The sequence below is a fragment of the Hyalella azteca genome, unplaced genomic scaffold (genome assembly GCF_000764305.2).
Source record: "Hyalella azteca isolate HAZT.00-mixed unplaced genomic scaffold, Hazt_2.0.2 contig10602, whole genome shotgun sequence".
Taxonomy (NCBI): Eukaryota; Metazoa; Arthropoda; class Malacostraca; order Amphipoda; family Hyalellidae; genus Hyalella; species Hyalella azteca.
In genome coordinates, this window is record NW_025940635.1 from 1 (window position 1) to 71,802 (window position 71,802).

General features: G+C 37.2%; 6 protein-coding genes across 11 annotated transcripts in view; 4 read left to right on the forward strand and 2 right to left on the reverse strand.

Annotated features, from left to right (window-relative positions):
• The first annotated feature begins 7,052 nt into the window (after window positions 1-7,052).
• Window positions 7,053-18,638, forward strand: LOC108679658 (ubiquitin carboxyl-terminal hydrolase MINDY-3 homolog). 2 transcript variants are annotated; one of them, XM_018168344.2, is made up of 11 exons: window positions 7,053-7,219; window positions 7,806-7,939; window positions 8,464-8,575; window positions 8,877-8,951; window positions 9,614-9,671; window positions 9,879-9,993; window positions 10,925-11,075; window positions 12,783-12,920; window positions 13,359-13,681; window positions 14,122-14,210; window positions 14,343-18,638. In XM_018168344.2, the coding sequence occupies exons 1-11, from the start codon at window positions 7,126-7,128 to the stop codon at window positions 14,395-14,397; spliced, it is 1,344 nt and encodes a 447-aa protein (XP_018023833.1). In that variant the 5' UTR covers window positions 7,053-7,125; the 3' UTR covers window positions 14,398-18,638. The 2 variants fall into 2 exon arrangements, with proteins under 2 accessions (XP_018023833.1, XP_018023822.1); XM_018168333.2 differs by having other exon boundaries at window positions 14,122-14,433.
• A 5,032-nt stretch (window positions 18,639-23,670) lies between these two features.
• Window positions 23,671-35,012, forward strand: LOC108679600 (probable magnesium transporter NIPA1). The gene is made up of 4 exons (XM_018168257.2): window positions 23,671-23,817; window positions 31,119-31,745; window positions 32,068-32,265; window positions 32,919-35,012. The coding sequence occupies exons 2-4, from the start codon at window positions 31,500-31,502 to the stop codon at window positions 34,152-34,154; spliced, it is 1,680 nt and encodes a 559-aa protein (XP_018023746.1). The 5' UTR covers window positions 23,671-23,817; window positions 31,119-31,499; the 3' UTR covers window positions 34,155-35,012.
• Window positions 35,013-39,381: 4,369 nt separating this feature from the next.
• Window positions 39,382-44,817, forward strand: LOC108679582 (magnesium transporter NIPA3). 2 transcript variants are annotated; one of them, XM_018168237.2, is made up of 4 exons: window positions 39,382-39,446; window positions 41,794-41,990; window positions 42,534-42,731; window positions 44,083-44,817. In XM_018168237.2, the coding sequence occupies exons 2-4, from the start codon at window positions 41,796-41,798 to the stop codon at window positions 44,779-44,781; spliced, it is 1,092 nt and encodes a 363-aa protein (XP_018023726.1). In that variant the 5' UTR covers window positions 39,382-39,446; window positions 41,794-41,795; the 3' UTR covers window positions 44,782-44,817. The 2 variants fall into 2 exon arrangements, with proteins under 2 accessions (XP_018023726.1, XP_018023734.1); XM_018168245.2 differs by having other exon boundaries at window positions 39,400-39,455.
• Window positions 44,818-51,962: 7,145 nt separating this feature from the next.
• LOC108679684 (magnesium transporter NIPA2) lies at window positions 51,963-56,722 on the forward strand. Its single transcript, XM_018168382.2, has 3 exons — window positions 51,963-52,346; window positions 54,272-54,469; window positions 54,943-56,722. Exons 1-3 carry the CDS (start codon window positions 52,140-52,142, stop codon window positions 55,825-55,827), a joined length of 1,290 nt encoding a protein of 429 aa, XP_018023871.1. The 5' UTR covers window positions 51,963-52,139; the 3' UTR covers window positions 55,828-56,722.
• LOC108679696 (magnesium transporter NIPA3) lies at window positions 55,869-58,971 on the reverse strand. Of its 2 annotated transcripts, XM_047882494.1 has the most exons (4): window positions 58,849-58,971; window positions 58,211-58,391; window positions 58,123-58,139; window positions 55,869-57,533 (listed from the first exon to the last, which is right to left on the reverse strand). In XM_047882494.1, exons 1-4 carry the CDS (start codon window positions 58,942-58,944, stop codon window positions 56,841-56,843), a joined length of 987 nt encoding a protein of 328 aa, XP_047738450.1. In that variant the 5' UTR covers window positions 58,945-58,971; the 3' UTR covers window positions 55,869-56,840. The 2 variants fall into 2 exon arrangements, with proteins under 2 accessions (XP_047738450.1, XP_018023893.1); XM_018168404.2 differs by lacking the exon at window positions 58,123-58,139 and having other exon boundaries at window positions 58,194-58,391.
• Window positions 58,972-64,237: 5,266 nt separating this feature from the next.
• LOC108679665 overlaps window positions 64,238-71,802 on the reverse strand; it is a 10,294-nt gene continuing 2,729 nt past the window's right edge. For 2 of the 3 annotated variants that reach the window (XM_018168355.2, XM_018168363.2), the window contains 4 exons: window positions 67,764-68,828; window positions 67,238-67,437; window positions 66,805-66,910; window positions 64,238-66,125 (listed from right to left, as the gene is read on the reverse strand). In XM_018168355.2, coding sequence (XP_018023844.1) covers window positions 66,046-66,125; window positions 66,805-66,910; window positions 67,238-67,437; window positions 67,764-68,828 — 1,451 coding nt within the window. In that variant the 3' untranslated portion in view covers window positions 64,238-66,045. The remainder of the gene's footprint in view (window positions 66,126-66,804; window positions 66,911-67,237; window positions 67,438-67,763; window positions 68,829-71,802) is intronic. The other variant, XM_018168372.2, reaches the window with a different exon arrangement.

Here is a 71,802-nt window from a genome sequence, read left to right on the forward strand (position 1 = left end):
ATTCGTAATATATTCACAGACGTATTTAAAAGTCTCAAACCATAATATTCTTCCTATAAAAACAGTTATTCACTATTTGGTAGAGCAAGGTCAACTGTCAAATTTGACACATTTTTCGATGATCTCACCAGGTGGCATACATTGTCTCTCTTTGGATCTCAATATTTTCCCAGTAGATGGCCAAGACCTAGTGTTTTGGCAGTATTTTGACGCGCAAATGTATGACGTCACCATTTCAACCATCAACAAACGCATGGAACTAAAACAAAGCTTAATATAAAGGAAAAGCTGGAGAGGTGACGGAATTACCCACGATGTCGGAATATACCGCGTTTACCCAAATTGGTGGTTTGTCACTACCGTCAACCAGGGCTACTCTGGACTTGCGGGGTAACTCGGGAGTCGGGACAGTCCTCTGACACCACTATGCAGAGGGCGGATGCAGTGTCGCCAATATATGGATTTTTAAGCCCAAAGTGTCGCCAGCCATTTTAAAGATGTGTCGCCGGGTAATTTTTAATGAAAAGCCATTTATGCTGAGTAATGACGAACTATTTACAAGCCACAAACTTAGTTACAAGGTTGCATGCACATGTTACCCCAAATAACTAATTTTACCCTAAAAACAGTCCGATTGTACAGCAAGTGTCAACTGAACATGTAATAAAGCAGTCTGACCGCTCTAATGTGACCGAAACTACGCAATCGAAAAAACGTTGTTTACATTTTTTGCGGGAACTCATCGCAACTGATTTCCGGACAAGCTTCGCTGCATCGTAGTCCATCCAACGCACCGGAAACCTTACTTTTTTTCTAAATAGTTGGCCGAAGACTGAGAAATATATTAAATGCAAGAATTTAAATCTAAATGTGTCCGCAAGATCTTCTGAAGGCGAAAATTTGGCTACTGAAGCATCGCCAAAGATCTTGCAATATTCATCCACTCTCTGCACAGTGGCTCTGACAAGGCGTAAAATGTTTTAGAAGCAAATCTAATTGGAATATTGCACTAAATATAGTGGCATAAACATCAACATTTTTCCTATCTATGTAGTATTAAGGAAGTTCAAAAATACTACATTTACTAGCTTTGAAAAATTCCTGAAAAAATGGTGAAAAACGATATTTTGAAAAGTTAGTACTTCTGCTAAGGTCTGTACTCACTCTGTAGTAAAAAAAATATTTGCCGTATTAAAAAATTTTGCTTAGAAAAAAGTGCCAGACAAGTGTCAGCATGAGAACATTATTTGCAGATTTTACATACCTCAATCCAAATAAAAATGGCAGCCATTTCCGCACGGCGGGGCTACTCGGAAGTCAGGACACCCCCCCGGCCCTGGGGCTATTTGGGACACCTCCAAAAAGGCATTTACAGTAGAACCTCAGTTAGCAAAGGCTCCAGTTAAGAAAAAAATTGATTAAAAACATAGAATATTGATTACATTTACCTCGCTCAGCAAAAAATTTCACTTATCAAAAAATTAGTGCATCATCGGTCATCACAAAATTGTGCATAGAATGTCATATACCTATAGAATTGTGCACCAGGCATCATAGAATGAAAAGTAATTGACATAAACTATGATTTATTTCTCCAAAACATATGATGGTTGTCACTAAAACATTCCTTTCTGTTTCAGGTACTATGTTTTTCACAATTTTTTTTATAGTAAATTCACTTAACCCAAATAAAATGGTGTGAAATTACAAGCCGTCATGTAAGCTTACAGATACAGAAAAAATGCTATAAGGCTGCTGATATGAAGCTTGCAGTGGACAAGGTTGTTGTAAATGCTCAATGGCATGTTCATGGATACTGTAATATGGCATCAATAATACGGTAATATCGCATCAATAATACGGTAATTAATGTATATGGTAATATATCGATAAAGGAAAAACAAGTAAAAAACACAGAAAATGTCATTTATTCTACCTCTACATCATCTACAATGAAAGAGGAGGACTTCAGAGTACTGTTGATAATGGATGAGTACACTTACACTCTGCATGCTTCAAACGTTTCAAAATGAAGTTTTATTCCAAGTGTCCTGAGTAGCCCCGTTTGATGGGGCTACTTGGGACACTCTTTTTTTTGCTTCTGGCACCTTACAAATAGCATATGGAATTTTTTGGAGAAGCCATGTGATAGCCCCTGCAAAGAGCTTTGAAATGAGACTTTACTTGTTTATGAACTGCTTCATGGTAAGAAGTTATGAATGAAAAACTTTCAAAATTGTCCCGAGTAGCCCTGGTTGATGGTATGCTATCGGCTTATGCATCCGCACCATTAATAGTGCGGAGAACACTGCACTGGTTTCAATTTTGGGGGTGCCGCCCCCAAATGGGGTAACTTAGACCACCTAATGTCAGCCCTGATGGGGTAACATAGACCGGCTTGGAAGTTAATATAAAATTACCATATATAACATATTTTATGTTTGACAGCCTATTTATGTTTTTTCTTTATGTTTCAGACTCTACAGAGTCTTATATATGGTAATTTTAACTTAATTTCCAAGCCAGTCTTAATTTCCAAGCCAGTCTTAATTTCCAAAAACCAGTGCCCAGTGGGGAGTTCTTCAGTTCTTGGCAAACATTTATAGTAAACTTCAACTTAGCTGCAGTTAAACACTTAAAGTTTCACTCAAGAAATTCAGCCAAAGTAGAGGCTTTCAGTTTTGACAAGCTTCCAGAGAAAATGGGAAATCTATGACTCACTGATTCAGCCTTTTAGGAGTAATGAAAAAGTACTTTGCTAGATAATTTAGTGTGACAGCCATGGTAAGTACACACAGCCATCATTAGTCCACATGGTTGCCCCAAGTCCACATCGCAAATCCACATGGCCATTGTAAGTGCGCACAGGCGACACAGCCATCTTAAATCCACATTATAAGTCCACACGGCCATCGTAAGTCCACACGGGAAGTATTCCCAGAACTAATGGTCCAGAAAGAAGGCTAAATAATTGGTACCCTAGTGAAAGGCTGCTAGGGTACTGTAGACCTTATTACAATGTCATAATGTCATTAATGTTGGGTTAAAAAACTCATTATGTGCTGGAAAATTCCCCAAAAAAACCTAAATTATCCTGAGTGTGGGCTGAATAAGCATGAAAGAAATTTATATTTATATTTCATTCATGAGCGGAGTTATAATGACTAGGTATATGTAGTGATAGAATCTTATAGGGATCCAGCCAAGCCTGCTTGAGGGCTTGCTGTTCTCAATCAGAGCCTGAAGAAGCTCCAGGCTGTGCTGCACAGGCTGGACCTTCAGTAACTGGTACAAACTCATGTAAGGCACAGTTTAGACTTTGGGGCATGGATATGGCAATCAACTGGGCTAGGGATCTTTTATTTTATTCAATTTCTCTCATATCAGTTCTGTGTTGATTAATTCACGTTTCATTATACCGTAAAATGGGATAACTTAGACCGGTGGGGTAACTTAGACCACTTTTTGCTTTTTTAACCCCACAACTCAAAAACTATTTGACATAGAAAAATTTTGTCAATAGGCATTAAAGGCACACAACAGAAAGATTTGAAAAGTTTGCATATCTAATAGGTTAAAAAATTAAAAATGTGACCCACAAAAAAAAAAAACTATTATTTAAAGCCTGTCAGAGTACCCCCTCAAATTTTTTTATTTTGTGGTTAAATAACTCCAGGTTTTGATGCATTGTAGTAGAACTCTTCTAGTTACATATGCAAATGACAAATTTTAGGAAAGTGTCATAGTTTGCAAATGGGGGTGCCACCCCCAAATGGGGTAACTTAGACCACCTAATGTCAGCCCTGATGGGGTAACATAGACCGGCTTGGAAGTTAATATAAAATTACCATATATAACATATTTTATGTTTGACAGCCTATTTATGTTTTTTCTTTATGTTTCAGACTCTACAGAGTCTTATATATGGTAATTTTAACTTAATTTCCAAGCCAGTCTTAATTTCCAAAATCAGGACAGTCGTCCCACATTTTGTAGAAATGTTGTAGCAGCTTAACTAATCAAAACATTGCAAAACTAAAAATAGTGGCATAAAGTTCAACATTTGTACTATCTATGTAGCATAAAGTTAGTCAAGAAATCTTACATTTACTACTTCTAGAAAATCCCTGAAAAAAGTGTGACATATGAGATTTTTGGAAAAGTACTGCTGCTAAGGTCTCTAGCAAAAAAATATTTGCCGTATTAAAAAATTTTACTTACATAAAAGTTGCACACAGGTTTTGGCTTGAAAACATGATTAACAGAATTTGCGTATCTCATTAAAAAAAATTGCGGCCATTTCTGCAGGACAGGGTAATAAGGGACACTCCTAAAAATGCATTTACAGTAGAGCTTTGATTAGCAAAGGCTCCAGTTTATCAAAAAATCAACTAACAACAAAAAATGTTGATTACATTTACCTCACTCAGCAAAAAAATGTCACTTGTTGAAAAATTAATGCATCATTGGTTCTCACAAAATTGCGCATAGATAGAATTGTGCATCGGGCATCATAGAATGAAATATATTTAACCTAAAGTATGATTTGTTTCTCCAAAAAATATGATAGTTGTCACTAAAACATTTCTTTCTGTTTCAGGTATGTTTTAACAATCTTATTTTGTTATAGTGAATTGAATTAACTCAATTAAAATGGGGTGAAATTACAAACCGCCCTGTAAGCTTACAGCTACAGATGAAATGCTGCATGGCTGCTGATATGAAGCTAGCAGTGGACAAGGGCATTGTAAATGCTCAATGGCATGTTCATGGATACGGTAATATCACACAATAATGCAGTATTGAATGGATATGGTAATATATCAATATAGGAAAAACTGGTAAAAATCACAGAAAATGTCATTTATTCTACATGTACATCATCTACAAAGAAAGAAGAGGACTTCAGAGTACTGTTAGTAATAGATGAGTACACTCTGCACTCTGCTTCAAACATTTTAAAATTAAGTTTGACTTCAAGTATCCTGGATTACCCCTTTACCAGCGGTACCGTAAAATGGGGTTACTTTGACCGACGGGGTAACTTTGACCACTTTTTGTTTTTTTTAACAAAAACCCCCAAAACTCAAAAACGATTCGACATAGAAAATTTTTGTCAATGGCCATCAAAGGCCTAATACTGAGGCTATGTAACACAATAGAAAGATTTAAAAAGTTTGCATATCTAATAGGTAAAAAAATTAATGAAGTGACCCATGAAAAAGAGCTATTATTTAAAGCCTGTCGGAGTACCCCCTCCAATTTTTTTATTTTTTGGTAAAATAACTCCAGGTTTTGATGCATTGTAGTAGAACTCTTCTAGTTACATATGCAAAAGACAAATTTTAGAAAAGTGTCATAGTTTGCAAATGGGGGGCGCTGCCCCCCAATGGGGTAACTTTGACCACCTAATGGCAGCCGTGACGGGGTAACATTGACCGGCTTGGAAATTAAGTTAAAATGACCATAGGTACCTATATAACATATTTTATGCTTGATACGCCTATTAATGTTTTTTTCTTTATGTTTCAGACTCTACAGAGTCTTATATATGGTAATTTTAACTTAATTTCCAAACCGGTCAATGTTACCCCGTCACAGCTGCCATTAGATGGTCACATTTCGCCCATTTGGGGGCAGCGCCCCCCATTTGCAAACTATGACACTTTCCTAAAATTTGTTTTTTGCATATGTAATTAGAAGAGTTCTACTACAATGCACCACAACCTGGAGTTATTTGGAGTTATTTTACCAAAAAAATAAAATTGATTTCTACCCGGTCAAAGAAACCCCAAGAGCTGGGGTAACAAAGACCAACACTTTTTTTGAAATTACATCAAAATTATGAGAGGCAGGAGCCAGCAATTTATGGTGAGTAAAGCTAGAGTATAGACCTGTATTTTGCACGTTTCAATTTAAGTTTAACTTATCTAGTAAAAAATGGCATCATTTTGAAAAAAAGTGGTCAAAGTTACCCCATTTTACGGTAATTTGGGAAATTTTTATTTTTTATTTTTCTATTTTTATTCTTGCATCCAACGTATAGCATATCAAATTTTTTCAGAGATGCCATACAATAGCCCTTGCAAAGACCTTTAAAATGAGACCAAACTTGTTTATGAAATGTTTCATGGTAAGAGTTATTAATGAAAAATGCTCAAAACCGTTTGATAGTAATGAGAGAATAGTTTGAAGTTTCTCAATGTTGATATCCATGTTAAAACATAAGTTTTTGTTATTTTTCAGTCATGAAATGCCTTGAAACTAGACTTTTATAAGGCATTTCTATATTGAGTGAAGTAAAATTTATTGCCCATTGAACTACCGTATAGAGGTTACTGGCTGATGCTGTCTTGTTTACTTAGTACTATGTGGTTGTGTCTTGTGCTGTGGAGCTGTAAGTAAAGTAGCATTGATTGGTCTAAAATCTCAAAATATTAGGTTATTTTATATTATCTATAATATAGAATTGCAACATGGTAGAGAGACAGTGCTGGTCACTGCTGGAACCAAATTTGAACAACTCAAACATATATCTGAAAAAAGTGGTGGCTCCAAGATGTCATTTTTTTGAAAAATTTTGAATTCCATGGATTGATTGTGCACATAATTGAATTGCATTGGAAAGAATTCATCTAGCAGTAATCTTGTGGCACCAAAAATGTTGGAAAGCTGAATGATCTAGTTATGGCTAAGAAAACAAATATATTCCATGCTTGGGTGAAACTGTTCAATAAAGCTGCTTCTTCCATGTGTTAAAAGTAATTTGGTGAATGAGTGTGGCTACATCAGTTGTGGCTATTTTGAATTATTGAAAGTACACTAACATTTCATATTATATACATTTTCCCGCATATTAATTATTGGAATGAAATGGAAGTGGTGAAAAATGTAGGGGATAAGAGAGTGGTAAAGACACTGACACTGGTAGTTATTCATGATCTGTTCATGGTCTATTGACATGTTGACTGCTTTAAATGCAAATGAGTCTTGAAGCAATCTCTAGCACTAACTCTAATAGAGTCTTGAAACATATCTTAGCCTCAAAAATACTACTTGGTCTAATATTGGATTTATTTCAGTGATATTTATAAATACTCATTTTTATTTCATTGTATTGAACTCATGATGGAGGATCAGCAAAAACTTCTAAATGATGTTATTGAGCTTGTATGGGGGCCATGTATACAACCTCAACTCTTCAAACGTTGGTCGCAAGGTGAGAGAAACTATGCCATACTTTATACTGATATCAAATTTATTTCTCATATAAAATTTATTTTAAAGAGAACTTGAAATTTCATGAAGTTGAGAAACTCTCAAGTTTAATCAAAGAATATTAGTACAAATTTAGCTGTATTATGATAAAAATTGGTTGGTGACTTATACCCACAATTTGGATGATAAATAATTCAGACATGCCTATTATGTGGCTATTAAAACCAATGGGTTTATCTAAACAAAAAATAACAAATACGTTTATAATAAATAATGGAATTTAAAAATTATATATTATTATGTTTCCTTCTTCAAAATTATATTTCCTTCTTGATAACTGCTGTGATACATAGGTAGGTAGTGCACATATTCTTAGTACTGTGCATTGTTTGCAAATTAACAGCTTTGTAAGCCTAGAAAAATAATGTGTAGTGGCATCTTTTTCACAGAAGAAGTTGGGTAAACCTAATTTCATATTACTTGCATGTGGTCTTTTTGAGATCCTGTGCACCAAGGTCTTCACATTCATTTTTAAGAGAGAATAAGTCTTTTATGTTGCATTTTTTGAAACAAATTCATTGTTACAGGCTTTGTGTTCAGCAGTGAGGAGGCAACTGCTCTCCTTCAGACAATGGGAGGCCCCTGCTCAATTATTGCTCCTGTGCAGGCATTCTTGCTAAAGAATCTCACCCTTAATTACTCTATGGAGCAGCTAAAGCAAGTGAGAGAAGTTTTCAGTTTGATTTTCATTTTCTCAGCTAGGGTATAACATATACCAATTAAATTTAGTGCTCTGGTACGTATAATGCACCAGTAGGTTGGAAGTCTTTGAGTGTTGAATTCTCTGAAGTTTCATAAATGACTTTGTTCAGACCTGAAATGAACTTGGTTGTAATCTTGGCTAGTTTTGATGGCATTAGGATGACTTTATCAAGCATGATGGTGCTGTTTGTAAATAATAAATTTCTTTGAAACATTTTGTTAGGATTGGGCTGAATTAACCTCTGTTTGCCTCCTGCTTTTGCTTTCTCTTAGGCTAAGAATAAGAAGTACTTTTTACACTCCATTATGTTGGTAAATAATTAGTTTTATGTTAATATGGACAATATTTTTTTGTGAAATTGCATTGTTGACCACTAGGTACTACTATTACTATGATTTTTTATTAAAGAAGCCGTGTAGGCAGGACTTTGTTTTTTTAATTGACTTTATTATTTTCTATAAACACTTAACTTTCCCACAAAGGTATCTGCTGCAGCAGTTGATGGATATTTGGCTGCCAGCCTCTCGGAAATTTTATGCCTGTGCGCTGTAGAGGCATGCAGGGCACCGGAGATACACCTGTCTCACCACAATGGTAAGTTGTTTTTTTTAATGTTAATTCGGAAGAAGCTTTACTCAGATATTATGTGTAGGAGTGACTTGTGATGGCCAGATTTATTTTACCTTGAAATGCTTAAGAGAACTTTAGTGCACTTTGAGGTCCTGAAGCAAAGCTACTCCAGTTGAAATGAATGCTTCTCAGATGGGCAGCAAGTCTAAGACAAATTTTTGGTCCATAATATATTAAGTAAGCTTCTAACATGCATGTTCTGGCATAATGAAACTATGTAGATATTAATGAAATATTTCCTCCAATTATATTTCCTTACTTGCAGGTGATGACTCAGAATATGAAAGCAGCCTTAAGTTACGGCTTGTTGCTCCAGAGAGGGAGTGTGTTTCTCAAGAAGGTTTGATCTGTTTTCTGTCATGTTAATTTGTATACAGTCCCTACGTGTATATCCACAAATTACTGTCTGCCACTAAATTATGTTACTGCTCAAATGTACATTTCTTGCTTCTGGCTCATTATAACTATCTCTTAAGCTAGTAAGTATGTTGCCTAGAATATTTATCTTGATTCAGGATTTCTTTTCTACAAATGAAAATTTTACTCCTGGATACTTCTCTAATTTATTTTGATTTCAAATTTAAAAATTATTTTAAATTCATTATTTTAAAAGACGCATCAATTATGCATTTACAAAATATTTTAGCTCCATGGTGCTGACTTTAAAATAATTAGATTCAATCTATAATTGTTGTTTCATGTGTCAAAATTATGACGTTCTTCAATTGATTTGATGCCTCGGTTAAAGATTTGTTTCACACATTAATATGTTGGCACATATTAAAGCAAGCTATCCATGAAAAGGTTACCCTACTAGTTAATAGGATGGAATATTTGATTTTTGAGAAGGTTCTTTTTGAGAAGGTTCTTTTTTCATCCTTGTTGCAGTGTTGCTCTCTTTCTGCACTCAAGCTCTCTGTTATCATCATAAGTTTGTCCATGCATTGTAGCTTGCTATTAGCAGTGTTGCCTATTGCCTACATGACCACTTTCTGTCTGCAGAATATGAGGCCAGTAGACACGATTCTTCAGATCCTGCATTCCAGCATTCCCGTCTTAGGTAAGTTCGTGTTCTAGCCTTCTTCCTTCATCTAAAGTGCCTTCACCACTAACTCATTGAATTGCTTTGTGCACTTGAAGGCTTTGTTTATGGAAATATTACATAAAGGAATTGATATCAGTTAACTCAGATTCTTATTAGTCTTTGATTATTCTATTGGTTGACTTCCTCTTTCATCCATGTGATGAGGCTGGTGAATGTGTGCAGAATACAAGAGTTCCAGAGCAGGGGAGATCTGAGTGAGCACGTCAAAAGCCACCTTAGTGACTTCAAAGCTGAGCTGGGTGTTCTCTGCTTCCTCTACTCAGCGCTTCTAACTCGGGTCCGTGCTTGCCAGACTCCATTTCTGTGTCAAAATTTTTAATGAGACTTATGAGTTACTGATATGTTTCTATCGCCGAAAATGTCAATTTCGTTCAATTAAATGTGGCTACTAACTTGTCTCACTGTAAGATCACCGTATGGGTGAATTTTGCTGCATCTTACTACTTTTCTATCACCTAGTCTATAGTGTGGTTGCAGTAACATTTGGCTGATTCAGTACGTCTAATTGGGTGATGCATAGTTTATAGTCGTTTATATAGTATTAAAGTTTATAGTGAGCTGATACACTCTTAGTGTATGTAGTGTGATCTGCGGCATGAGTATTCTTAGAAATATTCTTCTGATGCACCTTTTTTGAGGCTTCCAAAAATAGATATATTGAAATTGTGCATTGATATCAGGGCCAAAGGCCTGAAATTTCTTGCTTGATTAACTTTAAGATTTGATTCAAGTAAGATAAGACTCGCTTTTGCTTGTTGGCCTTTTAATCTGTTAACTGAAATGAAGTCATTCGTGTCTTCTGCAGAAAAGTGCATCTCGATCTTATTCAGTGTCAAAATTCTACTCCTTTCCTGAGACCAATGATCGAGGTTCCAAGTGACCATAATTCTTCAGGATTCTGAGAAAATATTAACTAAATAATTTCCATAATTTCATGAAAAATGAATGCGATTTTTACTTGTTTTTAAACGAATTGAGTGATTTTCTTTAATGCGTAAGATCTACTCATCACAGGGAGCACAACTATTGTTGATATAATGATATTCTTTTGGTAATCTCATAGGTAACTATTTGTGCATGCTATTTCCCTGAATATTAACTATCATTTTGTTTGATGGCCCGGTAAATTTAGTTTACATCAATAGAAAAAAACTAATCATGAAGTTACAAATGAAACATGTGAGCAACGCGTGTTCTTTGTATTGCAGGGAGTGGCTAAGGGCAGCGCGTGTTTTGGCGAGAGCGAGCCTCTCATAAGCGGCGAGGAGGCCCATGGCGAGCAGTCGCTCCTGAACCTCCTCATCACAGGCACGCCGTCGTCTCACGTCTTCGACGGGGCGCGCGACCTTGGTGGCATGAGTCTGTGTTGTTCTCATGGCATGTTCAAGTCAGGGTTAGAGTTGCACCGAGCGATGGAAATGGCGTTGGTTTACAGTGGCCTGAATGTGTGTTGTTCTCATGGCATGTTCGCATCAGGGTTAGAGTTGCACCGAGCGATGGAAATGGCGTTGGTTTACAGAGGCCTGAGTCTGTGTTGTTCTCATGGCATGTTCGAGTCAGGGCTAGAGTTGCACCGAGCGATGGACATGACATTGGTCGACAGTCGCATGAGTCTGTGTTGTTCTCATGGCATGTTCGCGTCAGGGTTAGAGTTGCACCGAGCGATGGACATGACTTTGGTCGACAGTCGCCTGAGTCTGTGTTGTTCTCATGGCATGTTCGGGTCAGGGTTAGAGTTGCACCGAGCGATGGACATGACATTGGTCGACAGTGGCCTGAGTCTGTGTTGTTCTCATGGCATGTTCAAGTCAGGGTTAGAGTTGCACCGAGCGATGGACATGTCATTGGTCGACAGTCGCCGGAGTCTGTGTTGTTCTTATGGCATGTTCGCGTCAGGGCTAGAGTTGCACCGAGCGATGGACATGACATTGGTTTCCAGTGGGCTGAGTCTGTGTTGTTTGCATGGCATGTTTGCTCGGTTAAAGTTGCACCGAGCGAATGATGGGTCACCGGTCGAAGTGTGTTTGAGAGTCATTCAATTTTTTCCCAGGTTCTATTTGTGAAAAAAGTTGTACAGATGTGCGTCTAGTTTGATTCGCTATTTAAGAATATTTGTATTATTGTCTCTTGTGCAAAGTTAAGGAATAGAATTTCTTTTATCAAAAGGTGTTACCCATTTTCTTGCAATTATTCATCAAGCGGTGTGATGACCAACGATCATTTTAAAAAATGATTCACTTATATCATTGACTGTACTTAGGGCTACCAAGAGCTACGAATGGGATAAGCTTAATCATTATCTGTGTTGTAGTTGGCTGTGTAGTAGTTGGCTTATAACCGTTCCCGTTATTTCAGAGTTGCTGGGTGTTTGGCTTATAAACGTTCCCGTTATTTCAGAGCTGCTGGGTGTTTGGCTTATAACTGTTCCCGTTATTTCAGAGCTGCTGGGTGTTTGGCTTATAACCGTTCCTGTTTGATTTGATTTATTTATTTATTCACACAGGAGCACACGTTACAATGAAAAATATAAAGAAACGTGAAGTAAAATAGCAAGGCTTCCAGGTGAATGCTCATATAAGCTAAAAAAGCTTCGCAGGCAAAACAATAGGTACAAAACTCAATTCCAATGATTACAAGACGACAATTAGAACAAATAAGTAACAAATTTCTAAAATAATCAGAACCATTGACAAAAGCCTTAAAAACTGATAACCGTATGTCATAGTAGAAAAATCACCATAAAAGAGGCAATGTCAAAATTACACTTAGTAAAACAGAGCACAACTACAAACATCTACAACAACTACATATATTATTGCAGAGCTGCTGGGTATTTGGCTTATAACCGTTCCCTTTATTTCAGAGCTGCTGGGCTTATAACCTTTCCTGGGATTTCAAAGCTGCTAGGTGTTTGGCTTATAACCGTTCCCGGTTTTGCAGAGCTGCTGGGTGTTTGGCTTATAACCGTTCCCGGTTTTGCAGAGCTGCTGGGTATTTGGCTTATAACCATTCCCGGTTTTGCAGAGCTGCTGGGTGTTTGGCTTATAACCGTTCCCGTTGTTTCAGAGCTGCTGGGTGTTTGGCGCCGCCCTAGCGTTGGCCTCCTCCACCTGCAGGAGCACTATCGGCAGCTTAAAGTGGGCTGGTACCTCAAGAATCCACTGCATCCCGTGTGGCTGTGCGCGTCCCAGCATCACATCACAGGTACGACCAGTTTGAATGCCACTAACTTTTTGACCGAGTTGGAACACTTTGCTTACGTCCTTCAGCATCGAACCTGACCGCCGATTTACAAAATATGTTTCAGGTTATATTTACCTTATAAGAGAGATAGAACATAGATGGATCGCCGGACCTGGCTATGAACGATAGTATTTTTTGAGAGGTATTTACTACGTGGTATCAACAGTCATCCAAATATTGATTGCAGACGCATCCTATGAGCGTTCTGATTCCCGATCGCGAGTTCCGGTGTAGTTACGCGAGTTGTGTGTGTATGTTCTCTCAGTAACACTACCAACACCTGTGCAGTGGTGTTCTCTCAGTATCACCACAAACACCTGTGCAGTGATGTTCTCTCAGTAACACCACCAACACCTGTGCAGTGTTGTTCTCTCAGTAACACCACCAACACCTGTGCAGTGGTGTTTTCGCTGCAGCGGGAGCTGGTGTGCCCTTCTTCTGACGTGGAGCGCGGCCAGCAAGTGTTCAGTTGGTACGACACCGAGGGCAACAACTTCATACAACGCGACCAGCTGCTACCTGTGCTGCAGCATCTGGGCCTCTGTACCGACGAGCAGTTCATCAAATTCATGTGTCAAGAACTTGATCCTGATAATATGGGCGTCATTTTATATCACAAATTCCAGGATGCATTTTTTAGTGGCCAAGAGCTGCATCCTCCGCCTGACACCTTCACATTATTCCACTACAACGGCCTGCCAGCTTCCAATCCTGACAAGAAAGTGAGGCTCCTAGTGTACATTTCTTCAGTGATGGATAATAATATTTGGTTTACGTGGATCTTAATTTATAATTCTTGTTATATATTACGATCCACGATTATATATTAAGACATAAAATTGGAATAATTCGTCATTAATATAATTCTTGTTCTTCAAATATCTAATGATTTGCTTCTTGGACGTATCGATAGAATTAATATGTGCATTTAATTTATGTCTACATGGTTTATGATTTGATAAAAGGCCATATAAGGACATCTAATTATCGCTACATACGGTCCCCTATATAAATGTTTTGACTCAGGCTCTGTATATTGAAATCCGAAAAGATATATTTTTCTAGGCATTTTTAAATTATTTTCGGTTTTATATTAAATTACTCGTATATAGTATTTAAGGCTACAAATATTGAACTGGTTTCTCTGCTTCTGCTGCTACAGGTACAATACGCCAAAGGCTACGTGACTCGCCAAGAGACGCTCGTGCCTTTCGACTCGCTACATGATCTGACAGCGTGTTTGTCCAGCAAGTGGCCTAACATCGAGCTGCAGTGGGAAGCAAACTTCAAACCCTCCATGAACTGACGCTCTAGCAAGTGGCCTAACATCGAGTTGCAGTGGGAAGCAAACTTCAAACCCTCCATTAACTGACGCTCTAGCAAGTGGCCTAACATCGAGCTGCAGTGGGAAGCAAACTTCAAACCCTCCATGAACTGACGCTCCAGCAAGTGGCCTAACATCGAGCTGCAGTGGGAAGCAAACTTCAAACCCTCCATGAACTGACGCTCCAGCAAGTGGCCTAACATCAGTTGCAGTGGGAAACGAACTTCAAACCTTCCATGTGCTCTCTGTAATAACTAGAGAACCTTGCAAGAGACCGCTCGACGAAATCAGTTTCTATGAATAACTTCACGAGTCTGTATTAGTCCGGGAAATCTACTTCGCTGATTGTTCGTTTCTATTTCATTTTGAGTTTAAAAACAATGAGAGGATTTTCTAATATTTGAATTTATTTAATAAACTTCAACTCTATTACGTCCTGTATGCCTAAAAAGAAATTTCATGGTCGAAATTTTGGGACAAACAAGCAACGCTTTGAAACTTATTCGTCAATAAAGAAGACTGGATGACGGAATTACGCTTATCTGTTAATATATGCCTTGCTTAGGAAATATTGTTTACATTGCGTCTACAAGACCACATTTTATATGCTTCTGTAATTTAAAAATTTCCTGTTTATGTATTTATACAGATTCAACGGTTCAATGCGATTCTCTCTATTTTAATTTAATTCGGATGATATGACATCCATCTGACTGGAGAATATTTATATTGTTTTAAGTCTTTATATGTCTGAGTGAATGATTACATTTTCACAATTTTGGACTTGCATGATGGCCAGTGTGAATGATGACCTATTTTTAGATGCGTTTAAGGCTTCGTAAATGTTGCTGTTTAGTTCTATACGGAAAGCAGGCATTCGATGAACTTTCATTCAAATTATTGCATGCTTTCAGGAAATTTGGAAGTAAAGATGTTCAGAAGAAGTTTTTCATCTGAGTTAAATGCTCAGTCAGTTTTTCTTATGAGAGCTTATCATGCCTCAGTTGAAATGAAAATTATAAGTTGCATCTTCGTCTCGCCGTCCTTACTTTCTTTCGCATAAGCATGGCGCATAAGACTCCAGCGCCGTGCGTGCCAAGCCTGGTTACTTGTTTTCCTAACTGTGATCGCCGAGCTCTCGATGTGTAATACTCACTTCCCTTCCTACCCCGACTATTATTTGCCCTAAATAACTCTGCGAAAATTAAAATATTTTTCATTTCTTACTGCCACTACAAAGCCGCCTTGAGAGAGTGAAATTTTCTTAACTTTCAACTCGAGTCGATAGGTTCAAAATGTAGGTTAAACGGGTGAGAACTTTTGAAAATATTTCAAAGGTTTGCTTTACTTTGATCTCGAGCATTGCTCAACGATTTTGTAGCGGGGTGGCGGTACTGAAATCTTCCGTGACTTTGAATTAACTTACCTATATATATATTATATACCGTGCGTTAAAAACTAAGAAGTGCCCCGAATACTTTGCATCTAATAAGATCTTTATATACATTATATCTTTCGTCTTGATAGTGAGAAATACTGTGGAGAGCATTCAATGCAAATAGGTTTTCTGCTGAACCTTTTTGAGTAAATCTTTATGTATGATGATATCGTTCTTCGACTTCAATGTGTTCGATTAGGTATGTAGCTTCGACCCAGCAAACGAGAGTTAGGTTTTGAACGCAGTCTTCAAGGGTGCACATACGAATAAGTCTTGTAGCGTTTCCTTTTGATTATCAGTATTCTTCGTAATAAATAGTTTTCATCGTCTCAGTTTATCGTTACTTTTTGTCTTTTGAGTTGTGATCGAGAATAGTTTTTCTTAAATTGATTTTGAGGCAGCTTTGTCATCGATCATGCCGCGTATCAGGAGAGACGGGTGCATTCATTAGTGCGGTGGTCTCGTAGCATATTGCGTACTTTTTTATACATTTCAAAAATTAAATGTCCATGAAAGATCCAACTCGTTCCAATTGAACAAACTGCGAGCTATAGGTGGCGTTTTAGCCTCTCGCAAACGCTGGTTAGAGAATTTTTTTCTAAAACACAACTAAATAACCAGTATATTTTCTGCTAGGAGTCATTAAAACATCGTTAAAATGTTGGTGCGTATTCTCCATTGATATACCAATCTTACGAGCTCTAATTGGCTTACAAAATAATGTATTTTGTACGATGTTCACGGTATGAGGAAGAAGAAGATCTAATGAAGTCAGGATTCCGGAGTATTGGCATTTTGTATGGTTTCTGTGAATGAAGTTTTTAATTAACATTCTGAGCTCGAACGACGAGTTCGGAACTCCATTGCTCCGTGCGTGTTATATGGCATGCAATTTACAGTTTAACGACGTTAAATTGTGTATTGCATTTTATTTACTATTTTATTTTATTACTGTATATTTTAACGTTAAAACTGTCAAAATTTCTTGTCTAACATTACAATCAAGTTTTCAAACTATTTGAATCATCTTCCGTGGTTTTCGAATTATTTTTATTCTTATAATGGTAAGAATGTAATGTTTAATATAGTTGTTATTATTTCGTTATTTTTATGACTTTGTCACAGGTTTTTGACTATATTTCGCTTAATGACAATTGTGAGTGGGCGATTTGCATCCAGTGTATCCGACACCTGTGACGGACCGCCAAAATGCCCCCATCACGCGACGATGAGAAATACATTTTTTTGAGAATATTTAATGGGACTTTGTCAACAGTTACTAATCTTATGTAGGTGTCCATATTCCATTTTCACCTGCTTCAAAGCTCATAGACTGTAAATTTTAGCAGCATACGTATTAAATTGATCATATGATTAAACTGTTTTAATGTGCGATTCGTGTTGACGCTCAAAATGTGTGCTTATTGAGGTATAGAGAAGGATTGGTGAAAACTGTTCCTGGATGTTCCAGAAAGTTGAGAGGCCAATTAGTTAGGAGTTGACGTTCAGTGCAAACCGACAAACTTCAATGTGTATCTTGAATACCGCTAGTATCAGCTGAGAAAAGAAAATTTTTGTGCCTCTGAATCAATGATTTTCTTTCAAGCCATTGAATTGATTTTTGGCATATAATGCCTAGGCTACAGCACTGGAGAGACAGAACTTACAATTGTACAATCATTAGTGGTTCTAAACTTTTTCTACGGTCTTCGTTATCTCATGTGTAGATTTGTTATCCTAAACTTTTTTTCCACCCATGTTGAAGTAGATTTGTTATCCTAAACTTTTTTTCCACCCATATTGAAGTAGATTTGTTATCCTAAACTTTTTTTCCACCCATATTGAAGTAGATTTGTTATCCTAAACTTTTTTTCCACACATATTGAAATTCCATCGCACTCATCAGTGAAGAATTCATCTCATCGAGTTAGCAGCTGCCAACCATTGCTCCTAATTCGACGCCGATAAAATATACAAGCTATCATTTTTCTGGACGTTTGTCTAAAATCTTCTGATGGAATTTGCCTATAAAATTGTAATCTTATACGCTATACGGATATCTTATACGCTATACAGTAGTGTATAGCGTATAACTATAAGATATTGTATTGTATTGTAGCTGAGCTAAAAAAAAACGAATACAGCAGCAGCTTCTGAAGAGCTTTCGTTGCTCAAATGATTGGATACACTAAATGTTCACGTATACGGAACAAAAGAAAACCGTAGGAACAATCAAACGCTGTGCTCTGTTACTGTTCAGACCATGTTCTGTTCATGGCGTCCAGCGTGTAATTCTTTCGATTCCTGTTTCTTCTGTACATGCATCCGTGGGCCGTCTTTCCGAAGTTTTTTGTTCGCATGCTTAGTTAGCAAGCTTAGTTTTCAATCAACAACAAAGAAGATACAAATTTCACCATTTAGCGGAGTCTACAAGTGTTAAAGAATAAAGCTTTATAATTATTTCATGCATCGTGCTCTTAGGTTGGATTTACAGTGCAAAGCTTTTGACTGTGATGTTCATCATTTTGTTCGTATGTTAACCGGCATGGCATGTTGTTATTAAAACAATTATTTCAATCGTATTCGTATCGATTTATGTTTGTGTTCCTCATACAGCAATTACCGGTAGTGCAGCTTCAAAAGAAATGAGGCAAATTTTACTACCCAAAATGGCAATCAAGAACCTAAACTTGAATCCGTAAATCTCACACTGCTTGCAAAACTCAAGGATGTTATTTCGTTATAAATTTTTTATCTTTTGTTTACTTGAATCGCCTGCACATGAATCGGCTTATTGATAAAAATTCGCGGCGCATGAATTTGTGAACTCGAGATTTTACGTTCATTCTCTCATGTCAGCAACTGATTCTGTTCCTCCAATGACCAAACGATTGCCAATAAAGCTTTTGAAGGTTTCCATGAATTCTTTATTTTCGCCTGCACATCGAGTTTGGAAACAAATGACGTCTGTACCGCTCCCTGCTGCAGCACAGCTCTTATACCGACACGATCGCGCGATAACGCAGCTCTTATATCGACACGATCGCACAATAAAGCAGCTCTTATAAGAGTCACGATCGAACGATAAAGCTGCTTTTATACTTTTATATCAACACGATTAAGCAGCTCGGTGCCAGCTCCTTTAACGAAACGCTCGAACGATAAAATCGAATCTGATTTGCTGTTGAGTGAAGTTGCCGTTAGTTAGTCACTGTTTTAGTGTGATCTAGAAAGTAACTGAACTCGTTCCATAGCGTCGTGATGGAGACATTTTCCTCCCTGTTGCCACCTACACGTATGAGTGCGAATTGGGGTAATGAATGACAGCTATACTTTCTAAAGTACAAGGTCATTTAAATTTAATGCAGATGCAGTTATGTGTTTTATACGTAATTATAGTTTGTGAGTTTTTTCAACTCAGTCCATACTTTGATCAGTTGCGTTTCTATGAATTTCATTAACTACGGCGGTTCTTTAGTACTTTCTCGTGTGGCAGTTAATCTTTTGTTATCAAACAGTTAGCCATGAGTTTTTTCTTATTTCTTTCAATTATGATTATGGAAGCGCGATTCCACTGTTGCCTGGAAACTTCTTAGATTAATATTTTAGATTGCTAAAAAATATATTAATTAAATTCATCTCTATATCTTACGTTTCATTGAACAAATAAGGAATAACATTGTGGCGCTTCATCTAAGTAATCAAAACTTAGGCATAACAAAAGTCAGGAAGTTATACAGAAAGGATCGTAGAAAATCGAGCCAAATAATTAAAGTCATATATGTACCCAATTAAAAAATCCCGGTGTAATGCCAATGCATCTAATTAGAAAAGCATAATATGAAAAGACGAAATTTCATACCAAGTCCATTACGGTGGAAACGACAGAACATTACCATTACCAATGATTTAAAAATTTCTTCTTGGCTCAAACAGCTAAAGAAGATAATTGCAAAAGAATTATAGCTAAAGAAATATGTTGCAATACTTTGCATTTCTATCATCTTATCCTGATGTGAACATGTCATTGTGCAGCGGGCATAAATTTCTCTTTATGAACACCTCACCAATTCTTAAAATATTGTGGGCAGATTCCAAAGATCACAGGCTGTGCTAGCGCGTTATTCGTAGTCTTGTGCAATAAACAAAGCTGAATCAATCGAGTTAACTGGGCATACGGCAGCAGTATAAGTTGAATGCAGTATACCAAACGTAAAACCATATAAGTATGGTTGATTGAAGACTTTGCAGTATTACTCCCGTTGATAACGTTAATCGTGAGCGCAACTACCGTTTTGACATATAAGTCGCTATTCAGCAGATACTGAATTCACATCGGCCGTTTTCATTGAAATCCTTACAATACTGGTCAGAACTACGATTTATAGAGATCGATTACCACATAAAAACTACAAAGCTATTTGATCGCTACAGAGAGATGCGGTTCAGTTTTGTTTATGAAATAGATCATTTCTATTGAAGACCTGCAACTTGAATGCTGTAGCGAGGTTACCGACATCAATAATTTCATTTGGTTGACAGTAGTAACATAACCGAGCGCATGGCGCCATTTTCCATAAACAGCTTAAATCATAGGTCACCACAACCATTTACCTCAAATCTTACCCAACAAAGGGATCCGGCCTTTGGAACCCGATCTTTCCATAACTGACGATTGATTGAGATAGCTGCTGGACTTAATTATTGCCTGCTCCGTAATTTGCTAGGCATTTTAAGACTGAACATATGCTCCTGCATAGCTTGTGATAAGTTCTAAGTGTGATAAGTTCTAAAAAAAACAAAGTTCGCTTTATTCAAGTAGCAAAACATTTGCCATTCGTTCCTTTATATTTTGATATAAAAAAAGAACTTGGCTGACTGACCTAACCCCAGATTCATATAGTATAGAAATGCTGATTATACAGGTTCGGCAAACTGGCTACCGATTTCAAAGAATCGGCTATTCCGTGATTATCGGCACGACATATGTATTCCGGAAGAAAAACGACATGCACAAGAAATTCTGGCGTGATATAATCACGATTCGATAATTAACAGTGTCAGTAATTTATAAAGATGAATTTAATTAGTCTTTCGAAATAGCGGAAGGAGTGGCATGCGAAGCCTCACATTTCACTGACCCGATTCCCGTTATTCTTTGCCCCGAGTAATTTTCCGTCGTATCGAGTGCTGATTGTAGGTGCTAAAATAATCGCAATTAGGTTATTAACATTTCTAACTTCATCTTTTCTATAAATTAATGTATTTTACCTCTGGATGTGATTCAAAACGCATACGAACTTATTAGCGCAGTGTTTTGAAGCGAAGTTTACACAGGCATTTGTCCTTCGTATTGACATGCGAGTCCTACCAACATAACGTCTTCACGCCCGCCACCCTCATTTGAGATGTGTCCTACTTGGCCATATTAATTGGCAGTAAAGATACTCTAGCCTCTCTCTTCACAGAGAACAATACGATAGATCAGCCGACGTAATGTCTCTGTAATTACAGCCTCTGGAAACTGGCGTAGCACTGCTGAGAATTTCACCTTTTCTCCCTCTCTATCTTTTTGTCTCGCAATATGTCACCCGATCCACCAGTTGATTTGTTCGGAAGTTTATTTGAAGAATTTAAATAAAATAAATAAATAAATAGCGGTTTCAGCGTTTATTAGGCCGTAGGCCTGTCGCCGATTCTTAACATCGCAGAACATTCACAGCTTGTTGCGGTCTCGAACTCGCAACTCACTGCTTCAAATTTTGCTTTTGCTTAACCGCCCGGCCTCCTCGCCGATTATGACCGGAAACTGGCGCACAAAGCTGGGATCGAACCCGCACCTCTCTGCGCCAATCTTGGTACTCTGAACTTTAACCACTGGGCCACCCTGCCCTATAACGTAATTTTATTTACGTTATAGAATTACTAACGAATACAGTTTACTGGATTCATTTTACTTCGTGGAAAGAAAACATGTAAAATATTGATGCATAATTTAACCAATTTTCGTTCTCCCGATGCATTTAACGTTTAAAGCTTAAAAAGTAGCCAGATATTTTCCCCAAGAATAGTACGTGGGAAGCCATTAGTTTCGTAAATCCCCATTGATATAATTGTAGATGATTTTGTAAAAAACAGATGACTGCATTAAAAATCCGATGATCCTTTTAATCAACAAACAGAACTTTTTTGAGTGTAATTGAGTACAATACCAACTTTTATCGAGTTTTTTTCGCCATAAATTTACTTAATTATAGTTTAATTTCATAGTTTCCTGCCCTGAACTCTATTCACGCAACAAAGTTTTATCATTCACTTCATTCAAACCGTAATTGGATGTTTTCTCTTAAGCGAATAACGCAACTTTTAACAAGAATTAATTTTTCCTTTTAGAGGGAAATTTCGATTGCACCTCAAAAAACTCTAATGCAAACTTATCCGTTTCTGACATCCGTTCCTAGGCGTAAAAATAGATGGCAGAATTCAGAGATCAACTTTCATTAGAGAATAAATAATTTTTTATATACTGATCAAAGTGGTAAAAATAAAAATCAGCTGGCTGAATTCAGAGATCATCTTTCATTAGAGAATAAATAATTCTTAATATACTGATCGAAGTGGTAATAATAAAATTCAGCGGCCAAAATTCAGAGATCATCTTCCAGTTGAGAACAAATAATTTTTATCTACTGATCGAAGCAGTCAAAATAAAATTCAGCCGGCAGAATTCAGAGATCAACTTTCATTGGAGAACAAATAATTTTTTATCTACTGATCGAAGTGTTTAAAATAAATTTTCTCTTCTATATTCTCTTGTTGCTTGCCCTATGGCCCGCAGTGCGGCACATCAGAGCCTACCTGCCCTTATTGATCACTCCTGCCTGCCCATCTCCAGCGACCAGCAGCATTAGGCTCACGGGTGCCTGGAAACATGCCCAGCTCACTGGACGAGCTGGGCTGCTCTATAATTCCAGGAAGAGCCCAGCACACTGGACGAGCTGGGCTGCTCTATAATTCCAGGAAGAGCCCAGCACACTGGACGAGCTGGGCTGTTCTATAATTCCAGGAAGAGCCCAGCACACTGGACGAGCCGGGCAGTTCTATAATTCCAGGAAGAACGTCACGCCCAATGCTTGCATTTGTGCCGGTAATTTTTTCAATCTTATATGATGATTTTAAATCCATATTTAAAAGAAAATCATTGATAGATAATTTGTTCCTGTGGGATTTAAGAAAATTATCGATTTAAAATTTGAGTACTACGCATTAGGTTCCATGTTCCGGCGTGTGCTGGTTGAATTAAATCACAAACTTTATTTCTTCAATGTAAGGGAAACTCACAGAGCATACATATTTGATATCACATAATATGCACATATGCACATTTCTGCTGCAGCCATACATGATGATTCACTGGCGACGATTCTTCCTACCGCAATTTTACGTGATAATCTTTTCTTCGTTTAAAGACATTTTTAGCACAAATTTGAGTACGTTTTCATTATCATTTAAATAAATTTTCGCATACTCTGATGATGATCGTACGTTGTACGATTAATGAAGATCCATTATGTACATCGGAGATTGGATGGATTTGTTTAACATATGAATAATAGTAGGACAGTGGGTTTTCGGTGTATTTTGAATTTATAATATCGCTTAGATACAGCCGTTATCAATGCGTCTCTGCTTCTAAAATGTGAACAAACCTTATAAAACGAAAAACGATTAATGTGAAGTAAGGTCACACAATTTCCACCCTCATAGTCTTGTGTCACAAAACAGACTCTCTTGAAGTAGGACAAGTCATCGCACAAAAGTACTGCTCAGGAAGACAGGTAGCGCGATCTGAACACCTTCCGTTGGCGCGGTCGATGTCTCGTTCTCGCGCCTCTTGACGAGGTCGGCTGCTCTAGCGGGCCAGGTCACTCGTCAGTGTTGCGCTGGAGGCGTCCGTATCACGTATACGGTGCAAGACTCTGTCACTGCTGCCACGCTAGCGCCACGCTTCATAGAAGCTACTAGAACCGCAAACTGTACGCAAAACCAACGCCATTGCTCGTAAAGTTCTCGAAAATAAACTAACTTAGCTTCAGGTAAGTGTAGAGTTTTTTATGCTTTAATTAGCTCATTTGTGTAATCTGTTCAATTTACTTCAATAAAGGAGTAGCTCTATCGATGTGCTCTCTCAAGACTTGAGTGTCTGTCCTGATTTCTAAAGATGTACTAAATACCGATCAAGTAAATACTGAAGGTACACGCGGGTTAGCAAAACCACTTGTTAACTGAAGAAGATTTCCGACTTTATCCTCCAAAACTCAATCAATGCCCCACTCGCGTTCACATGCATAATGATTAGTAAATATTATCTGTTCATATACATGTACATGGGTAATTCGCTACTAACAAATTGTTTAAGTATAAAGAAGAGGTGATGACGACATTGTGAGAACGAATTGAAAGTTAATATTTTTACTGTCTTCGTGAGAATTTTCGCATTCATTTTTTTTTGTGTGAGTAAATGAAGTCTGTAAACAATGTCCGAAAGAAAGTAAGGCAAATTCACAGCATAAATTCCCATACAGCACAAATTACGACGAAACTATTTAAGGTTGTCAACCATTTTACCACTCTGGTGCAGTGGTGCACACCAATCGTATTTACCTCAGAAGTGCGGCGAAACAGCAGTGTTTTTACAAGAGGGTTTTGATGAAAAGTCAACCTGTTGAACGGGCGAGCTCCTAGGAAAATACTGTAATATATTATAATATTAGAGATCGCGTTCAATGCTCTGTTTGCAAACGTACCCTTTTTAAATTAAGGGAACCCTTCCCTACCCTTCCCTACCCTTCCCTACCATTCCCTACCATAAATAATCGAACTAAGAGATATAAATGCATCAATGAAAGAAATCATCTCGAATTTATCCTAAAATACGATGAAATCTGTCCACATCATTAACTGATTTTGGAACTCGGCATGAAAAAATAAAATAATAAAGCAAAAACGTTGAGTCTAGAGATCTTTTAGAACCATGCTTAGTTGGGCATCGGGCTTGAGAGTTGCGATAAATGCTTTGTTGAGCAGAAATAAAAGAATTTGAATTTCATTTGGTAGAGACAGGAACTTCATTGCATGGAATATCAATGCTTGTCGCCTAGGCAACCGCATGACCAATTGACTTTCCTTCTTCGAGGCCGGTTTCTCGGAAGTGTTTCTGATTCGAGTGAAATTACATAAACTTTTTTCTCTCTCTATCTAAACTTTCACATTTGCCTCTGAACCTACGAGAAAAAAAAACAGATATTACGGCAATAGTATAAATAGAGTCACTTTGCAATTTTTTCAATCCGAGATATTTTCATAAAACAACGCAATTATGCTACCAGTTAAAATTTTACGGTCTTAATGGACACAGCGGCATCGCTTTGTGCTTGTAAACGAATCGAACGCTTTTACCGCAGTTGAGAGCCACGATAAAAGCATCGTAACTCTATCATTACTTTCTCAATCGACTACTGTAATCGTATGATATTTTTCATTTTATCAGATTAACATTGTAAAATTAGTTCGTTTAGCAATACATTGCATTGCTCACTGACGTGTTTCTTTATCTTGTCACTTAATGACTGAACGATGAAGTTGGGATTCGATAGAGGAGGTGTTTCTATCGTTAATAGTCTTCCGATGATTATTCTGCTGAATTCTCTTCACGCTATCTTCGAGTGTCTGTAATTATCAGGAAAAGCGATTTGTTAACTTTATATATGAACCCGGTGGCTTGAAACTTTCTCATCGAGGTGCTGATAAGAAAAATATTAAATCTTTTCAATTCCAACACCTGAAATAGAATGAGTTTTGAACACGCACGGGAGGAAGTGATACCCAATTCCTGACTTGATTTTATTGCTGATTGTGCGGGACTATTAACTGAATTTACTTGCAACGATGTCACTTTCAGGTATATAAGAATGTGTTAGTGCGTATAACATGCTCGTTTGGGCAGCCACCACGCATGATTCATATTCCACGCAATAGAAATATATCTTATCTTATCCTATCGGTCGATTTCTTTCATGATAAAGTTATCAATAGCGGTCGAGATGAAAAATGTATTCTCAGAGTAATAACTTTGTTGATTGAGCAATGAAAACAGAAACAAAAAGTATATACGTAACCGGAAATATTCTTAGCGAGTAAGACATTTATTCATAAAATATTATTTTGCTACTTACAAATATTATTCGTGATAATATATTATTTCTCACAAATCAACCAAGTACTTTTGTTTGGACTCACATTTAAAACGCGTCATTCAAATTGAGTATGTTCTCTCAAACTTTTCTGAAAGCTTCGTACTGTAGTGCTGATCGGAATATTGTAGCAGGCATTGATCGAATGCGATATCTCTCTTGAACGAGAGCTTCATTCAATCAAGCATTTACAGAGCAACGCCTCAAACGTTCCTGCCTGATTCAAATTCGAACCAAAGACCAAACACGTACAACGAGCACCAAAACCAAGCACGAACTAAACAAAAAACCAAACACGAACGCTGAATCAAATACGAAGCTGGACCGAACTGAACGCCGGGCCAAAAGAGGAACTCTGAGCCAAACTCGAACGCTGGACCATACATGAACGCACGACCAAACATGAACGCTGGACCTAACATGAACGCTGGACCTAACATGAACGCTGGACCTAACATAAACGCTGGACCAAACATGAACGCCGCATGGACCAAACTCGAACGCTGGGCCAAACACGAACGCTGGACCAAACACGAACGCTGTACCAAACATGAACGCTGGGCCAAACACGAACGCTGGGCCAAACACGAACGCTGGACCAAACACGAACGCTGTACCAAACATGAACGCTGGACCAAACACGAACGCCGGGCCAAACATGAACGCTGGGCCAAACATGAACGCCGGGCCTAACTGGGAACACAGCACCAAACACAAACGCTAAACCAAACATGAAACGCTGGCGTAGTTGAAAGTTGATGATTAATTTCACGCGCGTGCGTAAGCGATGCGTACGCACGTTTGTCGGGCCCCCGTCAAGGCGCTGCGTATCGTAATGAGCGTCACGCTCTCACATGCGACAGATTGTGCGTGTAGTCACTTCCTCGACTGACCATCATAATATGACCCTGGATAAAAAACATTTCTTCTCATTCGAGAGGCGTTTATTCTCTTAATTAATTTTGAATGTGTAGCTATGAAGAAGATGCATTAACATGTAAATTGCCTGCTTGATGTGGTCAGAAAAAAAAAACACTCCAATCAATAATTGGGAATACGGCAGACAAATTTTCAACATGAGTTATTACAGAGTTTATAATAGTGCTGAACGAAGATTACCTGATACACTATTTATAATAGTGGTGCATGAACGTTCCTTAATACATTGTTCAAATTAGTGCTGCTTAAAAAATTGAACATGTCTTAATACATATTTGATATTAATGTTGCCTCGCATGACTTGATTAGTGGCATGAAGATGCCTAATAGACAGTTCATGATAGTGTTTTATGAATGTGGTTCCGGCTATGCATTCAATTCAAGTTTGAAGTTTAAATTTTTGTGATTATTTAGCTTTGAATGGTAAGACAAATAACGCGGCTGCACCTCATTCAGCGTCTCAAGTTGGATTCATTTAAATGACTCCAATGTCATGCATGAGCGTTCGCATAACATACGCACGAAATTATTATTTTTCAACGAAATTCAACCGAATTCTTCATTTAAATTTAATTTGTCATCACCAATGGCAGGCTCTATTATTAGGTTATGAGGAATCCCGGAAAACCATCTGTAACTTGGAACTTTAAAGAATTGTCAGGCTTTTAAATGAGTGCTGGTTTTAACCTGAAAGCCAAATATCAAAGGTTCGTTTTTAAATTCTGACTTATACAGTATATACTCGCATACTTATTATATAGACTATACGAATGAACGATTGTTTTGTGGGATATAAATAATTCTTAGTCAATCGACGGCACTGAAATGAGAATCCTTACATCAACAAGACACAAACCTATTTTTACTAACATTACTTTCGGTTTTCAAAGACTCACGTCACTTCTAACTTTTATAACGAAGCTCAGTGCAGCGGAAGGGTATGCAAGTTGAATTTCGTTCTATTTCTCACAAAGGTTATTACTTTTTACGCGGATCCGACGCAAAATGCCAAGTCCTTTACTGCGGCAAAGGAGCAAGGCAATTGTGAGCAGTTATAAATAGTTCTGCCAATTCCGGTTGAACAAAAGACGACCGCTTACAGACTTCCCTCATCAACATTAGAAGAATCAGACCTTCCGCTGGAGTTATTTTGGGCTCTTGTGCTCTTTGATTTGAGATTCTAAGCAGTTATCTGTGATCTTATTTTCAGCAATACAGTAAATTGTGCACTTAAAAATGTCCCTCAAGTTTTGTTTAAGTTTCTTTGGCCGTTGCTTTTTCGAGAAGTTGTTTCATGAATGAGCTATTGAATAGGTCAACAGGAACGTGAGATTATAATAATGCAAAAGATTTTCGGAAACTTTTTCCATCGAAAACCCTACGACGAAGCGTATTCTATGCTGTCATAATGAAACAATTATATTTCTAAATCGTTATCCCTTTTTTCAATGTTGTTCATTTTGCTTGACTATGGATAATGCCCGAAATTGCTGCATGGTTAGGAAGAACGAGAAGTGATGACCCGCGCCCATGCAAACGCTTAACAACCATGCACCTGTATTGTGCAACGGTAACTGTTGTAGACCAGGCAGTTTGCAGCTCAAAAGCGCCGCGTAATTTAACGCACTTAATTATGAACAACTATCGGCAGTTATTGGCGTTTCCTAAGCGTGAAAGGTTTAAAAATGTTTTAGTTCGATGGCGCTGCTGAGAATACCACGTAACAACTGAGGGGTAAGAGTTGAATTTGCTACTTATATTTTTTCACTTAAAATGTCTCCAATTATATGGTAATTAAACTATATGACTGAAATGCTTGTTCAATTAAATATTTAAAACTCTTGATGCATTAAATTGATTGCGTTCTATTTAAAGTAGCAAACTTTGAAGCTAATAAAATGGGTTATATACAAATTTAATCATTATTTGTTATGTTTAGGTCTATTTATACATCGCCCATTGTGTTGCATGAATATAGGTGCGTCGGTACATTCAATATTGAATTTTTAATTCAGCTGCTCATAGAAGACATTAAATGATTAATTCAGCTTTGAATGTTAATTAATGTAACGCGGCTTTGACAATTCGATCAATCTGCATATATTGTGAGATCGGACAGGAGAAAAAGTTAGACAAAGCAAGAAAATCCCGCAAATATTTTCTTCCAGTGAAGTTGAACGTTGATCAAGAGGATTCATACACGTCTGCTGTGTAATCTTTATTTATAAACATCGTTAGAGGAAGCTTCGTAATCGTAAATACAGTGCGCGAACTACGACGCTAGAACGAGAAACATTGCACAGTTCCTGCAACTTAGCATAATGGCAGCGCTTGCCGGAATTGTCGTATCGACTGATCGAAATTCGCACGTAATTTTAGATATTCAGTTTGTTGTTGGATTTTTTTATTCAATTATAATTAACCTTATTAAGTAGCATATTGAGCTGAAATGAATTCGTAAATGTAATTTTAGTCTACACTCATGTGTTCGGTGATGCTTTTGCTGATTTAATTCTTTTGAGAGCAGATTTATTTTCGGTGCTCCAATGTGTAGTTATTGTCGAGTGATTCGCTTCAATATTTTAATTTAAAAATCGATAATAATTCAGAATTTCAGCAAGCTCCTTTGGAATTACTTGATAAATTTCAATGTGAATGTACTATTATAGATAGTATTATATTACTGATCCTCCTAATTTATAAATCCCTCCCTCCATAATCTTTCTTGAGGCTACATTTATGCAATGGCCATATTCAAATTCAGTAGCGCACATACGAGTTGTCAATAGTTTTGTACTCTCACCTTTCTTAATGTAAGCAGCAAATTGTACCTTCTTGGAACAGCAGTTACAAATGAAGTGCGTTAGGATCAAAGGCGGTCATTACACTGGATTGGTGACGGCAATCAAATGTAAAGGTTAAGCTCGATCGATCGGACATGATTTGCCGCGCGGTCAGTACAGTTGAAAGCGATTGCGTGACTGCGCAGGCCGGTGGTGTTGCAGTGCGCAGCATGGATGAACTTGTTATCAATTTGGTTCCGGAACCATAATGGCCCCATCCTGCAACATGACAGTTATTGGCACTCGTGTTTGTCTCTGCAGACTGCTGCATGACGTACGATTCCTTTATTAATGAAGATGGCTGAATGATTGACATATGGTCTTCGTGGTTCCGGGCGATATTCACGATTGATGTTGGCATCATCTATGATTGACTTGACAAACAATTGGCACTGGTCTGCGTTTTTTATAACTTTGATATTTTTACTATGGATAAGACTGCTGCTAGCAGACACGAAATGACTCATGACAGGAGTTTCTCATAACAAGAAGCAATTCGCGATGCCTTCGAGGTTGTCATTCATAGGGAATGGGCGCCTGAATTTGATATTCACAGCGTTCATTATCAACGTTATTCACAAGACTGATGTTTATTTGAACAATAGATTGTGTTTAAGGCGAGTTATGCGTAATTTTTATATATTTTTGGTAGTTTGTTGAAGCAAGAACTACATGCCTCAGGTTACATAATTCATTGTTTGACGTCATTTTGTACATGATCTTTTTTTATTCTCGCTGTTAATGCAGTTATTCATTTTATCTACGCTTTCAAGGCAAAAATGATGTTATTTTCATCTGTTATAAGAGAAAGGATCGATGATGTTAGCAGGAATATATTCTTGACGTCATACAGCACTGTTTCGTTGTTGAATTGCATTCATTATTCACACAAGCGTTCATCCTCTATCATCGATCAGCTGAATGCAAGCATGAGATACTCTAAAAATAAAGCCGTCCTTGAAGCGATGATAAGTAATGTATGGTTGTGAAAATATGATTTAGAATTCTTTTGAAAATAAAATAGAAGAAATTTTGCACGGAAAATTATGAAAGTTGTTGACGATAATCATAAAACTGAAAGAAAATTCAATTCTGTATTCATCAAACGTCAGCACTGTTGGTTTTAGGATGAGTTGTCTTATCTCTTAACTTATTCCCGACAGCATAGATTGGTAATTATATGTATGGTAGTCAATTGAACCTCGAGTGCATAAATAGCTCGCAGTATTTTCGTGAAATAATTGCGAAACTTCATCTAAAAAGGCGTTAACATTAAGTACTGAATTTTATGAGTACTATTGAGATCACTAATAATCGAGTTGAGAAAATCGGTTATATTTAACAATATTTTTTCTTTTACAGGTGCACAGAAAACTTTCTCCTATCGGATACGCATGCATATGAGGTGTCCTCACGTAAGCTCGGCTAACGAAGTGTAATTCTGTCAGCAAAACAAACTATGATAAACTAACATGACTACAAGGCTTGAAAAATCACGGAAAAAATGTTGGAAAAGAGTTTTGCGAAGTCTTAACATGCCTATAACTTATTGACGAGACGGAGTAAGCTCTACGAGCGTTTGATACAATAAAATACTTAGGCAATTTCACAAATAGACACATTCACGGAATGCAGCAATGATTAAAGTTGAATGGGGGCTTATGACATAAAATTAGCACGAAGTTGTGTACAAAATCAACAAAAGTTACTTATTCAAGTAAATTGCATTTATATCCACGAACCATGGCCTCCCTTTACTCTGCAAGTGGGTCAAATGACACACAAAACCAAACGCTCGCTCTGCTCGGTCTCCACAACTGCACCAGCCTGGACAGCGACGGTATCCTGTCTACGGCGGTGCTCGCTGAAGACGTGATGGTGGAGACAATGCCGCTGAACTCCATCATTGGGGTGATCATCGCGGTCTTTGCTAACTCCCTCAACGGCTTCTCCATTATACTAAAAAAACAGTCCCTGAAAAGATTACAGGTAAAATAATGCTTCTTTTGGATTGAGGAAAGTTGCGCGTTTCGGTGGTTCGCATTAAGACTATGTGTGGATGAATAAGAATAGCGTCATTAAATCCAAATTATGGAATTCTTTCTTTTCGTTTGTTTGGTTTCTCTTTTGCTTATATTATTTATATTTTATTCATAGCTGATATTTATTAATAAAAATATGCCAAAATTAGACAGAATGTGAAAACATTGGCACCGTATGATAAAATCCGACAACCCGGAACTCCAAACTCAGTTTCATATCCAAATGAATATTGTTAAATTCTACAACTTAATCAATTTGTCTGTTGAAGGACACTGGGCACCTGAGGGCGTCAGAAGGCGGCTTTGGATACCTGAAGGAGGCACGGTGGTGGATGGGTATTTCTTTGCTCGGCTTCGGCGAGCTGCTCAATTTCGTGGCGCTGATTTTTGCACCGGCAATTCTGGTGACGCCGCTGGGGGTGATGGCTCTGGTAACGACCACCGTACTGTCCCCTGTCATTCTCAAGGTGCGCCGAAGAAGGAAGAATCCTTTTTTTAGAAAGCTTTTAATAACATAACATGACATAACATAACATAACATAACATAACATAACATAACATAACATAACATAACATAACATAACATAACATAACATAACATAACATAACATAGTGATGTCGGCGCTAAAGAGTAGGCCTGATGTGGCCTGTCGCCGATTATTGATCTTTTCGTGACTTGTTCACAGAAGATCTATGATCGTGTCATTTGACCGGATCTTTTCAAAACTGACGATACGATATAGTTTGAAATTGCTACTTGACTTACAGCGGTTTCGATATGGTGCTAGGCATTTCAAATCTGAACATATATTTTTTTGCGCCTCAAGTTCTGATATTTCCTGAGAATTAAACATCACATATAGTATCCATTTCGATATTTTATTATGTGGAATTCATTGCCATATATCACAGGGTACGATTGATTACAAATAACTATGAGTATTAGAATTACTTTGATTATTCTCGTGCTACTAATTTTGCATAATGATTTTATTAATTAAACTTATTTCAGCTCGCGCAAAAAGAATTAACAAAAATGAATTTATACTGAAGATTAGTATGCGATATACTATATAGATAACTGTTTTAAAATGCAGAGTAACGATAAAATAATCCTCAGGAAAAGACCGGGACGGTTGGGCTGCTCGGGTGCCTGCTGGTGCTGGTCGGCTGCGTCATCATCACGCTGTGTGGACCTAAGGACCAAGAGGTGGCCTCCGTCCAAGAGTTCGAGGACCATCTCACATCACCGGGGTTCTTAGCTTATGCGGGCTCCATAGTGCTCATAACGTCCTTCCTTATCTATATTTCGCCAAAGTATGGGTCAAAATACCTGCTCCTGTACGTCTTTATCGTTGGCAGTTACGGTTCTCTTTCAGTCATGTTCTGTAAAGGAATCGGAATCGCGATCAAAACTACAATACTAGGAGTGAATGCGTTTACAGAATGGAGTGTTTGGGTTTCAATTTTTTGTTTAATTGCTTGTCTTCTAATTGAGACTGCATACAATCAGGTGAGCCTGGATCTTTTTAACACTTCCATCGTGATGTCGGTCACATACGTTATTTTCTCGACCCTTATAATTGCTGGGTCTGCCATAATTTTTTCCTCGAAGCAGAATATCGGTACTAAAGATATAATTTTGACAGTTCTGGGCTTTATTGTGAACGTTATAGCTCTCTACATGATGAATTTGGATAAGAATCCTGACATGGTACTCACGATATCTCGTAACGACGAGCAATGCCAATCTCTGGAAAAAATTCCAGTTCAAGATGTTGAACAAACAGTCGGTCGGACATTCGATACAAATGCCATCAGCAAACAGGGAGAGTTCATCAGTTTTTCCAATGCTTCAGTTTTAACTCCTGCAAGCACACCAAGGACATCAACAAATAAACATACATGTGGAATGGCCATCCATTCTTCCATGCTTCGGGAAGGAGAAACAAAAAACAGCTACTCTTCTCTGCTCAGTGACGACGCGGTGTCGGTTACTTCCAAAGATGGCGTCGTGACGAGTGATAACAACAGGCCAGATGACACTGATAAGCGACCAAATTCGGCTTCGTCTACTGCGTCGTTAAGCACCAATAAGATCAGCAGCTTACGTAGTCTTTGTTCCTTTGGGTACATGCAAGAGATTGAAGTGGCCAAACACTCCGAAGAAACTCACTCAGATGAAGATGATAAAAATATTGAAGAATCCAAGTCCTCCCTTGGGCATTCTGCTGAAGACTCATTCGCAATTGATGTATCCGATAATGATGGTAAAGTCAGCCGATCAAATTCCCGAAAGAAGAAAACGACAAAGCTACTGCAAAAAAGTGCACAAGCAACCTCAATAGAAATTTGACAAGAAATTATGGGATGTAAATCGCCAAAATTGTAAGTTTTAAGAATAACATATGGCCAATCTGTGTCAATCGATTTCTTTGCTTGTGCTTTTTATCTTGGAGAAGAGAAAACTTCTGCATAGTGCGATTGAATGTGAAATTCCATTGTCTAGTAACTCTAGTGACTCTCGATAGGCTGCTACTAATGATGCCAAATCAACGATTCCCGCAGCCCTGTTTTCAAAATGACTCGCAAAATCAAGCAGTTATATTTTCTATATTTACTTTCGAAAGCATCGTATGATATGGTAAAATGTCTCAAATTAAATGCTATAACTTTAAACGTGTTCATTATACTCAGTAGCAAAGCTATGGCAGCTCCGGTTATAGTAATGTAGTGAGCTTATGTAGTGTCCTACGAATGAAAGATATTCTGTGATTTTAATTAAATTTTGGACACCAGTCAAGCTGAAGTTATTGCCACAACTCAATGAAAGTTTATGCCTTTATTGGGGTTGTTGCGTACGTACGATAATCACTTAAACAGCATAAAATCAACTGGATTAATTTATTATTTATGTCGAATGTCCAGTAACTCCACATGCACAATAGTTTTTAATGATACCGATAAATGTCGCGACGTGCTGATCCTTCCATGAAAAGATCGATGTTTAAGAATTCGATCAAGCTATTTTTTAGTAGACACGGATCCTATAAATCACCCGTGTTATTAACTATATAAGCTGAATACATTTATGGAATGCACTATTATGCATTATTATTATCACAGTATTATGTACCGAATTGGGATCACAATTCGTGAGACACAAACTACATCGCACGTCTTGCGATTGCAGTGAGGTTATGAAGGCTTTTATTAAAATTAGACTTTTATTATCCAGCTATACTATATTAGTGAGATTAGACAATTGGATATGAGCACAATAATTTTTATTTTGAAAAATATGCACAATTTCAATCATACTTTTTGTGGGGGCGCGAGAGTGTCCTTATTCTTTCTTTTGAATGCGTTGTTTATTTAAATTAATCAATATTGACTAATTAGTAATAATGAGTTTATTTAATTAATAAAATAAACCTTAACAAATCTCAAAATTATTTTTGAAGCAATTTTCAAATAATTTGAATAGCACCTTCTAAAATACTGAGCTATACCTCACTGCAATTATTGATGCATCTTATTGCTGGCCCGATTAGTCTCACGTGTAATAATTCTAGGAAGAGTTGTAAGTGGCGTGGTTTGGATAAATATCAGTGAACCAAGGAAAAATATTGTTGTGAGGACATAATAACGTTTAAAATTGTGGTCTTCGTGAGTGTGATCGACAATATAGCTTGTATAAAAGAAGATGTAGAAGGAACGATGAATTTCCTCAAACATCTGACTTCAATAAATGTACTCATGGAATAAAATTGAATGCAGTTGTCAAATGTACCCCGATCCAAGTTGTGCAATGTGATGAAGGAATTACAATTTTTTAGCCTTCATCGCTTCTCCCACAGGGATAAGCTATTGTAATAACTGGGGTGAAGATCGTAGGAAGCAGTGTACGGCGAAGAATATCTTCAAGTTTTCAAATTCGTTTTCAAATCAAGTTTTCAAAGACAACCATATGACCTCATCGGCGACTACTAATCTCTCTATTCGAGTTTATTATTCTAGTCCATATGTAACACGAGTTGGCGCATCACGAGTAATTTCTTCACAATATAAGTTTCTCCACTGCATCGCTTTGAGATGTGAGTAACGATTAATTAATTAACTTACAACTTAGCAATCCAACACTTTAGATCAATGTTGTCCAAATAAAGTTTATCGCCACCAATTGCAATTTATTTATTTTCGAGGGTTAATGGAGGAGTGGAAACTAAATTACTATTTACTACATCTATCTATATAAGTTAGCAATAGAGAAATCTAAAAATGCAATATCGTTGTTGAATCATTATTGTAAAATACAAAACCTAACCCTGCAAAAAAATTATATGTGTAAAGAGTCATCTCAATTTTTTTCGCCTCGACAATAGCATCACTGTTGAAGAACTGTATTAGTTAGCGAGAGAATAATTTTTTATAACTAAGAAATGTTCTAGGGATAACTCTAGAAATTATGTGATATAAGACTTCATTCACCATCTAATGGTAATCAAATTTTGTTTGAGATATGAATTGGGCTTAGTAACCCAGCAGGTCATATGGAATTGAAGGAGAACTCGTTAAAGGAAGAATAATTATTGTACGCGACAGTCGAAGGAAAAAAGGCATCCCGTATATTATGCGGCAGATTCGAGTTTTTGTCAGAAAATTTCAGTCTGGTTAATTTACAGAAAATATTTAGCCACATGTCGGCCCATGACATGTGCAAGAGAAACAGGACTCTAGTTAAAAATATAATTTACTATTCGCTCTGTGAATTCTTATGGTAATTTGGTAATTTACATGAAAATGTTTAGAAATATTATTCACTTAGTTCTCATCTATTGTTGAATTGTTATTGAGTACACAAATTCAACCCATTGAAACGCGAAATCAAAATTGTGTTGATTATACCGTATGTTATACATGTTCATAATAAACGAGATAAATGCGAGAAATGGGCTCTTTCAGGGGGGATAGAGTCATGTTTACAGCCGGGTATTAAATTTGCAAATACGTATGTTACCGGTCGACAAGTTTTATATGTTCAGTTGTTCTTTATGATATTCAAACCAGCCAGCAATATGTACTGTTAAAGGAAATTTAAAATAAAAGAAAATTTTGTAGCTCCTAGAGCTAAGAAGGTAGAGCCGATAATGGCTGATGTTCACGTATCATCGTTTACGTGAGTACGTGTAATGCTACGTTCTGTAAACGGTAACGCAAAAGATAGCTTTTGTAATTACATGGCGGGTGACGTCTTGTCGTCAACGCGGCACCAAAAGCATGTCATGGATACCTTGTGAGAAATAAAAAATACACTATAATATAGAAATGTATCCAATTTTTTCTCCATAAATAGTGCTGATATAATAAATATCATTTAAATATTAGTGCTATAAAAAATCTGGCCTGTATATTCTTATTTGATTCAAAGGCGATAACATTTGAGACTTACAACAGAAAATTGCAAGAAATTCGAGGGCGATTGAGCACGGATAAAATAACTTAGCGAACTTAATTAAATTAAAGGCTCATGAACAGCCAAAATTTTTGATTCACCACAGTCATTTTTTTATTAGTATCTCTTGTGCAAATATTTTTTTATTAGTTCCTCTTATAATTCAATGATTCACGATGAGTTGGGTTCGCTTTGTACGGTGTTCAATGGTGCTTTGTAATGAGCATTACTAGCACAGCTCGACGAAACATCTTCGCTATAATTTCCACCAAAAAACTTGACGAAGGCAGGAAAAGTCAATTGGATTGAATGAATATATTTGCGAGAGGAAGATAACGGATATTGTGTCCGTAGTGGCATGAGAAGCGGGATGACAGACGAGAACGGATTCACACAGACACACTGTCACTACGCACATTGTCACCACACACATTGTCACCACACACACTGTCACTACGCACATTGTCACCACACACACTGTCACTACGCACATTGTCACCACACACATTGTCACCACACACACTGTCACTACATACATTGTCATTACACACTTTGTCACCACACACACTGTCACTACATACATTGTCACTACCCACATTGTCACCACACACACACACACACACACACGCTGTCACCACACACACACTGTCACCACACACACTGTCACCACACACACTGTCACCACACACACACTGTCACCACACATACTGTCACCACACACACTGTCACCACACACACACACACGCTGTCACCACACACACGCTGTCACCACACACACTGTCACCACACACACTGTCACCACACACATACTGTCACCACACATAATGTCACCACACACACTGTCTCTATCGTGTTATTTAGTAATATTTTTACACACATACTGTCACCACACATACTGTCACCACACACACTGTCACTATCGTGTTATTTAGTAACATTTTTTTCAACCCTTTGTTGAGCCTATCAATACGAGAAAACAATTTACTAGAAAAATTCTGAAAAAGCTTTCTCAACATCCCTGCAACTTACGTCCAAATTCTTGCAACAAGAGCCGCCAGCGATCAAAGTCCATCCATGTAGCAGCCTGTTGCCTATGCGAGAATTCAGGTACGAATAAGCCGAGCCTCAACTCGATCCAGCCGTCCGTTTTTTACCACGAAAATAATGATTATTACAAGCACCTTGCAGCGATGACAGCAGGCTAACCTTGGCAAGCAGAACCACAAAAAAAAAATGGTCTGAAAACGGCATTTATGTTAGGCTTGGACTTGAGAAGAACGCGTTCAGCTAAGTGTACCAGTTACACCTAAGTGTTCCAGTTTCATCTGAGTGCATCGGTTTCATCTAAGTGTTCCAGTTTCATCTGAGTGCACCAGTTTCATCTAAGTGTTCCAGTTTCATCTAAATGTACCACTCACAGTTTGATCTAAGGGTACCAGTTTCATCAGAGTGTAACAGTATCGTCTAAGTCTACCAGTTTCATCTAAGTGTACCAGTTTCATCTAAGTGTACCAGTTTCATCTGAGTGTACCAGTTTCATCTAAGTGTACCAGTTTCATCTAAGTGTACCAGTTTCATCTAAGTGTACCAGTTTCATCTAAGTGTATCAGTTTCATCTAGGTGTACCAGTTTCATTTATGAGTACCAGTTTCATCTTAGTGTACCAGTTTCATCTAAGTATACCAGTTTCATCTTAGTGTACCAGTTTCATCTAAGTATACCAGTTTCATCTAAGCGTACCAGTTTAATCTAAGTTTACCAGTTTCATCTTAGTGTACCAGTTTCATCCTCTAAGTGTACCTGTTTCATCTAAGTGTACCAGTTTCATCTAAGTGTACCTGTTTCATCTAAGTGTACCAGTTTCATCTATGTGTACCAGTTTCATCCTCTAAGTGTACTAGTTTAATCTAAGTTTACCAGTTTCATCTTAGTGTACCAGTTTCAGCTAAGTGTACCAGATTCATCCTCTAAGTGTACCAGTTTCATCTAAGTTTACCAGTTTCATTTAAATAGCACACTAATTGGCCTGTACACCTCTGCATTCGGTGCAAGTTTTTATCAAAATCTTGTCTCATCACAATTTTTAATTTGAACCTTGGGTTTCTCCCAGCATCATGTGAGAGACGGGCTCGCGTCGTCGCAGAGAGCAGTTGTGTGGTGTACGTCTCTTCGACCTCCGTCACTGATATTCAGGTATTTCGAGTGAGTAGGTGTCAGATTATAGTACCAAGTAAAGATGTAATCAATCGAATATTATGTAGAAATAATTCTGAACATTATAATCTCTCAAAGACGTTTGAAGTCATCCATTTTCCTCCACGCGATGTACAAAACACAGCCTGCCCTGTCAAAATTTAGCCGCGGCAGACGGTCTGGTTTCGGTTGTCAGTCTCGGATTAGAGATGATTCAGATGTGAAATGGCCGCATCTCATAACGATCGCCCCAAGCTCGACGGGTAATTTCACAAGATTCTCTTTCGGCGCTTATTTCGCTCCGGCAACCGGAACCTAAAGCGGACATAGAGCTTCTAATTTACACCGCAAAAAGAATTTGGGGCGACCCTGAGCCAGCGGCTGACAGGCATCCAAATTTTGATAGGGTGTTTTCTAGACGATCCTTTCATTATTTATCTTGAGTGTGACTGTGAATGAATCAAACATGTTATGATCACTTTTCTTTTTGGTTATGAGAATTGCAACCCGGCTTCATTCCCATAAAGTTTTCTCTATTAATTTCAAACATTTAGACTAATGTCGTTTTACAAAATTTTGATTTCAATTCATTTATTTAGGCATAGCATAGATTACATAAATATGGTAGCTATGAATAGGGAATCAATTTTCTACCAACGTTCTCCTTGAATATTACGAAGCCACACTCCATTTTTAAACTCCTGTCCCTGAAAACAATTCAGATAACCTTTAGGAAAATTAAAAGTCTTCTCACAATGTATATAGGGTACGTTTGTGAAAATTACAAAATCCATTCAGAGAAAAGTAATGTTCCTGAGGGCGAAACAACTTCACTACATCACCATAATACCACGCTTATATTATCGTTTATTTTGTTTATTTTGTCGCACGTCTTTTTCTTCTGCTGAAATCTTGGATCAACCCGCGCTAGTTGTGATGGCTTGGTTTTCCGTCAACAGTTTTGAAAAACACGCAGCAAACGTTGATTGACAACAATTGTCAATCAACATTAATATTAGCGCAGCAAATGCCTCGACATGAATCTTTCTTCCATCTCACTCCATTCGAGAATATACTTACATACATTTGGGAATATTTTTTTGTTTGCACAGGGCACAGGTATACAAATCTTGTGAAGATTTCACACAATCAATAGGGTTTCAAATAAAAGAACTAATGAAGAAAGCTCTTACTTTAATTTATTCAATAAAGAATTGAATTTGATTTGGAGTTGTTTTGCTTCATTGTAATGCAGGCAATGTTCAGTCGTTAATCGTTAAGAGCCGAGTGCCAAAACGCAATCATCAGAATACGGTAAACAAGAAGTTGAAGGTGGCGGGTGGAAATAATACGGTGATACATGCGTAAAGTAGAAATAAAGTTAGGCCGGCTAGTCTCAGGGTGGGATTAAATGGATGCTGTAGAAGAATTAATTCAAAAATCTTGCAGTATGCCAGGGTAAACTAATTAAGGTTATAATAAATAATCCAAATATCAATTGTGCACGGAAAAAACTTCGAACCTGAAGTTTAAATGCCCAGTGTGGTGATCACTTTATGAAGGAAGAATAATTGGAGGGATATAGTGGATATTAGTTCAAGGGAGGGAAATTGGACAGGAAAGATAAGAAGAACAGTTGAAGGTTTTGATGCTTTGGAAATTGAGATCAAGACTTAAGGCTAAAGTTTGAATAGTGATCTTCGCGGGTAACGTAGTAAAGTAACGCACTCTAGAGCAACGAACACTAAAAAAATGAATCGATTTATTTGATTTGGATGAAGTAACGATTAAATTTAAATTTAATATGTAAATTTAAATTTAAAAAATAATAATTTAGCAACATAAGTCAGATTGGACCTCGAGAACTTTTTCATAATCGCTGATTATATCGGTTGTAAAGCAGTTATTCTATATGAGAGACGAGGTTTATTATAAAAAAGATATCACTTCAAAGGCATTTTACGATTATTTCCGCATTGATAATTCTTCTTAAGTTTTTCATTGCACATGCTTGTAATCTATCGCTCTAAGAATTAATTTCAGGAAGACTCCTTTGGTTACCTAATGAGTCCGCGTTTCATTTTGGCGATAATTAAAAGGTCTTCGCCATGAGCGATGGGATCAAGATTACTGATGGGGCGAATTTGCATACAAATCTTCACAGTTCTAGCGACCGATTCGAATTAATTTAGAATCTAAAATAAAACGTATTTATTCATAATCTAAATGAAGTTAACTCAAATATTGTCGATAAAATGCATAAATTCACAACTGAATTTTGCTGTGACATCTATAGTGATACATTTAGAAAATTTACGAGTATCCTAAAAACTATATTTTTTTTCAGTCATGGAGTTGCACCTGAACGGAAGTGAAAGCCTCAATGGGACTTCAACGTTGAATGCTTCGTGCGGACCAACAGATCTGAGTTTGGAAAATCAAATTCCGACATCCATGATCATCGGCATCCTTGTCACAATTGGGTGTTTCATATTAACTGGCTTCTCCCTTTCTATAAGGAAAAAAGCCTTGATTATTGTGGCAGTGAGTATTTTAAATTTAAGAAAATAATGCATGAAATTCAGCAAATCGAGATATTCAAGGAATCATAATCATCGGCATTACAAAATAAGATGGCCCGTCAAGTGATGAATTGGACTATTAGGAACCAGAAATATTCTCTTCGAAAGTTTATAACTTGTGCTCATCACAAAAGCCGCCCGCACACGAGAGCAGGTTTTCAGTCTTCAATTTTAGAAAAATTTAATCCCCTGATATGTGCTGGAAACTACGTGGCGACTCCTGATTATTATTAGTCTTAGAAGAAGGAATTTTAATAATCCTTCATCGCTTTATTTCTAATTACCAAAAATACTGCTTGCGATGTAAGAAATAAAAAAATATAACTCAGTACTCGCTGCAGTGAGTGACAGAGAGCGCATTTTCTCGTCGACGAAAACTTGAGATCACGGACGGACGGACGGACAGACGGACAGACAGACGGACATGGCGAGCACAATAGTGCATTTTTTCCATAAATGAGAAAATGCGCTAAAAACGATCCATATGATCACTGTTTTTCCGCAGCTCAACGGTTCTAACCCAGCGGCTGAGGGTGGACTAGGCTACCTCAAGTCAGCCTTATGGTGGCTGGGCTTCGCTCTAACGGCCATCTCGCAGATAGGTGTAGGAGTATGTCTTAACTTCGTCCCAGCCATCATCGTATCGCCGTTGGGAGTCCTCAACATTGCTAGCTCAGCAATGGGAGGGCGGTGGATTCTGAAGGTGAGCAGATTTTGTGGCATGTAAAATTTCCCGAACAAATCAGCACGAAACAAATAAATCCTACCGAGACATTGCCAAATATGCAAAGAAACGAACAAACATTCGATGACATTTCCCGACATGGACCCTTACGGTATATATCTAACTAATTATATAATTTTTTGAACACATTTAAAATTATTCTTCGGGAGAGTGCTATCCAAATCACCTCAGCATTTTACAATTAAAAATTTTTTTGCTACTTTTCTGACGTAAGATCGGCAAAATATATATGTTTCTATTCATCGCACTAAAACTAGAACTTATTAAACTACATTTGATTAAAAAAATACGATGTACAAGCATGAAAAATGCCGGCAGCCAGCAATGAAACTAACCGCCCTCCGACAGAGAAAGATATCTGGGTATACGGATATACGGGGGAACTGCTAGGTAGGCAAACGTGGAAATAATCTTTAGTGATAGTATCTTTCAAATTCACACCCACTAAGATCTTATCTCTTTAAAATTACATCGAAGCAGTAAGTACCTAAAAAGTCCAGTGGTCCAGTACAACTTCTGGACCACTGGTTACGTTCTGGTACATCGACTAGATAAAAGTGAATGAGTTCAGAATTCGACAATAATAATATAAATATTTATATGTATACATATAAATCCTGCTAAATGTAATACACAAAATATAGGATATTATAATATTTTGTGTTTTATGTAATATAAACATAATAATATAATATATAATTTAATTTGACACTGCCCTCCACGAATGGATAGGCGCACAACCATCGCAATAACCACAAAAATTTCAACTGCGTACAATATCTCCTCAGATCGAATAGAATAATCCAGCACCAGGTCCAATTAACACTGGTATTGATTCGCACTCGAGAACATTTACATGAATATTATTTTTCATTTTTGACTCATCAACGACCACTCCTTCACTTACACCACACATGCAATATTAATTTATAACATTCACAGTGGCAACAGAGGCAGAACTACGCACTCTGGTATTACCATAAGCGCAAAATACGAACATTCATACATGCCGTAGGACACGCAAATGTAGGCATGCTAAAAAATACAAAAGACAGTTAACGAATATGAATTTTCACGAATTTCGCAATAATTTTTCCTCGCAGAATATGCAAAAATTACAGTTAATTTACTCGCATTTCAATAGGCTTCAACTTATGTATTACTTGCCTTATACATGCTTTAACCAAACACTTTATACCAGTCTTGGGTGCTATACGATCAACTAAAAGTTATTAACTCATAAATTTTCTTGAAATATAGCTCAAATAGTTGAAAAAATTAATGAAGACTAACGGTTTCTACCTGACAGGAAAAGATAGGCGTTTTCGGATGGGTGGGATGCTGCATTCTGATGATCGGCATCGCCATGTTTGCCATCATCGCACCTAAAGAATTGGATTTGAAAACTACGGAGGATTTTGTGCAGCTTCTCGTATCTATAAATTTTATTTCCTTTTATATAGTAATTTTTCTGTGCACAATTGTACTTTTGATTTTAGCTCCCAAGTATGGCTCACGGCACATTTTGATTTATGCGTTTATTTCTGGTGCCGCTGGCACTTTGCTGTCTTGGCTGACGAAAGGCATTTTAATTTTTGTTTCCACGGGTGTCTTCGATCATTGGCTTTTATGGGTGTCGATAGCAATAAATTTGTCAATTATTTTATTTCATTTATACTACATGCATATTTTGTTGCACTTGTACGAAACATCGGCTGCAGAAGCTTCAGTCACAGTAATCATGTCCACTCTAATTGTTTCTTCATCGTCGTTTATCTTTCCGATCCAATATAACATCACTTTGAGGGAGGGATTTTTGATGGCTTTTAGTTTCACCACAATCGTGTTAGGATTATTTGTGCTGAACTTTGGTAAACACGTGACGGTAAATTTCAAGGAAATTTTACTAAAAGAAGTTAAATATGCGACTATGGAGGGCCCAACAGAAACTGACGCGAAAGTGAATTGCGGCACAGACAACGAAATGTTCAGAAAAACTGAGGAGTGAGAACCCTTCAGTTATCTCCATGCATGTTTGACATTTTACATTTAAAAAAACATCAAATGAGCTAAATTTATTACAAACCGCATCGCAAACAAATTTTACCTTGCTATAGTAGGGAAGGAAGAAATACGGTAATTTGATGTTTAGAGGCAACCGTTTTGGGGTGTTTACTATTAAATAATTATAGATGAGCATTCTGAAAACAGCGGTTTAGTAAAAATGTTTTTAACTCAGCGTTGTAGAGCTCTTTCATGAAAGCCTGCTATTTTATTGCAAAAATGATGAGTTTTTTTTCAAAATCCTAGGAATAGTAAACCAATTTAAAAAAATTATAACCGTATGAATGTGTTAGAGACCGTTCGGATGAAGATCATAGCGTTGCGACTAGGAAGGATGATTGTAAGTGAACGAGCGCCGTATTTCAGTGAACAGAACGACATTTATGCTTTATCTTTAGTAACATCTTTCAAGACAAAGGATCCAAGATATAGCCCTCATTTTAAAAGGAGGACCATGTGACATCATGTGCAATAAAGAATTTTATTGTGACCGTTTTTCATTATCGCTGTAGGAGACATCCATTGTAATTACGGCAGAAAAGTGAAACAGCTTGAAATGAATTTTTAATGAAATTTGTATCGCAACATTACCATGTTACAATCAAGAACAATAGCTTTCAAACGGAATATACTGTATGACCAAACTCTGGTATTTTCGAAAAAAATTAATGCTGGCCAAAATTTCGAACCCACTTGTACAGTTCATCGAGTCAATAGTCCAATAAAAAACGAGTAGATAAATAATCCGCTCGCCATTTTATAAAATTGCTTATGCGTTTTAAAAACTTATGTGAAGTTAATGATAACAATTAGCTTGAAAATAAATCATGTTTCCGACAGGATCATTGTTTAGCATCAAGTAAGGAATTTATAAACGGAATCGATCAAGGGACTTGAAATTCTATTAATATGGAGGCTGCTGGTCAACTGCAGCAGGTGTACGATCTTGGAGCATTAACATAGCTGAGCAAATATAATGCTTGTGAGACACATTTAATGTTACGTAATTTATAGCTCTATAAGCAAATTGAATGAAATGTTCATACGGTTTTTAACACATGGAATAAAATTGCGACAAAAACATACGATAAAGTCAGAAATGCTGAAAATGTGGCATTAATTATTAGAAGCGCGGATATTGTCATCGTTGATACACATTATTTTCATTTCAAAATACGCTATCCATGTGCGATATCTCCCCTGCAGCGTTTAGTCGTAAAACTTAAATTGAGAATCTTAAAGAGTTTATAAAATCGATCTGTCGCATATTGGCGTACTTCAGCGCAATAAATTTTTGAGCTCCCAGTAACACAAAAACTTGAATTTAATTCACTAGCTTGACGCGATAAGGCGAAAAAAAAAATTTCTCGTCGCCTCCGGCTACGTTAGCCCTGCAAGTTTTTCAGACGTGGCCACACTTGGCGCTAAAAAAATACCGGTGCTTCCACTTTAGGAATTGGGTTTTCCCCCAGCCCCCAATTGCTCTTTGCTGCAGAGCCTGCAGACTACTTATAAATTTTATCATCGAAAAATGTATCCTGGAACAATATATTCTCTTGTTACCGAATTTGAGTAGGTGGTATAGCCCACAGTTTACATGGTTGCTCCAAAATTAAAAATAATTGATTATATAGGTACAATTTTTACATATAAGGCCAACGTTTTTCATGGAATTTAAAATATAATTTTGATGAATAAATGATTTGTTCTAGTATTTATCCCATGGAAACCATAATGAAACATTCTCATTAGTAGCACTGTGATGAAATTGACTTTAATCAGAAGTTTTCAAAAGGGAAGTAAAATTATTAGATTTTACGTGAATTTTTTTACTCGCTGCATTTCGTATTAAGACATTGCACCGACCTACTTATAATGATGCAAAAATGAATGTTAAATTAATCATAAATGAAAAGTAATCATCAAATCTATTAAAAGTCGAAGCATGATGAAAGTTTCAGCAAGATCGTTTGGCTTGGCAGCAAAGATTTGTTTCTATTAATCTGTTTCTATTAATTAATCTGTTTCTATTAATCTGTTAATCTCTTTCTATTAATTGTTTCTATTACTCTGTGCAGGAAATGCACTATAGTGGGATTTTTGCCTGCAATATTAAAGGCAGGTTATTATGAAACGTAAAATATATTAACAAATAAAACAGTACAGTCGTTTGATCGCATCCATGATAGAGAGCATTTGTGTACCCGAAGGACGCTTATCAAAAACACGAAATAGAAGATTCGTTGCGACTTGCAGAAAACATCGCCTCATAACCCATGTTGATTATTGGAAGCAAATATATAGACCTGATGCCGCAAGTTTAAATAATGTTATCGAACAATGGGTTGCAAGAATTCAAACATTTTCCGTTTCTTCGTGTTTCATCTATTCTTCCTTTCACAATATAATTATTGAAATATATATTATATATATTATATTATATTATATATAATATATATTATATTATATTATTATATTATATATTATATATATTATATTATATAATTATTAAAGATAATTTTATGAGAATGTTATTTAAGTTGGGGAAAATCTTTCAATCGTAATTGGGTTAAACTAAATTAGATAGAAAAGGTGGATTCCGCAAAAAGTTATTTTCGATACACAAAAGTGATTGGTCACAATATGAATAACTTTCAAGAATTAATACCAAAATAACTTACTTATGTGTTTTGCTCTATATTTCTGAATACTGACTGAGCAAGCTAGTCTTCCACCATTTAAATTCCTTCCCTATATGCTCTAAGCGCGCAAGTATTATTGATAAATCAAGTGACATCTGCGAGTAAAACAAATGATTAAGTAAACATGTATATGAATACGCGTAATACGAATTCAAGATAAATACAAATTAATGTTTAAATTAATAAAAATTAAATGAAAATATTTTTAAATTTAAAAAGTAAAAAAGGAAAGGGCAGATGTAACCTAGCCGTTACTAGTGTCGGGTTCAGGAAAAATAGACATATATAGACCGATTAAAAAAAATATAACTCAGTACTCACTGCAGTGAGTGAAAGAGAGCGCATTTTCTCGTCGACGAAAACGTGAAGTCACGGACGGACAGACGGACGGACGAACGGACAGACGGACATGGCGAGCACAATAGTGCATTTTTTCCACAAATGAGAAAATGCGCTAAAAAGACATATAAATTTAAGAATAATTGATGTGCGAGATGTATAGCGTCTAATAAGCGGTTCCTAGTGTGTTGCCGCCAGGTGCATGAAAATAAAATACACACAGAAAATTATTATTAAAAGAAAAAAAAAAAGAGAATCGCGTTGTACAGAAAATTATCATTGAATGTGGGGGCAATAAGCTGGTGCATAATTAATCGGCAAGTATATACGATTCATAAATATTTTTCACGTTCGATAGAGTAGCGAAACTGAATATTTATTACTAACAGTTGTTTTAAACACATGTGAGAACAAAAATATGCTGTACGAAAAAAGTACAAATTGTTAACAGTGGAATATCTCTTCGAGTGATGTGCATAATTCTTGCAGTTATGAAGTTTTAATATCCGGAGCTGGGCAGCGCTACTTTGAACTGGAGCGGCCGCTACCGCTACCGCTACATGCTCTAAATGTAGCGCTCGCTACCGCTAGCGCTACATGCTCTAAATGTAGCGGGCGCTACCACTAGCGCTACAATTGCTCAAAATGCAGCGCCGCTACCGCTACCGCTACTGAAAATGTAGCGGCCGCTACATATGTAGCGCGCTACTGCCCACCTCTGGTAACAACCAACATGTTGACACTAGTAACAGGCTGAGGTTGACAACATTACACCGAAATATTTCCTACAGATTTATTCTGTAATTTATATTATGAATGTATCAAGCTGATTTTTAAATAATATTTAATACTATTAAGTAAAATCTAAAGGCTTTATTTTAAAATGTAGCGGTAGCGCTGTAGCGGCAAAATCTCGTATCGCTACTTAAATATGTAGCGGGCGCTACCGCTACGGCTACAATTGCTTAAATGTAGCGCCGCTACCGCTACCGTTACTGAAAATGTGGCGGCAACTAAATGTAGCGCGCTACTGCACACCTCTGCTAATATCATATAACCGAATATTGCGTACGCAACTTTTATCGTATTCTAACTACGATGTTCTCACGCTATTTAAATACAAGCAAATGAGATTTGCATCAAGTTTTCTTTTTAGCCCAGATTGTGCGTCCAGTTGGTGCGATGCCCAGCCTTCAGCGCGCGACTTGCTTACGGAAGGCAAAAACTGACGCCGGAACCTGATCTCGTCGGCTCTTCGCGGCTCCAGCGATCAGTGTGGTGGTGGACGGGCATGAGTGATGTTGTGTAGGTGGTAGGTTCCGTGCCTGCTGGTGACTCGCGCGAATGACATTGAAAAATATATATGTAAGTTATACGTTTGGATTGTAAGTGAATTTGTTATTTAGAGGAAAATATGTGCGATAATGATGTGTAGTATCAGAGTCACGAAATTTTCCACACCTGAAGTCTTAGAAAAAATGTGTTTGGATATCGTCTCAAGTGTGATGAGCAGCACGTATTCTAGCATTTGGATGTGTGAATTTATCTTAAAATCGTTTTCAACTGTGATTATTATTAGATAATAATTTACATATATCATGCATTTTTTAACTGGAAAACAAATTTTCGTCAGATTCAAGGAACTTATTTCGATTTTTTATGCTTTGAATTGGGTATGAAAATTGAAAAGATTCACATTAAATTATAATTTGTTTGTAACATATCGTTGTTTTGAACCGTCTGACTGGGCTTTGCTGGCAGCGTTCGGATCAAAAACTATCAAATTAAATTTTTTTTATCGCCATACTTTGAAAATCTGTTGCTAATTTCTACTTAGACTTGTTGCTTTTCAACTGTCCTTCACCATTAATAAATTATGATGGAGTGTGACTTCATTCTGTTTTGTATATATTACATAAGAAATTGTTCAAAATTATTATAAAGACAACAAATGAACAGTTCGTTGCTCTGTTCTTGCTTGCTTGATACAATATTCAGCTGCCAGGTTGTGTGTTCAATGTGTGTCTGGCCTCGCAAAAAAATGCTCCTAAATTCTGCGAGATTTTAAATTCAAACCTGATCGTACGCTGGCATGTGGACTAATCTATCTAATTTATCGAAAAATTCGCTGGTGCAAAAGATTCTACATATTTACTGTTGTTCAACATCGGTGTTTTAAACATCGGTCAATACCATTCTGTTATACGGACTAAATGAGGCGCCTAAGGGCGGCTGCTTATGTGCAATTTTTAGAGCCTTCATTCTATTTTATCTCGCATTTGTTATACTTTCAATCCAATATCCGCTACTCGAAACCAATTTTTATTCAAAATATTGTAGAGCGAGCAATAGAAAAAAAGCATAAATGAACTTGAGATTTGATAGTTTCGTACCTGATATGGAAAAATTCCCTTCTTGCCAAATCATGCACGATTCCCGCAACAAAGTTTTTTTTGCGGCAGCTTCTTCCGCCATCCTGATGTAAATTCATTCGAGTGTCTGGGCGGGTAAATTTCCTGATAACTGAAGAGAAGCACACTTACATGAAAGGAAGCAGTCACACATGCCTTGTCCGGCCTCACGGAAGAGGAACATGGCGCTGCCGAAGGTTGCTCAGGCCAACCTTGGTGCGTATGTCAGGTCAAGGCATGGTTGAACCTAGCATAAGATTGACCCATGACAAGCTCATTTTTGCGGATGTAGTTTGTTGTTCGCCTGTGACGTCACTGATCTCAGTGACGTCACGGACATTAACCAATCACCGAAATGCGATCAAACCAGTCAACAAATCCGTCATGGGAATGACAGGATTGTTTACGTTTCTCGATTGTGGTGACGTAACAAGAAAGCTGAACTGAAAGACGGAACTCCTCGTGGGTCAACCTTATAAAGTTCAACCATGGGTCAAGGTCCGCATGAGCTGAAGTAGAAGCAGATCGCTACGCTATAAAGTGCCGCTAGATGGCTCGGGGCGTAGAGTGTATAACATTTATTATGATCAACAGTTACACTTCATCATGCAAAAAATGTTATGATTTTTGCACCCATTTTATAGTTTGGAATTTTGATGATGGTCCCACATAATCAGTTATAGCGGAATATTCTTCGACACCTGCCCTATTCAGGACTCAGCAGAACAAAGTATTTGTTTGAATTTGTTAATGTTTTGCGTTACATATATTCCTCCTCAAATAAATAATCAGTTTAATTTTCCAGATTACTTGCGTCGTACTCGCTGTATACTTTTAGCCAAGATTTATCTTTTTATCATTGCCTATTATATATCGTGGTTTTATTGATCCTATATAAAAATAGATTTATGGTGGTATCGTGATAATGAATGTATTACGTAGTTAACATGTAGACACAACGCTACTATAGTTTCATCAGTATTTAATCGTGTTGCATCTCGTGACCTGTACCTTGCTTCCAGTGCTGCAATATCACATGCTTATTCTTCCTAAACATCAGCAATTATGAGCACGATAATAGAATAAATTTTTATTCCCTGTAAAAATAAAAAGATTCGGTTTTTAGATATTAGCTGACAAAAGCATTGTCGGCAGCCGGTGGGGGCAGTATATATAATAGAATAAATTTTTATTTAATTTAAAAATAAAAAGATTTAGTTTTCTAAAAATTAGCTGACAAAAGCATTATCGGTAGCCGGTGACCAAAATGATAACACACCAACCATGATTCATCAAGTTAAGTAATTATTCGATTTCGTGTTCCTTGATTACCAGATTCGTCGATACCGAAAATTAGTTCTTTTCTTGTACATATTCATTGGGGTTTGAACAACTGTTGTATCAATGTTGAAAATTAATTAGCCTTGTAGAAATTTCAAAGCATTTTACTGAAATTCCTTTATGGTCCACTTATGAAAATTGTTGATAGAAATTTTAAAACCGTCGCTACTGTAGTTTATACAGTATTAAATATGTTGGTACTCTAAAAGGTCTGATAAATTAATTGTATTAGCGCCTTATAATTATTTTCCATTTAATCTTAATTATCAAAGTATAATTGCTTTGCCTAATGCTTATCTTACCGACCAATAACATTTCGTTTCCTGTTTGCAGGGACCAGTAAGAAAGTGAATCGAGTGCAATCTGCTGAATAAAAAACAATTTAAATATATTTGTTACAAAAATTAAATCATCAAACATTTCTAAGATTCATCTTATGTAGGATGTTCATTCATCATATATTTGTGGTGACGTTGCGAAATCAAGAATTTTTATGTACCTGAGAGATTATGGGAGATTTTAAATCCACGGATTTGTTCATTGAAGAATTGAATAATTACTCATATTATGGACTACTGAACAGTACAAATGAGTATGACGGGCAAGAAGCCGCCACCACGCTCGAAACATCCATTGGACTTCTACTAGCTGTGTTAAGTAATGTTTTCCAGGGCTTCTCCATCGTCATCAGGAGGCGGGGACTCCAGAATAGCGCAGTGAGTAGCTTCGTAACTTGCAAACTATGATACGAGCATGTAAATTTTAGCGCATTTTCTCATTTATGGAAAAAAAGGCGTCATTGTGCTCGACATGTCCGTCCGTCCGTCCGTCTGTCTGTCTGTCTGTCCGTTACTTCACGTTTTCGTCGACGAGAAAATGCGCTCTCTGTCACTCACTGCAGTTACATTTTTTTAATTGGCCAAGATATCGCTAAATTACATTCAGTTTGTGTAATGGATAGTGGGAAGTCATGTTTCATTATGCAGTGGCATGGAAAGTAACCTAAGGCTACTGACGGGATAAGTTGCAATCTGCCTTGTAGCCTGTAGGTTGCAACAAAGGGCTACGGCTGAGCATAAAATAAACTTCCAAACTTATGATTTCAAAACAAAATTTTCATTTAATTTTCTTACTCTATGCGAGTACTATAGAATAATATTTCAGCGTTCACCTTCTACGTAACAGGATTTAAAAAGCTTGCCATTAATTTGAGATAATGTAATAAAAAAATATGGAATTTTTCACTTGGTAATAATACGCAGTTTAGTTTAAAAACATCGGCGAATATTTGAATAGGAGATAACGGGTAGGTTATTAGTTATACTAGCTTATCATTCTTCACCTCAGAGTAAATCCTGTTCAATGAGCAGTCGGAAGTCATTTAATTAATCCACAAAGAAGCTAAAATTTCAGGGAGAAATGATCGAAATGCAACGTTGATACCAATATTAAATTTATGCGTTTTATATTGCTACATCATAAGGCATTATCTGTTTTACACATCGCACCTGATAAGCGTTACAAAGCTCGGGATATATTATATAATTTCTTGTTATATATTTGTCATGGAGCGTAAAGAAAGGCTGGTGGCTCGTAAGTAGACTAAATACCTGGTAGTATAAGCACATGGGCTCTCTGTCACATCAAATGTATAATAAATTTATAAGCAGCCAAAAACGAAAAAAAGACAGAGCAAAATTTTATTCATAACAGCAAATCAATCAATGCAATATAAGTGACTCAACCATGTACATTTTTTCTTAATTTTCCATGTTTAATTATTATACAGTTGCGCCTAATTTTCAAGCCCAAAATTGGCTCGCGAAGCAAGTTTTCATATATATATAAACTTATTTTTTTATATATTTTCAATGAGAAGTTTAACCAGTGAAGAACTGGTATTATTATTTAGAACTGCAAACATTTCTAAATTCACTTAGGTGCTGTATATATGTCATAAAAACTGACCTTGCTAGCAGCGCACCTTGATAGTGAAGGATTATCATGCGATCCGAGATAACGCATTGTTTCGGGATTAGCGAGAATGTCAGGATAAGGTTTTGCTCCATAATTTCAAGGGCTTATGTGTTTACACGAAAAAGTTGTTCAATTATCGGGTTGGATTTCTTTCCGTCACTCTCACCATATACATACTTCTACGGTAACTTCACGATTAAATAAGGATTTTTTAAGAATTACTTCTATTTCATGAAATTGTAATTCCTTGCTATCTAAGACGTTGAAGCTGTGGCATCATTAGGCTCATTTTAGGGAGGCTTTAGCAGCCCTAAAATATTCTTCAGCCCCATAAATAATGAAAATGATGATAAATTCAATACATATACTGTGGCCTGTCTATAAGTTGAAATAAGTAATCATGAAGCCAGTCATTAATGACTTAAATAATTTAATAACTTCATTAAGCTATTAAATGTCATCATTATTTGATTACTTATTATTTTTTTACTTATTAATAAACTTCATTACGCTATTAAATTAATAACTTCATAAGCCCTTGTAGGTTTAGCCCCATTAAAGCCTATCTATCAAAGTCTATTAACTTTCTAACGATGACGTGTGATGTTATAACGCTTATTCCACATTATAATTATATTCCACATTATAAAGCTGCCCTCCACAGAGGGAGGGCGGCGCCCGCGCGTCGCAGGGAGGCTGCGGGTACTGGACGTCAGGCGTGTGGTGGGGCGGCACCGCGGCGCTGGCGCTGTCACAAACGCTGATCTTCGCCGCCCTCATCCTAGCCCCGGCCATCCTGGTGGCACCGGTCGGGGTGCTGCGGCTACTAGCCGCAACTGCTGCCTCCTCTTGGTTACTCAAGGTTAATAGGGATATAAATAAACAAATTTACTTTAAATGAATAGCAATTCATTTAAAAATCGATGTTATTAGACTTTGGGTGCATGTACAGTTACCTGTAATTGACTTCAGATTATCGGAAAGCTTTGTTTCGGACGACTTAGGAAATTCCTATTTTTCCTTCTTCCTAAATTCCTAAACTTCTTCATATTCCTTGTTTTTATGGCGAGTCAATACAGAGAACAGCTTCAACTTTCTCTTGAACAGAAATTAACATTTCTCAACGCGATTTTTGAAAATTTCTGCTCACGTAAAACATAAATAAACAAAACGCAAAGAGACGGAGAAATTAATCTAACGTTTTCACTTTGTCATGCAGAGTTTCAATCTTTTCACTGTAGCTTATCGGCATCAGTTGGCATTTAAATTTATTTTTTAACTATTCCCACAAAAAATACTATTAACATTCGTTGTAAAAGAATTGTATTTGTACAGGAAAAAATGCGAGGCTTCGGGTGGTTGGGCTGCTTGCTGGTGGTGTGTGGTTGCGTGATATTCATCATGAGCGCACCTAAGGAGCTGGACATCGCGTCCAATGAAGAATACAACGAGCTCTTCCTCTCGCCAAGTTTCCTGTCGTATATAGGTTTTATTTTCATCATGACCATAGTACTATTCATACTCGCTCCCAAGTACGGAGCTAGGTACATGATTCTCTATGTACTGATTGAAGGAGGCATGGGTACTCTGTCAATATGGCTCGCTAAAGGCGTTGGCATTGGGTTCTCGACACGATCTTTCTCGGAATGGATCCTCTGGGTAACGTTAATTATGCTCTTACTGTCTTTGGCTGTGCAGTTTTATGTTAACAATATCAGTGCAGATCTCTTTAATGCATCTCTAGTGATGTCGAGCTTGTACGTTACTTTAACGACTGGGGTTGTTCTAGGGACCGTGGTCTTTTTTCCATTGGAAGGGAAATTACGAATCGAAGACGGTGTCTTGATGATATTTGCTTTCATTGTCAATGTGATCGGCTTAGTAATCATGGTCAAAGGAAAAGACATCGATTTAAATGGAAGAACGGGAGATAAATTGATTATAGATCCAGAAAGGAGTTCTACCATAAATGTGAACACGGCTGGTTATGAAAATAGCGTTGAGCATTTCGATGGAATATACTCAGTGAATTCACCAAAGTTGGAAAGAAACGATAATGAATGTTGCGTAGAGAACGTCGATTGTACCATGAATATCAAAAACGCCACCGAAATGTGTGTAAGGCCACCGGAATATGGGTTCGAAATATGCCAGTCAGACGCGCGGGAACAAAATATTCTTCCTGGGGGCTGTCTAAACGGAGCATTTACGTCGCAATAAATAGCGGAAGTGTCAAAGAAAGATAATTTCACTACCCACCTTTTATTTTGGATCAGATCTTGTTCAACTCTGTGCACATATTACATTGAGATACAGAGCAGATCAAAATAATATATCTCCGTGGAACGTACAGGCATAAGTTTTTTCTCATTTGTCGAGTTGCGACGGCCTAACTGAAAGGAGGGGCATTTTCATCAACATCATATCATCAAGATCGATGATACCAAGGTTTGTAACATAGGCTAAAGTAGCTAACAACCAACAATAACCTTCAACTTTCGAACAGGGTAAACTGTATCACTACCGACACTACGTGATCACATGCGCAATTCTCAGTAAATTAATCAATGACTAAATTGCAGTGAACCCTATTTAAAAAATTGCCTAGCTTGCATTATGTAGTTTATTATGTAGCTTAGAAGCTTTTATTTATTCATTACGTGTATGCGTCAATGGTACTTCTACGTAGCGATTAAATTGTATTGTTTTAGGTTAACGCTTGTATATAGTTGAGTAATTCTTACTCGTTTCTTGACTATTACTCTCTACCTATAGCTAGGAATGTAATGGGTGATTACTTGCAACCGCATCACGTAGGAAGTAAAATTGTGTAGGCATGCGAGATATTTTCCAAATTTGTTGATTGTTAAAACTCAAGATACTTTGTGAGTTCTTGGGCTGTAACAGGTAAAATAAAACAAAAGACAAGCCATATACAAGAATAGTAAAGATATTGGTGAATAATAGTAGTAGGCCATCAGGTACTTGAAATTAATATACATTGTGCACATTATAATATTGTTAACTTGTTAACATATTTAATTTTACTGAAGTTAACTTCTGAATGCTATAAACACGAATTAACTCTGGATTTGAATATATTTTTCAACATTAAGAATCAATCTTAAAATCCCTTTTTAAAAACTCAACATTGGATGGATATCGTGCAATAAAGTTAGTTTTTGAACACAAAGTAACGTAACTGAAGAGGATAGGGTGGACCAACGAAGCGTTCAAGCGACATCAGTGGCTGCTTGTGAGATTATATCTTCATTGCTGGTGGTGATACTGCGAGAAGAATGGTTGGTTTCTTCTTCGTTTTTCTTAAGTACGATGTCTTTGAAGCTAAGAGGCATTTTTTTCCCAACAATCATAACAAACAATCCCACAATGATGCCCATAAAACTAAGGCCCATCAAGAATGCGTCCCGGACTTGTAGGACAATTTTGATTGGGAAGAGTACCGTTGAGCAAAGAATTGTCAAAGTTGAAAAAATAACATAATTCATCGCTGATATTTGTGACGAATCATACACATGAAGTGTTACATGCATGGCATATAGACCGAGCAGCGTCATTGCTACGAAAATCCCTAGAGCGACCCACATACTCCAAATGTTGAAGACGCCGTTCGTCGCGCACACCAAAAAGCCTTTGGAAAGCCATACACTCAGCGAAGCAATACCTCCCACTACCGGAGAGTAAATCAAGAAATGACTGCTGTTAAATTTCTTAGCCAAAATAATAGTGAGTAATGAACTTATTGTCACTGTAGATGTATATGAAATGAAACTAATTGATTTGAAAAGGTTATCAAACTCTTCGGCATCTTTCAAATCGATTTCTGAAGGAGCACATATGGAGAAGATAGCACAGCTTGTCATGACCATGATGCATCCCATCCAGCCGAACACGCAGAGCTTTTCCTGTGAATGAAATGGATTATCTCAGTAATTTTTAAACAAGTCATATAAATTCACTGAAAAAAATCGAATTGATAACGTCGATGCTAGCTGCAAGTAAACATCAGATCCTTACAAGCATTGAAAATTCGTTTGATTAGAATATCATATGAGGTCCCAGAATGTCTTTATACGGCCCGAATATTCAACGAAATAAACTGATTGACAGATTCTCAGACAGTTCTTGGTTCTCTATAATAACATGCATAAACTATAACATCTTCACACTGATTGAACAAATTATTTAGTGAGTTTCCCACTCAGTTGTGCGTTAGAGTTTACGGTATATATGGCTGCTCCCTAGCTGTTGACTTTTTATAATAGCTAAGTTAGTAAATAAGTAATCGCTCCGTTTTTTAGCATAAATTTGAATTTTGATTAGGAATATTCTATGAATAGGCGTGGTGACGAATCGTTATTTGATATTCTGCGTGTGATCTGTGGCACTCACTTTTGTTGTGAGGCTTCCTCTGATATTCTGTGAGCGGTCTGAGGCACTCACTTTCATTATGAAGCGTCCTCTGATATTCTGTGAGCGGTCTGAGGCACTCACTTTCATTATGAGGCGTCCTCTGATATTCAAATGCGTCCTCTGATATTCTGTGAGCGGTCTAAGGCACTCACTTTCATTATAATGCGTCCTCCTATGACGGCGCCCGCTATGCTGAGGACGGCCAGGGGCGCCACAACCACGGCGGGGGCGAAGATAAGAGAAATGCCCACGGCGCCCTGGGCTGCGAACATCAGAATCAATCCCGTCCACCATAAGCCCGACTTTAGGTGCCCAAGACCTCCTTCAGAGGCGGGGCGGCCGCCCATCATCTAGAAAAACGATGCATCAAAGTTGACGGAAATGTTAAACGCAAAATCGTATTTTTCGCGAAAATGCTCCGTGTTCCATTTTTAAAGACGTCGGGGATTTTGGAGCCTCAATAAAAATTGTGTCTCCTTCACAAAAAACGCGTTCGTTTGCAATCTATATATCGAAAAAAGACTGTTTTCATTGCATTAGGTTAATTTTGTGTTAGCAATGATCTTTTATTAAAAAATTTCGCCTCCCAATATTTATTTAATCGTGTTCCACCATCCTGAAAATTTATGCTTGTTCAGAGATATATCATCTTTAATCGAAACCCCTCATGAATGCTTTATTTATTCGTGTTCTACCACCCTAAAAATTTATGCTTGTTCAGAGATATTTCATCTCTAATCGAAACCCCTCATGAATGCGTAACAAAGAACATTTTACTCCACTGACGGAATGTAGCATGGTACTCACGGCCACATTTTTCAACGCCTTCTTTCTGATGCTGATGGAAATGCCACTAATAAGTTGGCACACCAAGCTGATGACGATGCCGATGAACACCGTCATTGGCGACTTATTTTGTGCGCTGCTGTCTTCTGTTGAGGCACAAGTCGAATTATTTAACCAGAGTAGAAAAATTATATTGATTGCCAAACTTGTTTCCATGACTATAGTTTTACTATAGGTTCATAGTTTATACAACTCTAAAAAATACCATGCATAGTTGTCTATATAGTTTATCTACTAGTCACGGTTGCCCAAATGCGGATCCATGGGCCTAAAAAACGTCAGTTCGTAGCTGGAATAACACTTCGTGTGACTTCCATTAATAAATCTTTATCTGCAGAGTGATAATTTGCCATTCCTGATTTAAATACAAAAATATTGCGGTTGTGAGTCAATATAAATTTTTACTTTGGATGAAAAACAGCTAGAAATTGATTACTTATATTATTATCAGTCTGCTTACATCGCAAGTTCACAAAGAATTTAAAAGCAAAGAAAACGGCAAGCAAATTTGCCATAGCGATATTGAAAACGTTTTGGAGTCCAGCTCCATCATCAGTTCGACAATATAAAAATGAATACATTCATTTTATAATTCAAAATGTTAAGTCAGAAATTAAATCCTAAAAAATACATAAAACTTAAAACAACCTTAAATCGAAATCAAGAGCCCGTGGAACACCACAGAGTCAAAGGAGACACGGGAAGATTAATATCTAAGATAAAACACTAGAACATTAAAGCCTAGCGATTCACTATTTCAAGAGGATAGAAACTGAACGCATTATTGAGACACATACACGTATCTTTTCGTGTCGACTATGACTCTGTGTTCCACGGGCTCTTGATTTCGATTTAAGGTTGTTTTGAGTTTTATGTATTTTTTAGGTTTTAATGTCTTATTTGGAATTTTGAATTATAAAATGATTGTTTTCCGTTTTTAGATTGCCGACTGATGACGGAGCTGGGCTCTGAAAAGTTTTCAATATCGAGATGGCGAATTTGCTTGGAGTTTTCTTCACTATTAAATTCCTTTGAAATTTGATTCATTAGTGAGAATATATGAGCTCCAGCAGCTTCCCGCAAAGTATATCGACTATAATTTCTAAAATATGCATTAATGCTAAACCTCATAAATGTTTGCGACTACTAAATTGGGTTTGTGAAACGTTTGCTCGAACGTCCTGGTCAGAGGAAGAATTTTATTTCACAAAAACCGAAATATATTTCATTCAAGTCAATTTTACAATGAATTAAGATAGTTTAAATGAATCGAAGTAGGAAGTTTTGTCAATATCGTGAAGTAATTTCTAGAAATTAATGGAACTGCTACAATTGTAGATTTGTTCTTCAAATTAACTGCTACATTTTAAATATAAATCAAACTAGATCACAACATCAAGAATAAAACACATCGATCATTAGCAATCATTGTTGACATTCCCCCCCCCCTCTATTACGAATTACAGCGACACTGTGATAAAATCATCTCAGAACCACTGTAAATGCTATAATTATGATAAATAGTTATTCTTTAACAGGATTGAAAACATTTCACAAATTCAGATGCGGGTTTCATGAGAGAATCACTGTTTCCCACACTACCAGTAGTCCCCGTAATTCCTCTTACACAGTTTTTGTTACGAAGTTTAACTTATCAAACAACATCGAGTAGGTTTAGAATGTGACCTAATCCGCTCACTGGCCGACAAGATCTGAACGGCAGGTGAGTTTCCACGACCAGCAAAGTTTGCTGCACATTTCGCCCGAGCTGCCTACGTTCAAGGCCACGAAGATTGTCTGGATATCATCGATCTGTGTGGTTGACGAAGTGTTACTTAGCCAATTATTTTAATAAGATATTTCATGTTTTCTGACTCTTAGTCATATATTCCATGTTTCTTAAGGCTTTTGCTAAGGGATCTATTGTTCTAGATGATTTGATGGATGCTTTTGAGACGAGAAGCAGGTCGGTTTAGGATTTAGTGTGGATTGAATTTTTTGCCGCTGCTGCAATTATCGCAAGAAGTTGGCAGCTCTCGAATCAATGGATAATCCACTCTCTAACTATAGTTTTCCTTCACAATGATCGATTTAAAATGAAAATTAATATCACTATTACTATTACCACCATGATTTCAACCTTAATATGTAATAATCGCTTTTGATGAATTTAGCTGTAATGATCGTTGATTTAACAAATAGAAAAGTGCTATTGTAAGAGAATTCAATTAAAAATTAAAAGGAAAGAAACTAACTGAACTGAAAGAACTAACTGTAAGATATGGTCAAAGAATTGGTTTTATCGTCGTAGCTGGCATCCCTCGTCCATCAAGTTTTTCACTTGCGACTGTAAAAAATTTGCCCGTGGTTTCTTCTGCATGAAGCTTAGGTTAGGGTTTCTCCAAATTATAAAGCAGCCACACGTGAAAAAAATTTCATGGAAGAAATATGTTTATTTCGCTTGTGGCCACGTCCAACACATAAATTTAGTGCTTACATATTTTTTCGCAAAACTCTTGAATCAACATGCAAAAACTCAACATGTTTCTGCCACACAATTTAGTTTTTGGTAATTTAAACGCTTCATGTTACTGTCAATTTCCTTGAAATTCACACAAAATAAAAAAATCAATGATTTCATTTTCAACACAAAGATGTCTTTATTATCAAATCTTCATTCAATAAGACTTCTGTATTTGTTTGCAAGCAACTTCGATGTGGCCATTTGGCACTTCGTTGTCCCGAAACATCGAATGACAACACAACACCAGTTTTATTCAATTCCAAGTAATCTAACACAATTACTATGAAAATCGACGAATAATTCGGTGAAATTATATCAGTTTATGACTTTCGTCAGTTATGGAAAGATCGGGTTCCAAAGGCCGGATTCCTTGTGAATCAAGTCACGAAAAGTTCAAGGATCGGCAACAGGCCATGGGCCTATTTCTTCAGCGCCGACGCTTCTATTCTATGAGAGATATCGCGGCAACAGACCTACTGGGGGAGCGCAGCCGTGCACCACAAATTTTGTGCACCAATAAGCCCTGAATCGAACGCCTTGGATCTCTCCAGACTTACACCAATCAGCCGTGCACCACTCGGCTTTGTCCTCCTCCGGCCTTGACCACCACCTGCCGTGCACCACCAGGCCGCGGATCGAAAATGACTTCCGGGCATCGTTAAATTACGTAATTTTACGTTCACCGCATCTGAGGTTAGGTTTCAGATAGCATAGTTCTGTTCCAAAATTTATCGTCCTTCGACAAGTGGTCGTTCGACCGAGGGCTGGTTCGAGTGTTCGACCCACGGCCTAGATACGGACGGCTTGAAGTGTTGAAGGCTACGTTCCGGAAGGCAGGAATCATGATGGTACATTACATCCAGGGCAGTAGTGGTCTTCGGCAGGCGACCCCCTACTGGTACTGGACGAGCTCCTGTAATGACCTATGTAACTCGGAACTGCCACGAGTTGAGTTCATCCAGCCAAGTTGAAACGCGCCAAGTCAACGTTAAACTGCTTAATAGCTTCAATAGCGTGTTTACTTTATGTTCTTTTTACCAGATATATTCGTTGCTATCATAGGTGGTGTGAAGAATTTTTGCTTCGAATAAGAGGCTATTGGACACAAATAAAATAGGAGTGTGGCCTTCGCTTGCGTGTTTCCAGTATCAATTCTTGCTTCATTTATTTTAAGCTGTTCATTAACTAATAACTCGTATGGTCACGACGATGATGAAACTTACATAACCTAGGAAATTTTAGAAAAGGAAAATCTCGTCGTAGTTTACATTTGATGCGATGTCCAACATTTTGAGCGCGCTCAACGATAAATATCAACAGCATTCCACTCAGGAGGCATTTTTATTTTATAGGTTAACTTCACATGGTGCAGGAAACCGCCATATTAGCAAGTAGAATTTTTCATTTTCTCCCCAAGCAATTTAGTCCAGAGGCACAAGCACACAGCTGTCGCACTGAACTATAGCTAGCCCCAGAGATATGCAGTGATATCTGTTATACATTCATCGCCATCAAATAAGAAATGTTGTGCGTCTCTTACAAGCTCACCTTGCAAGATCAAATGATCTCAAGAAGAAACCAATCGCATTTAGAACGCTTTTTAATCGAATTCCAAAGATATTGTCATTAAACGTGACTAAACTATTTTGAAAAGAAAATAAAACAGAAAGAATCCAGTGACTCTTTGACGACTTTGCCAACTCAAAGCAAGATTCAGATGAAAACGATTTTAATGACGATAACTCAGGGCAAAGTTTAGCTCTAGACACCAAGGTAATATGATGCTTGCCAGTCGTGGTCTGGTAGCCTATGAAACGTTAGCGTTTGTTACAGCAACAGGAAACGTTTGCGTTTGTTCCAGCAACAAGAAACGTTTGCATTTGTTACAGCAACAGGAAACGTTTGCATTTTAAAGCATAAGGAAACGTTTGTGTTTGTTACAGCAACAGGAAACGTTAGCGTTTGTTACAGCAACAGGAAACGTTTGCGTTTGTATCAGCAACAAGAAATGTTTGCATTTGTTACAGCAACAGGAAACGTTTGCATGTTACAGCATCAGGAAACGTTTGTGTTTGTTACAGCAACAGGGAAAGTTTGCGTTTGTTACAGCATCAGGAAACGTTTGCGTTTGTTTCAGTAACAGGACACGTTTGCGTTTGTTACAGCATTAGGAAACGTTTGCGTTTGTTAAAGCATCAAGAAACGTTTGCGTTTGTTTCAGCATTAGGAAACGTTTGCGTTTGTTAAAGCATCAAGAAACGTTTGCGTTTGTTAAAGCATCAAGAAACGTTTGCGTTTGTTACAGCATTAAGAAACGTTTGCGTTTGTTACAGCATCAAGAAACGTTTGCGTTTGTTTCAGCAACAGGAAACGTTTGCGTTTGTTACAGCGTCAGGAAATGTTTGCGTTTGTTGAAGCAACAGGAAACGTTTGCGTTTGTTAAAGCATCAGGAAACGTTTGTGTTTGTTACAGTAACAGTAAACGTTTACGTTTGTTTCAGCTACAGGAAACGTTTATTTGTTACTACAACAAGAAACGTTCGCGTTTGTACGAGTAGTGTTCTTCAAAGTTGCTCCCGAGTATGTAACACGTCTCATGCTTCTCTATGTTCTGATTGAAGGAGACAATGGTTCCTCCGAGTAACATGGGTAGTGCAAATCTCGTTTATGATCCAAACTCGAACGTTATTGTATCAAGAGTAGTTCTGGAGTCCGTCCTTTTTTTCATATTAAAAGGAAAATTATGCATCGAAAACGCCATCTTGATATACTAGGCATTTATTGTAAATAATTCGCTTGGTTATCAACAAAAAAAATCTTGGTTACCACGAACAAAAAATATTTTGCAGCAAATACAAACTCAATATACTAAATAAACTGGCGCACGCTAGAAATAAACGGAACTGATTGATATAGATTAATCGAAAATATCGTCCATTATGCCGAGAACAGCAATACGGGCATCCTTGTAACTTGAGCGTCTGACTCTAAGTACTTAATATGGGCAATGGAGCATCAATGACTGAAACAAAATATATTGATGAGAGGTAAATCAACCCTGTTATCAGGAACACTGAATTATAAATTCTACAGATATGAACCAAATGCGCTGGTTATAGATTTTATTTTTTCCACCTAACAGGTTATGGGTATCTTTCTCCACACCGACACTCCTTTTCAATAAGTATAACATCTTGGCCGTGGCGTTTTCCTTGCTAGGAAATGTCTTTACCACTTGAAAATTGGTAAGGATCTCAATAAAGCTCCAACTTTCTGTGAAATGACGTCGTTCAATAAGGAGCGATTAGCTCATATTTAGCTTGATTCAAAACTATACAAGTTCCACATCTTTCCAGAAATTGATATAGTTTCCACTAGTTTCCACGGTAACCTCACTGTTGAACATTAGTGGTTCAAAGGTTTAGTTTTACTAAGAGCATAAATGATTATTTCAACAGCATGTGCTCGAATATAATTACCTCGATTATTTTTTACGAAACCATAATACTTTTAGCAAACAAAATATTACCAAAATACAACATAACTCAATAAGAATACAAAGTACATTAGCATTGAGTAGTCTCATAATTTAATTAAAAATTACAATCTATTATATTATTAAAATCATTTTATTCTTTTCCGTCAGCGCTAATGCCAAGCTAGTGATAACGTCAAATTTCTTAGACGAAAATCGCAATAAAGAAATAAGAGAGAAAACGAAAGTAATTTTCACGATTTAACCAATTTTCATTGCTGGTTCAAGATGTGTGAGAGGCTCAACAATGCAGTGCAAAAATGAAAAAAAATACAACTGTTCATCCAAGGTGCCATATCTCACGATGAAAAACATCAGTTGCAATGTCAAGTATATCTTTCAGAAGTGACGACCGCCTATCTTGAAAGTAGTCAATCCCGTTCGCGCACAAATGTTGTTAGTCCTTGGTAGCAAATTATAATACAATATCAGATATGTACTCATAGTGATTTCTAACGATGCCACTCTAAAAATGGAAATGTCGATTGGGTTTAGAAAACCTAACTTATTTCACAGAGTAATCTTAGACATATCCATGGTCTCCATTTATTTTACTCGAGAAAAAGAAATAAGAGATCTATATCTTTGCAAATAAAATTTCATATGGATTATTCTGAGAAGTGGAAAGTTTAGATACAATCGCAAGCATTTGCTTTATGTAACACACAAACTCGAACTGGATAAGTCTTTCACTGGTCGCACTGCCGAGTCTTAAAGCAATTGAGATAAAATATGATGCATCACTGACAAGTCGAAGAAGTTCTAACATGTGGAACGCTCTGATGTAAGCAAGAAAAAGAGCTGTCAGAATTTCAGATATGTAGGTAGATAGAGGACAGTTTCAATGTCTAAATGATTTTAAGGCAGGTTAATCGGAAGACTAAGTGGATAAATCAGTAGTTAATTAGGAATTCTTGTTTGGTGGCTAAAAAAGTCGGCCTGAGGCATCATAAAATCCCATAGCTTTGAACTCATCTATTCATTTAAAAATATCTTACTATGACTATATAAATTTGCACACTTGACGAAAAATAAATTTGGACAAATAAGCTCGTAAAAATGAAGGCAATAAGTTCAACGTAATACATTAGAGATTTGGCTAATTTTGCGAGCCAAACAGCATGATGCAGATGAGGAGCTCGGAGCAATCTTCATCCACGTTCAGGGCAATGGTAACACCTGCTCATAGAGGTAACAACGTAAATAAAGATATTATAAAACCGTAAGATTACTTAATAAAGCCATGGTCCATAGCACCTATGCATTTTGAAACAGTAAAAAGCTAAAATGGTTATGAAGCTCCATAATCTTTGCAATTACGAGTGTATAGCACTCGTAATGGTTGCCAATGCAATCGATCTTCGAGATCTGTATGACGTATGAGTCATCATGAAGGCTCCTGGGATAATCAAAGTGCCACAAGTTCTCTTGAGTGGGACAAACATTTCAATGAGAAAACAGACGTAACTATCGAAAATTTCCAACAAATGAACCAAATATTTTTTACATAAGATGTGACTCGGAAAGATTTCTTAGTTATGTTTCTCTGATATAAAGTCGAATGATACTCATCGTAACTGCATTTAGCAATATTAAAGATTCTGTCACACGCGGCACAACATGACAAGCACGAATAATTTAGTCTACAAAAAATTAGAAATTAGCAGCTGGAGAGCTATAAAAGCATAGTACTGTTAAATTGAAACATTCAGTTTTAGTTAGACATGTTGCTGGATGTGCCACATTGAGCATCATACAAATTGAGATAATAATAAGATAAATACTATAGTTTGAATAGGAATACATTTATTCATACACAAAAAAATATTGAGTAACTACACCGAAAACATGATTTTACCTTTTTTAGCTTCGTTCTGAATGCCAGCGACAAGAGTAGAAGCAAACATGCAAGCTCCGTCGATGACAATCGAGCTCTGTCCTGACCCCTTCAGAGTCAACAGTGTCTGCAACGTTAATTTATGTTAAGAAATTGGCCGCATGAAATTTGTCCAAAATAATTGCGAGAAAACGACAAATGCCAATGAAGGTTTAATTACTTTAATATTTCTGATCATTGGGTGATTGTTTAATCTAGGGAATATTGATTTCTTAACACGCAAGGCATATAAAACCCTCATAAAAGATTTGACTGAATTTGGCGCTTCATCATTTAAAATGTGGTGAAAATTGTTTTACATATGCAAGCATCACGTTCTTTTAATTTACCAACATGGTTATTTTTCTAATGTTCACAAAAAAGTAGATTCATTAACAAAAGGAAATGCACTTGCCGTGTCTGCAGGAGTAGTGAATGCAACGTAGCCTTTCTTGAGACAAAGGAAGAAGGTCTCTATGTTTCCACTGGCGGCGCCTTTTGCAATATAAAAATCACGAGACGTGGCAGGCTGCATGACATCGCGCCCCAGTGGGTAAAATTTGAGGTTCTTGCCATCATTTAACAGATTTCTCAAGTGCTTTATCCCTTCACTTTCTGTACAGATTATTAAACACATTAGATGCGAGTCATTTTTCATTTCCAATCGGCACTTACCAAACCTTAATGTTAATGATATTGAGCTTTTTTTAACTGGATTTAATAAATCAGTGGCATACCTTTAAAGAGGAAGTTAACTTAATTCCTAACTTGAATTCATATTTATATTTTAGAAATGTTTTCAAATACAAATAAGAAATTATATATTACCAATTAAAAATAGTTGCTATTATCATGCACAGTGAACATCTAAATAAACTTTAAACTTGATGACTTTTCTATTGCAGAGAACAAAGGCTTATGGCATTCACAGAAAAACTGACCAGAATCTGTTCTTGAATCACTTGAACTTGGGTTTTGTTCAATATTTTTGCTTGGCCCAGCAACTAGGAAGTTCATAAGCTGATCGACTTTGTCAGCAGCAGTTTTAGACAACTCATTCTGTGGTGAAGTAACAGCAGCAGCAACAGTTTCAGACAACACATTCTCTGTTGAAGCAGCAACTTCAGTCTGTAGTGGTGCTTCACGAGCTGAAGACCTGGTATTGTAAAGAATTGGGGAGTGAGGTAAGCCTGAGCTTTCAATATCAGTAGAATGGTGGCCATGTACAGATTCTTTTGCATCTGCACCTGTCTTATTTATGTTTTCATTTGAACAGTCAGCAAAATCAGATACCAGTGTAGTTTTGCTTAACTCCCCTGATTGACTGGATTTAGTCATAGATGGATGTATTGAGCTTCTGTCTGGTATTTCTGTTTGTGACTCAGATCTGCCTTTAACTTTGGACACATCAGACAATTTTTTGTCAACTGAAGTTTTTTTAGTCCTGACCCTCATATGGTGAGGAATTTCTTCAGAAATTTTGGAATGCTCCATTGAATAAGTTTTCTGATGACTCGATTGAAAATTACTTTCTAAAGAAGGTTTTCTAGATTTTCTGGACATATTAATAGCAGATAGGAGTGGTAAGCTTCTTGTTCTTAATTCAGAAAAATTCTTGGAGGTTTTAAAATTGGTTTCCTGAGATGCAGTCTTGTTCAATAAAGACTGCCCAGCAAAGAGAGATCGTTTTCTACTTGACTTGACAGGTTTTGGCTGCATTTTTGTTTTTATGCGATTGGCTTGGATTTTTATGTTACTGGAATCAGATTTTGAAATGAAGTTTGTTTTTGGGATCTTTTTCTGAGGAAAGAATATGGAAGAAGAATTCTTCTCAATATCTGAATCAGCCGATTCTTGGCCTTGTAAGATGATGGTACGTTCACCAGGGATATCCTTTACGACAGCAGCCACACTTCCATTATCAGTCTCCACAGAAACTATTCTCTCAAAGTCCCAATAACTGAGAACTTTAGTTCGGAATCTCTTGGACCGTCGGCAGTTCATATCTGTAGACACAATTAATTACTCAACTTTATTATGATACAAAATCAGACCTAATTCAGATACATAATTATTTCTTTTGCAAGAATTGAATGCAAACAATAGGCATAACATAGAATTTACTCAAAATTATTTATATAAAATGAAGGTTCAGAAAAATACTTCATAACTTGAGTTACTAAAATTACTAATATATTGTCAAACAGAGTAACAAGGAATGGGCGCAGTAAATTGGGAGTCGGGACAGTCTTTTGCCATGCATAAAAATGTCACAGCAGAAAAACTAATTGAACTATTGCCATGGTAAAAATACCGTAGTTGCATAAACCTCAACATTTTTATTATCTATGTAGCACAACGGAAGTTAAGAGATCATACATTTACTAGCTCTAAAAAATCCCTGAAAAAAATGTCAACAAGTGATATTTTGAAAACCTAATTCTACTAAGGTCTGTAGTGAAAAATTGTTATATTAAAAAATTTTGCTTGAAAAAAAGTTGCAGACAGGTATCAGCTTCAAAACTTCATTGATGGAATTTTCATGCCTCAATTCAAAACAAAATGACGGCTATTTCCACACAACAGGGTAATAAGGGACACCCACTGGGGTAATAAGGGAAACCCCCACAAACACATTTGCAGTAAAACCTTGGTTAGCAAAGGCTCCAGTTAAAAGAAAAAAAAATTCATGGTAAGAAGTTATTAACAAAAAAATGTTTCTTCCCTTGTTAGTACAGGGTGCGTATTGGTATTTAGAAAAAAAAATTTCCTGTCTTTTCCATGACAATCCATGACCATCAATATAATTTTCAAAGACTCATATATGACAGGTTTGGCAAGACTGAAACACTAACAGTGCATATTCTATCATCTCCTACAATTGATAAATAGCTAATGTGTAGGTGCATAGAGCAGGCAGACACAGAGCAACAAAAATGACACATAGCTGAAAATCAAGCCCACAATGGTATTATTTTGAATTTAATAGTGTCAAATGAGAACAAATATTGAGTAATGCACACAAGGTTGTACATGAAAATGTCAATACAGTTCAGAACACTCTTCAACACCTCTACCCTAACATTAAACTGGCAGTCATTTCATCACCTTTTTCTTTAATGTTCAGTTCATGAGTGTCTAGCTTTGTTTTCAAAGATTGCCTCGTGGCGTTGAACTTTGCGATAATTTTCAGATCACCCTTTCTCTCCACTGCTGTTGCATATTCATCTGTTGCTTGCTCAAGCGCCTAGATGCCCTCCTCCATACGCCTTTTCTTTTTCTTCAGTTCATCTAGATCATCCAACAAAGCCTACCTCTTCTGGGTTTTCTGGGCCTTAGCATTCTGCTCTTTCTCTTCTGCCAAATAAGTAGGTTTTGTAGGCTGTTTCAGCACTGCCAGCTGCAAGCAGCATCTTCTTGGTGATGGTCATCTTGTCCAGGCCACCAGCATGTACAACCTGATCAACCACATCACGCAGAGCAACCACCATTTGCTCTTTCATGTTTGTGTCATGATTTCTTGTTGAACAAGAACCCTCTTTCAACTGTGGTTTGGCTTTGAGACAGGAGCATGAGCATCTGCACTACATTCCAAAGCTTTTTGTAGGTGCTCTTTGACAGAATGGCATGCCAAAAAGTGTCCAGTCAATCAGAAATTGAAAATGCTTGAAACTGTGCATTCAGTTCACTGCAATGTTGTGATTCATCTCTAAAACTGCACATCTCATTGCACAACACCATCCACGTACGTATGTACGTACATTCACCACAATGTAGCCTACCTGGAGAAAACTCAGCATATCAGAACTCTAGCACAAGTAGATAGGCACACGGAACTACAGGCATTTCACATCCCGACAGGTCACAAAAAACACATTACCCTCATCAACATATACATTCCTCCAGAACACTCACCGGGTCTACTGGCCCGCTACACTCCCACACTCCATGCATTAAACACACTACCAGACCTGATCCTTGGAGGAGACTTCAACGCAAAGCATCCAGACTGGTATAACCCACAAGACACTACTGCTCGAGGGGTAGAGATCTGTAACCAACTAGACCTGCTCTTCATCCTAAACAATACACTCACTCCCACGCACATACCACATCAGGCCCTATATAGATCCACCTCCCCAGATATCACCTTCTGCTCCCCATCACTATCACACAGGATTTCCTGGAGAGCAGAAACAGACCTCACATCTGACCACTTACCCATTATCATCACACTGCCTTCCACCAAAGGCACCAACTTCCACACATCACAAACCATTTGCAACTACAACAGAAGCTCCTGGGAAGAATTCACCAGGGAAACGGAGGTCCGCTTCCAGGAGCTGAACACAAAACCCATTACCAACATCGACCACACCCTCACCCACTTCAACACCATCATCGAACACGCAACAACCTACAATGCACACCAACACCACACTCACAGGCAACTACAGACCACATCCACGAACTGAATGAACAAATCAAGACCTCTATAAGGAACAGACAGAAGCAACGCTGGGGAGAGTTCGTGGTGACACTAGACCACAGGACAGATTCCTCCAAACTATATAGAACAATCCGCAGCCTCACTAACTCCAACAGTGGACTCACCCCATCTCATTTGGCAATTACCTCCTCAGATACCATCCCTTCCTGCAAACAACAGTCCAACATATTGATAAATTATTATGCCACCATCAGTCACCTACCCAAGCACAGGGCAGACAGACAAATTTACAGGTGCAAACACAAATTTCCATTAGCAAATAACTACATCCTAGCCACAGCATCAGACACCTTACGCGTCATAAAACAGCTCAAAAATTCTTCAGCCATGGGGCCAGTTAACATCTCAAACATTCATCTGAAACACCTCGGCCCGCATGGTATCACCACTCTCACAAATATAGCCAACTATTCTTTTGCCAACTGCATCATACCCTCAATCTGGAAAACCGGCAAAATCATAACTCTCCT

Excerpts from the sequence above, each read along its gene's own strand:
- LOC108679658 (XM_018168344.2), top strand. The coding sequence starts at position 7,126 with ATGATGGAGGATCAGCAAAAACTTCTAAATGATGTTATTGAGCTTGTA. Across the intron at positions 8,576-8,876 it reads ACACCTGTCTCACCACAATG|GTGATGACTCAGAATATGAA; the intron begins GTAAGTTGTTTT and ends CCTTACTTGCAG. Across the intron at positions 13,682-14,121 it reads CTTCCAATCCTGACAAGAAA|GTACAATACGCCAAAGGCTA; the intron begins GTGAGGCTCCTA and ends CTGCTGCTACAG.
- LOC108679696 (XM_047882494.1), bottom strand. The coding sequence starts at position 58,944 with ATGACGGTGTTCATCGGCATCGTCATCAGCTTGGTGTGCCAACTTATT. Across the intron at positions 58,392-58,848 it reads AGGCGTTGAAAAATGTGGCC|ATGATGGGCGGCCGCCCCGC; the intron begins GTGAGTACCATG and ends TCGTTTTTCTAG.
- LOC108679684 (XM_018168382.2), top strand. The coding sequence starts at position 52,140 with ATGGGAGATTTTAAATCCACGGATTTGTTCATTGAAGAATTGAATAAT. Across the intron at positions 52,347-54,271 it reads GGGGACTCCAGAATAGCGCA|AGGGAGGGCGGCGCCCGCGC; the intron begins GTGAGTAGCTTC and ends TGCCCTCCACAG. Across the intron at positions 54,470-54,942 it reads CCTCCTCTTGGTTACTCAAG|GAAAAAATGCGAGGCTTCGG; the intron begins GTTAATAGGGAT and ends GTATTTGTACAG.
- LOC108679582 (XM_018168237.2), top strand. The coding sequence starts at position 41,796 with ATGGAGTTGCACCTGAACGGAAGTGAAAGCCTCAATGGGACTTCAACG. Across the intron at positions 41,991-42,533 it reads AAGCCTTGATTATTGTGGCA|CTCAACGGTTCTAACCCAGC; the intron begins GTGAGTATTTTA and ends GTTTTTCCGCAG. Across the intron at positions 42,732-44,082 it reads GAGGGCGGTGGATTCTGAAG|GAAAAGATAGGCGTTTTCGG; the intron begins GTGAGCAGATTT and ends TCTACCTGACAG.
- LOC108679600 (XM_018168257.2), top strand. The coding sequence starts at position 31,500 with ATGGCCTCCCTTTACTCTGCAAGTGGGTCAAATGACACACAAAACCAA. Across the intron at positions 31,746-32,067 it reads AGTCCCTGAAAAGATTACAG|GACACTGGGCACCTGAGGGC; the intron begins GTAAAATAATGC and ends TGTCTGTTGAAG. Across the intron at positions 32,266-32,918 it reads TGTCCCCTGTCATTCTCAAG|GAAAAGACCGGGACGGTTGG; the intron begins GTGCGCCGAAGA and ends AATAATCCTCAG.